The sequence below is a fragment of the Prionailurus bengalensis genome, chromosome D2 (genome assembly GCF_016509475.1).
Source record: "Prionailurus bengalensis isolate Pbe53 chromosome D2, Fcat_Pben_1.1_paternal_pri, whole genome shotgun sequence".
Taxonomy (NCBI): domain Eukaryota; kingdom Metazoa; phylum Chordata; class Mammalia; order Carnivora; family Felidae; genus Prionailurus; species Prionailurus bengalensis.
The window spans coordinates 48,989,864-49,061,952 of NC_057351.1; the positions used below are offsets into that span (position 1 = coordinate 48,989,864).

The following is a 72,089-nucleotide window of genomic DNA, read 5'->3' on the forward strand; positions in this document are numbered from 1 at the left end:
TACCCTGATACCAGTTGAAAAAGTATAGAAGAATGTTCATATCACCCCAATTCATAATAGTCATAAACTGGATAAAACCCAACAATAGGTAAAGTTACAATATATTGGGGTATGTTCATATAACGAAATATAACTCAGCAATAAAAAATAACACAGCTGATACAATAATATGGAAGAATCTCAAAGCTTTATATTGAGTGAAAGAACACAAATACACACCAAGAAAAACTAATCTAGGGTAATAGAAGTCAGATAGTGGCTAACTATAGGGGGAGGGGACTGGGTAAGGACTGACTTGAAAAGGGCACAAGGCAACCTTATAGAGTGAAAATAAGCGCCATACCTTATTTCAGGTTTCAGATGGTGGATGCCTGGGTCTATAGAATTGTCAAAGTGTACTGAACTCAACATTAGAGTCTATGCATTTTCTCACGTGTAAAGTATACTTCAGTAACAATGAGATATTTTTAAAACACTGCACACAAGTCCCTTAACACTAATCTCATGAAGAGATGGGGGTCTGTCCTTTCCACTTGAGTCTGGGTAGGCTTGTGACTGCTTCAAACAAGAAAACAGAACTGATGCTACATGATATCCAAGAATAGGTCTGAAGAGCTCTTTAAAGGTGTGAAAAATTTCTACATAATTCTCTTGAGACACTCACTCTGGAGAAAACTAGCTGCTATGTGAAAAGCCTATCTTAAGACCACTATGATGGACAAAGCTGCTTATAAGTGCTCCAGTGGCCAGCTTCAGCTGAGGTCCCAACAGATAGCCAGCATCAACTACCAGCCACGTACGTGAGTGAGTTATTGTAGATGTCCAGCCAAGTGTAACCTGCAGATGACTGGAGCCCCAAGTGACATCTGACCAAAACTGTATGAGAGACCCCAGTAAGAACAGCCTTCCCAAATTCCTAACACAGAATCATGAGAGAATTCAAAAGTGATGGTGTAACCACTAAATATTTAGATTATTATACAGCAATAATAGAACATATTTTCTAAAAGGATAAGATACTATGAAAAGAAAAGGAAAAGTCTGGGAGAACAACTTGAGATTTACTTACTGATTAAACCAAAACAGGAAATCATGATTTAAGATTCACCAGAGAGCTTAAGATTTAAAAATAAACATTTATTTTGACAACATAGAAGGCAAGACATAGATTAGTTAACCCAGATACAAGTTAATATGAAGCAGTAAATGCTAGTCTCTAGCAGTCCTGCACTGTAAGAAATTTATTAGATACTTCAGTAACGAGGCAGTTTAAAAACACTGCCCACAAATTCTCTGATCTCACAAAAGGATGGAAGTCTATTTCACCTCCACTTGAATCTGGATCGGCTTGTGACTGCTTCAAACACAAAAAAATAGCAGAACTGATGCTACATGACTTCCAAGAATAAGTCTGAAGAGCTCTTTAAAGGTGTGGAAAGTTTCTGCATGATAGGTAGAGATAAACACATACAGACACAGCTATATATAGATAGAATGCTAGTTCTGCAGAACTAGTAAATAAGGAGTAAATAGGTCAGAAAATATAAAGGGCCTTTAAAAATATTCTTTCTATTCTTGATACATGTATTATTAGATTTCTTCAAAGATTGTTGGCTGCTTATATTACAGTAATAACAAAAGAGTTCCAGTTTAAGAGGACACTGTAAGAAGATCCTGGATTCCCCTCTTCCCACAGATACATTTAATCTACAGCCACATATGAAACCATTTCCTCTTTACAAAGCTAAAAACTAGCTGAGTGACTCCTATATATAACACAAATTTTAAAACCTCACATTGAAGCAGGTAGAAGAGGCTGAGACCCTTTTGCCATAAATCCTACCCCTAGTACAGCAAACCACAATCAGGAGGGAATACACAACCTGAGGAGCAAAGAGCTTAGCCCCACGTTGGTTATTCCAACTTTTAAGACTGAAGACAGGAGTCCCCAAAACATGTAGTTTTGAAAACTAACAGGAATCACATTCATGAGACCCACAAGACTAGAGTGAACTGAAAAACAGCTCTTAAAGGGCTCTCACACTTGGGGCGCCTGGGTGGCTCAGTCAGTTAAGCTCTCAGCTGGGGTCATGATCTCATGGTTCCTGAGACTGAGCCCCACGTCAGGCTCCACACTGACAATGCAGAGCCTGCTCGGGATTCTCTCCCTCTCCTCTCTCTTCCCTCCCCATTGTGCTCTCTCTCTCAAAATAAATAAATAAACTTTAAAAAAGGGAGGCAGGGGGACACTCACACTTGGACTCACCCCAGGGAAAAGCACAAGAGGCAGCCACTTGAGAAGTGCCCAGACTTCATGTGAAAGAGGCGTATTTTCGGGGCACCTGGGTGGCTCAGTTCATTGAGCGTCCAACTCTTGATTTTGGCCCCAACGTTGTGGGGATCGAGCCCCGCATCAGGCTCTGTGCTGAGCTTGGAGACTTCTTAGGATTCTTTCTCTCTCTCCCCCTGCCCCTCTCCCCTGCTCATGCTCACTTGCACTCTCTCTCCCTCTCTCTCTCTCTCAAAAAAAAAATTAAAAAGGAGTATTTTCTTATCTTAAAGTGATGGCCTGAGGCACAAGCCTCTAATTGAACGCACACCCTAGGGGCCTTGCATCTCCAGAGGTGGAAGATGGCTGGCACCATCTTGGCACTGTCCCTCTGCCTCACTGTTCAGCTCACCCGTTATCTCCCAGGAGGGAGCTTATGCCCTCCTCTGGCACACCACTTCTGGCAGCTCTGGCCTAGGGGGACAACTCTAGGTCACCCGAACCTGGTGCCCAGTGGGGCTTATGCCCATGGGTCCACAGGACTGTAACCAATGTAGAAATAAGCTCTTGACTGGCTACCACCCTCAGGGCACAACAAGAGACAACAGACCAAGGCACTCAGTGTTTCTGTGAAAGAAGCCTATTAGCTTATCTTCATAGCTGCGGCGCAAAGGGCAGGATTGTAATTGAACACACAGGTTAAGGGCACACGGTAATTCTCTCCAGAGACCTCAGAGGACGTCATCTTCACGTTCTCCCTCTGCCGTGCTCCACAGCACCAGTATTTCCCAGAAAGGTGCTCATGCGTGTGTCTCATGTTGTCTCATGCTCATGTTGGTTTTTATGGCTCAACATCCACAAATCTATCAAGGTGACACACATTAACGAAATGAAGGGTAAAAATCCTGTGATCATCCCCATACAGTAAAAGCATATGACCAAATTCAACATCTGTTCCTGACAATAAAAATTCTCAATAAAGTTAGTAAGAGGAAACACCCCTCAGCAAAATAAAGACCATATAGGACAGCTAACATCATATGCAGAGTAAAAAGCTAAAAGCTTTTCCTCTAAGATCAGAAACAAGACAAGGATACCCATTATCCTCACTTTTATTCAACATAGTAATTAAAACCCTAGCCAGAGCAATTAGGCAAGACAAAGAAATAAAAGGCATTTTATTTCAAATTAGAAAGAAGCAAAACTGTCACTATTTGCAGATAACGTGATCTTATATATAGAAAACCCTAAAGACATCGCACACACACACAAAAACGTTAAGACTAATAAATGAATTCAATAAAGTTGTATAAATAAATACACAGGGGCGCCTGGGTGGCTTAGTTGGTTGAGCATCTGACTCTTGATTTCAGCTCAGGTCATGATCTCACGCTTTGCGGGTTCAAGCCCAGGATCGGTCTCTGTGCTGACAGTGTGGAGCCTGCTTGGAATTCTCTCTCTGCCTCTCTCTCTGCCCCTCCCCCACTTCCCCTCTATTTCTCTCTCAAAATAAATAAAAATAAACTTTAAAAAAGAAATGAAATATACAAAATCTGTTGCTTTTCTGTACACTAATAACAAAATATCAGAAAGAGAAATTAAGAAAACAATCTCATTCACAATTGCATCAAAAAGAATTAAATATCTAGAAATAAATTTAACAAAGGATGTGGAAGACCCATACACTGAAAACTCTAAGACATTGATGAAAGAAATCAAATAAGACAAATAAATGGAAAGATAGTCCATGCTCATGGATGGAAGAGTTATTATTGTTAAAATGTCCACACTACTCAAAGCAATCTACAGATTCAGTGAAATCCCTGCCAAAATTCCAATGGCATTTTTCACAGAAACAGAACAATCCCAAAATTTGTATAGAACCATAAAAGACCTGGAACAGCCAAGGCAATCTTGATAAGAACAAAGCTGGAGGCAACATGCTCCCTGATTTTAAACCATATTATAAAGCTATAGCAATCAAAACGTTATGGTACTGGCATTAAACAGACACACAGATCAACGGAATAGAGCAGAGAGCCCAGAAATAAATAAGCACATGCCAAATTAATCTATGATGATGAGGGGGGTTAGATGGGTGAAGGGAGTCAAAAGGTACAAACTTCCATTTATAAATAAGTCACCCTGCCAAGGCACTCCCTTCATGGAGTACCCTGGGAACCCCCAACCGATGACCCACCTCAGCTCCAGCCACCCTGCCAGGGCACCTCCTGCAAGCAGCACCCCAGGAACCCTAGACCCACGCCCTGCCTCTGCTCCAGCCACCCCCCTCCCCAGGGTGCCTCCTGTGCTGAGCACCCCAGGACACCCTGGCTTGTACTCACTTCAGCTTCAGCTATCCTGCCAGGGCACCCTCTGCATGGAGAGCCCCAGGACTGCCCCGGGCTGCACCTACTTCAGCTTCAGCTGTCCTGCCAGGGTGCCCTCTGTACAGAAAGCCCTACCTGAGGTTCTAGCCTATAGCGTCTACCACCAAATTTGTGAGAAGGCATTCAGATCAGTATTGACCAATAGAAATACGATGCGAACCCCAAATATGGGTTGCATATATAACGAAATTTTCTAGCAGACACATTAAAATCATTTTAAATAAATTTAATATTTAACTTAACCTATATATCCAAAATATCATTTTGATATATAACATAAAAATGACCGAGAGACTTTAGTTTCTGTTTGTCATGCTGCATCTTCAAAACCCAATGTATGTGTTACACTTATAACACATCTCAACTCAGACTAACCTCTTTTTAACTGCTCAATAGCCACTTGTGGCTACTCTACTGTGTCGCCCTTAAATGATTCAACCAGGCAACTGTTAAGTCAATGCCAGTCTTGAGTTTTCCCAGCTGAGACCCAAACTTCACACTGTTAGAAAGTTGTCCCTGCCATGCTCTTTCTGAATTCTTGATACTCACAAAGTCTGTGAGTATAACAAAATGATAACTAAGTTTGGGTGGCTTGTTATGTGCCAGCAGTAACTGGGATGCCAGTCTGAAAGTCTATAATTTATTTAAACGTTTTCCTAATTTAGATGTTTTTCCCACTTCTTTTCAGGATTTTATTATAAACAATGCTATGATGAGTAATATAAGCTTTGTAAGCTAATCAAATTATTTCCTTGAGAGTGGATTTTCTGGGTCAATGGAAGCATACATTTAGATTGACATTCATGTTGTCAAACTGCTATCCAAAGCTTAACCAGTTTTCACTAATAACACATATATGCCCAACGGTGCTACTAATTAATACTAACCATTTTTAGTTTCTTGAGTTGAATGTTTAGTTCCTTTCCCTTATGTTCTATAAAATTCATAAATAATCTGGCTTTAGCTTATGTCTTAAACTACCACTGATATATTTGTATTATAAAAGATTGAAGTAATGCACAAACTATATAAAAGGGGCCCTACACCATTATATAATTTGGCTTTTTTCCCACTTAAAGTCTTGGTTATCTTTCCGTGTCGGTTAAAAAATTAACCCATTAAGTGTTTATTGATTGAATGATTGCCTTATAATTGCTATGTAATAAATTACTGCATGGTAGTCCAAAGAATGCATGTTATCTTAATTTAACCATTGCCCTAGTGATAGATATTATGGTGACTCAAATTGTGCATTACCATAGTGCTCTAAAGACTGCCTTTACTCTTTATTGGATTTTAAGAAGTAGAAATGTTAAGTCAAAGAGTAGAAGCTTTCTAAAAGTTGGCAGATACAGTCAAATTATGCTTCTCATCACCAAACACTTCATTAATTCACAATTCCTTCAACAATATGTAAGTGTGCCTATTTTCTTGCAGCCTCAAAAGTACAAAATATTTTCTATCTTATTAATTTTTGCCAAGAATGACAAAAAAAAATCTGATCATTTTAATTCACATTTCTCTAAAGCTGGTTATTTCTTTTGGACCATTTATATTTCCTTTTTCTGACAACTGTACATTCATATTCCAAGCTATTTCTCCACTGGGATTTTTATATTATTCTTATGTACCTTTATGAACCCTTTAGATATTCTAAGTATTGTTTGTTATTTATGATGGTGATAATATTCTCTCCAAGTCTGGCTCTTTGTATTTTAACGCCATGAAGCCTATGGTCATACAAAAGCTTTTGCTTTTTATGTGGTTATTTATTTTATTTTTATGGCTTCTGAATTTTCTTATTTAGAAAGACAACTAGGTTTAACTATGTTAAATTATACATTAATGTATATGCGATTAAATATTTCAAAAGAAAAGTCAAAGTAAAAATTTCACTTCATCATACCAATAAAAACATTCTTCTCAAAGATAAAAAACTTTTGGACTTTATTTTACTAGATCTTTTTGAATACATAGGATATATACATATAAACAAAATAGCTTCATTTCTTAAAATGTAAATTGGACCACAATATGTAGATTTTCTGCAACTTACTTTTTTTTAACTGGAACAAGGTATCATGGGATATTTCTATGGCTCTCTATAGAGCTCTACTTCATTCTTTTTACTTGCTACATAGTGTTCTATAGTAACTATTTCCATATTGATAAACATTTAGGTTCTTCAAATATTTCACTAATACAAACCATACGACAGTGAACATCCTCACAAGTGAGAAGTTCTCCAGGATAGAGGTACGCAGACTATTTTTGTTAAGTGTGTGATTTGTTGAATGTCTCCCCTTTGACGGTCAAAAAGAATAATTACTTTTGCCTGATTTACCACACTAACTACATTTGATGGCTCTTTCTTTGTTATGCATTTTCTTATGTTGTTTAAGGGCTGAACTCTGAGGAAAAGCCTTCCCACATGCATTACATTCATAAGGTTTTTCTCCGGTATGGATTCTCTGATGTTCCACAAGGCCAGAGCTATGTCTGAAGGATTTCCCACATTTCTTACAGTGATAGGGCTTTTCTCCAGTATGAATTCTCTGATGTCCAATAAGGGTTGAGCTCTTCGTAAAGACTTTCCCACAGTCATTACATTGATAGGGTTTATTTCCACTATGAGTTTTCTGATGTCCAGCAAAGGATGAGCTATACCTGAAAGATTTTCCACACTTACTACAGTGATAGGGTTTCTCTCCGGTATGCATTCTTTGATGACTAACAAGTGTTGAGCTCTTCCTAAAGGTTTTTCCACATTCATTACATTGATATGGTTTCTCACCAGTATGGATTTTCAGATGTTCCAACACAGTTGAGTTATCCCTAAAAGCTTTCCCACATTCCTTACATGTAAAAGGCTTCTCTCCACTATGTATTCTCTCATGACGAGTAAGGGCTACATTCTGAGCAAAGGCTTTCCCACAGTCATTACATTTGTAGGGCTTCTGACCGGTATGAATTCTCTGATGACGTAAAAGGATAGAGTTCTTTCCAAAAGCTTTTCCACATTCATTACATTTATGAGGTTTCTCTCTAGAATGAATTTTCTGATGATTAACAAATGTTGAGTGCTTCTTAAGGAATTTCCCACATTCAATACATCTATAGGGTTGCTTGCCTGTGTGGATTTTACGATGATTTAAAAGGGATGAGCTGCTCATAAAGGCTATCCCACATTCATTACATTTATGGGGTTTCTCACCAGTATGATTTCTCTGGTGGCTAATAAAGGAGGAATTATATTTGAAGACTTTCCCACATTCCTCACATTTATAATGTGTCTTCTCTGCGGAACTTCTGCCCTCCCAGTCCAGGCCTCTCTCCATCATGTCAATTTTTGTTTCTTCTCCCATATCAGATCCTTCGGAGGTATTTTGCTTTAGGGTGGACACCTTTGTTTCAAACCAGTACTCCTGGACTGAAAAAAATTTTTTTAATTCAAACACTCTCTATGTTGAAATACTGAAAGTGTGAGCTGCACAGGATAAGAATAATGTTCTCTTCTACACAAGGAAGGGTTATGTAAAATTAATTCATCCCACTTGTGACTCTTGCTAAGAAAAGACAGCAAGACTAAAGATAAAAGTTAAGTAGGTGTCTAAAGAAATGGCAGGAAGTTATATTATAAACTTTGTATTTAAAGAACACAAAGAGCATCTAAGAAGTTGGCAAGTTAGGAAGGTAACACAGAACCCACCCCTCCAAAAATAGATGAGAATGTGAGAATACACACAAATTTGGAGAGAAAAACAAGTATCACAAAGCAAACCATGATTGCTAGCACAGAATCCTGTAGGGTAGTACATCTGAGAACATTTTAATGTCTCCAAGAACTTAAGGATAACATTTCATTGTGAGAATTAAACAGAGAACCAATATTTAATGTATCAGAGAAAAACCAGACAAAACATTTAAGGAACCAAAACAGTTCTCAGGCCTAAAAGAGTCTAGACTTTAATCTAAGTTTTTAACATACCTAAAAAAGAACATACCAAATTGTCACTTTTTTGTTGTTGTTGTTACAAAGTACACATACAAGACTCAAGAGAAAATATGCAAGATGATTCTGACAAGTAGATGTCAGAAAACTAATGAAGCCATATTTGTGATAAATCAACAATCAATGATCAATTCTTTTACTGAATGAATTTTTCTTATATACAGATATAGATATATACACATATACACATATATTTATATTTTTATTATTTGTATTTATATTTATTATGATTCCATATATCAGATACTAGAGCTAAGATTTATTTTTTTAGAAAAATGCAAGAAATGAAGCCTGGTGAGTAACAGCCCAGATCCTTCAAATGGCCTTTAAAGGGATATACATTTAATGTATAATGGTTAAACTAGAGAAAATTTCAAGATACTGATTGTAAAGGTAGGTAGAGGCAAATTAGTCATATGAAGAGAAATGCAAGTATATGGACATCTGTTTTATGACAAAGGTAGTTTGCAGAGCAGTGAGGAACATTGGTACTTTTTTGGGAGAGTTAAACATGAACGCTACCTCTTACCATGCACAAAAAATCAGTTTCAAAAGTATGATAAATCTAAAAGGCAAACAATAAAGCTCCTAGAAGTTAACATAGAAGAATGTTTTCATGAACTTGGGGAAAGATTTATTAAAAAGGACACAAAAAGCACTGTCAAGAAAGGGAAAGATTGATAAACTAGAGATCATTAAAATTAAAACTTCTATTCATCAAAAGACCATTAATAATGAAAAGCAGAGAGAAGGGTGATACTGCATATGTAATCAACAAAGGGCTCTCTGAATAGATATTTCGTGAAAGATGATATATATAATGGCCAATAAACATTTGCAAATGCCCTCAACCTCATTAGATATCAGGGATAAGGATATTAAAACCACATGAGATACACAACACACCCAAAGAATGCCTAACTTCAAAAGACTGACAATATCAAGCACTGGTAAGGATACGGAAAAATGAGTACTCTCACACACTGATGGTAGAAATATAAATGGTACAAACCTTTAAAAAACTATTTGGCATTATGTAGTAAAGTTGAATATATGCATATCCTATAAAATAGAAAATCCACTCCTAAGTATGTGCCCAGAAGAAATGTATCTACATGTGAACCAAAAGATAACCCATAAAACTGTTCACAGCATCTGTAATATTAGTCAAAACCTGGAAATATCCCAAATATCCATCCAAATATATGCAATAAGCTATGGTATAGCAATACAATGAATGAAATACTCCATTTCATTTCATGTTTTCAACGCATGGTCCCCAGTCCAGTAGCATTAGCATCAGCATCACCTGGCAACTTGGTAAAAATTTTCAGTGCACTCTAAACCAAATAAATAAAAAACTCTGAGCGCTGGGCCTAGTAATTGTACTTAAGCATGCATTCTGATGAATGCTAAATTTTTAAGAATCCTTGGTCTACACAAAGGACAATGGATGAAAATGGCCAAATAAACTTCAGTGTTAGTCTGGGTGGGGAGGGGTTAGGGCAGGGGAACATGGCTAATGATTGGGAGGGATCAGCATGTTATTTAGTAGTATTCCCAGGGTTCTTTTCCTTGACCTGAGTGTTGGTTACATAGTATTCGATTTAAAAATACTATACTAATTTAGGGGTGCTTAGGTGGCTGAGTCAGTTAAGCGTCCAACTCTAGATTTCGGCTCAGGTCATGATCTCATGGTCATGAGGTCGAGCTCTGCATCATAACCAAGAGGCATTTACTAAAATTCAACATCGTACTTATTTTAAAATAAATAATTTCTTAATGAAAGAGGTGAATTAAATTTTTTTAATGTTAATTTTTTATTTTTTGAGAGAAAGAGAGACAGAGACAGAGCACAAGTGGGGGAGGGGCGGAGAGAGAGGGAGACACAGAATCTGAAGTGAGATCCAGGTTCTGAGCTGTCAGCACAAAGGGCTCGAACCCACGAACTGTGAGATCGTGACCTGAGCTGAAGTCGCACGCTTAACTGACTGAGCCACCCAGGTGCCCCGAAAGAGGTGAATTAAATACTTAACTACATAATAACATTCAGGTTTCCCAACCCAATAACCAGCTAAATGGGAGAATCCTAGACACAATCCTATTAGAGACACAAAAAGACTACCATATCCATCATTACCATTGTTGTTGACAATACAAAAACAAGTCGATATAAAACAAACTTTAAAAAAAAAACACATGCTCGACTACACTCCTGATAAGAGAAATGCAAACTAAAATTACAATAAAATTAAAGTTTTTAACTATCAGTTTGGCAATGATCAAAAAGTATAAGACACTGTTGTCAAGGTATGATCAGATTGGCATCCATGCATTGTCATTAGGAGTATAAATGTATATAATCTCTATGGATACTGGTAATATTCACTGAATTTAAAAATATACTTACCCTTTCACCTACAAATTCTTCTAGAATTTATCCTATAGATTTACTTGTACTTGAGAGAACTGATGTGTATAAAGATAATCACTGCATCATTCATAGTTATTATGTCCATCAACAGGGAACTGATAACATAAGTTACAGTACATCCATAAAATGAAACACTGTATACCCATTAAGAATAAAACAGCACTCGGGGCGCCTGGGTGGCTCAGTCGGTTAAGCGTCCGACTTCGGCTCAGGTCATGATCTCACAGTCCGTGAGTTCGAGCCCTGCGTCAGGCTCTGTGCTGACAGCTCAGAGCCTGGAGCCTGTTTCAGATTCTGTGTCTCCCTCTCTCTCTGCCCCTCCCCTATTCATGCTCTGTCTCTCTCTGTCTCAAAAATAAATGAACATTAAAAAGTTAAAAAAAAAAAAGAATAAAACAGCACTCTCTAAATGATGTAGCTATTTGAAATGATTTCCAAGATATTACAAAAGATACACAATACTGTACTACCATGTGCTTTAAAAAAAAAAAAAGGAATACATGTATATTCTTGCAAAGCACACACTATATCTAGAAATTTCCACAAGAAATTTATATAAGAATGCCTCCAGAGAGAGGAACTGGATGATTAAGAAAGGTATGTGAAGGGAATGCGTGGGTGGCTCAGTCGGTTAAGCATCTGACTCTTGATTTCAGCTCAGGTCATGATCCCAGGATCATAGGATCGAGCCTCACATTAGGCTCTGGGCTGACAGTGTGGAGCCTGCTTGGGATTCTCTCTCTCCCTCTCTCTCTCTCTCTTTCTCTCTCTCTCTCAAAAATAAATAAACTTAAAAAAATAAATAAATAAAGGTATGTGAAGAAGACTGCATACAATTTGAACCATCTGAATTTTGTACCATATGTATTTCTAAAAACTAAAAGAGTAGAATATGCAGAAAAGGAGGATGAACTGTGAAACATGGAATGGTTATGAAATCTTTGTCTAAAGATTTGTTAGTCTTCTAAATGGATGGAAGAAATATCAAAGGAAACATTGCCAGTTTTTACTACATCTAAATTCTAAACATCTTATTTCAAAAAATACCAAAATTAAAACAGAAAGAACAAAGAATAAGGAAGACTGAGTTACTACTACTACTGAATTACTCAATAAGGAATCTACACAAAAATTTAGAGGGAAAGGGGGTGCCTGGGTGGCTCAGTCGGTTAAGCGACTAACTTCAGCTCAGGTCATGATCTCCTGGTTTGTGAATTTGAGCCCCACATCAGGCTCCTCAATGACGGTGCAGAGCCTGCTTGGGATTCTCTCTCTCTCCCTCTCTCTCTGCCCCATTTGTGCTTTCTCTCTCTTTCAAAATAAATAAATAAAACTTTTAAAATTTTAGGAGAAAAAAAGTTAAACATAGTAAGAACAAAAGAATTACTGAAAAGCGTTAAAAAACAAAACAAAACAAAACAGGGGCACCTGGGTAGCTCAGTCAGCTAAGCACTCAACTCTTGATTTCGGCTCAGGTCATAATTTCACAGTTCATGAGATCAAGCCCTGAGTTGGGCTCTGCTCTGGCAGCATGGAGCCTGCTTGGGGTTCTCTCTCTCCTTCTCTCTCTGCCCTTCTCCTGCTCACACACACATGTTCCCTCTTCCTCTCTCTCTCTCTCTCTCTCTCTCTCAAAATAAATAAAAAAACATTAAAAAAAAAAAAAACCCAGGTTAAACAAATTATATATATCACTGGTATTTTCCATGAAATATAATTATAAAAGTTTCTCTGAAGATGATATAGGCAAAATGACAATTAGAGTTTTTAAAAAAGGAATACTAGCAAGATAAATGTTGTAGGTGAGAGAAACATCATGTTTAAAGACTTTGAAATGAATTATGATGCAAAGAAAGCGACTTACAGCAATTTATGCAAAGTATACATAGAAAAAAGATGAGAGCCAAGAGCAAAGGATAACAGAGAAATTTTAAAAGGGGAGAAAACGCTTCCCCATCAACTTGTTTGCTAAAAATAGTAATTATCTGATAGTTAGGAAACTATGCTTACACTTGGAATCTGCCACTGCCACTATATGATTAAAGATAATGGATATTAAAACCAGAAAAGGATATACAGTCATTTATTAAGCTAACCATGAGAGAATTTGAAAGGAATTGAAAATGGACAGAAGATAGAAACAAAGTACAGCCCGACAAGTGCCTGAAAACAGGGAGGGAGAAAAAAAAACACACGAAGAGACTGAGGATTTCAGGCGAGAAGTCATGGGCCTGAGGCCCTCGAGAAGGGAGCAGCTCTCCACGGGCACGGATAGAATGAGGAGAAAAACGGCAAGTCATTTGACACAGCGATGACATTAAGAGGAGGAAAGCGGTGTCAAGTTCCCCCACGCGGCTGCACAGACACGCGCCCTCTGAGGTGAGCCTTGTGACCAACAAGTCCTCCTCACCACTCTGTGCGCTGAGCGGCTGCTTGAAATGGCCCCGCCTCACTCACCTGAACAAGTACCTGATGGAACTTGCTGTACTTCCATCCATGGCTCTGACCCTTGCTCCAACTGGGTGATTAGTTTGGGTTTGGAAGAGAGAAGCCCTGTTCATAGGAAAACACAAAAGGAATGTGACTATGGTCATGAGCACAAGCAGTCATCCCAGACCTCAGTCTCAGGAAGGTTTCCACATCAGAGAGGCCTAGAGGGTGGTGTGAGGATGTCCAAATCATGTCCAAATCATGCTAGTTATAGAAAGGTAGGAGGGAAGGTCAGTTAGAAAACCAGGCCTCCTTGAGGACGAGAATTCCTATTGTTGGTGGCAGACAAATCCTGAGATGGAAAATTTAGAAAACTGGGCTAGACAACACACATGGCTGCCGTCTTAAACTCTGTATGGCTCGGACTTTCTGAGAGATGGGACTGTGCGTAAACTCCAGCCTCTAAGTCCATGCTAAAAACAAACAAAACTTCCTATTTACGATTTAAATACCCCAAATCATTTACCCTGTGAAAACACACAGTTGCCCAGGAAATCAATTTTGAATTAAAAAGACATCCTTACCCACTGACACCAGATTCCCATAGTTTTCCAGCATCACATCCTTGTACAGGGCCCGCTGAGCAGCATCCAGGTGTTTCCATTCAATCTGGGTAAAGGCCACAGCCACATCCCCAAATGTCAGTGATCCCTGCAAAGTCAAACCCAATTCTTCTCACCAAGGAATGTTTATTTTTTTTAATTTTTTTTTTCAACGTTTATTTATTTTTGGGACAGAGAGAGACAGAGCATGAACGGGGGAGGGGCAGAGAGAGAGGGAGACACAGAATCGGAAACAGGCTCCAGGCTCCGAGCCATCAGCCCAGAGCCTGATGCAGGGCTCGAACTCACAGACCGCAAGATCGTGACCTGGCCGAAGTCGGACGCTTAACCGACTGCGCCACCCAGGCGCCCCGTCACCAAGGAATGTTTATACCCTGAAGTAGGGAACCAGGAAGTCCTCATCAGAAAAGGAGAGCAACACCTTCAAGGCCAGCTTCTGATACTTCAGCTTGTTTATGCAGAGGGAAGTGGAACACAGTTAACAAAAGGACCAAGGGGGAAAGTAAATGACAAGCTCAGGAAGCAGACTTGCTACCCAGGAACAAAAAATCAAAAGAAGCTGGAAAATCCAGCCAGGAATAAGAGGAGGTCATGGCCCCTCATTTCAACCACACTGCCCTCCTCATGTTCTTCCAACACGCCTATCATGCTCCCTCCTCTGGGCCTGGCATTTGCTCATTCCTCACTTCATAGGTCTTTGCTTAAATGTCACCTCCTCAGAATGTTCTTCGCTTTTCTCCCATCCTCTACCACTCTCCATCCCATGTCCCACTTCACTCTCTTCACAGGATTTCTCACTACTTGGCAGGACTAGATTTATCATCTATAATGTGAGCTCCAGGAGCTTAGGGACCACTTGGGTCACTGTTGTCCCCCTCTCCTAAAATACTGCCTGGAACATAGAACTGTTCAAGGATTCGTCAGTCAACAAATAAATAGAAACTCCAAAAGGCATGCAAAATGATAGTGGATTTATCCTAGAATTTACTAGGAAATAATATATATTTGTCAATTGCCTTTCACAGCAATAGCAACTTAGTATGTACCATGCACAGTGCTAAGCCCCAAGATAAACACCATCTCTCTGCATTTCTGCCATGATGGTCTATAAAGTAAATCTATTTCATACCTAAAGATACTAAGGCTCAGGGAGTTGAAAGAACTTGTTCAAAGTCACAGGGCTGGTTGACTACAGAATAAAAAGGAGCTTTAAAAAGTGATAGTGAGGCCCGCGGAGGTGAGGTGGCGGCGCGGAGCGGGGCAGGAGGGGCTCCTGGACTGGAGTTCTGGAACCAGGAAGTCCGAAATGAAGGTGTCAGCAGGATCATGCTTCCTCTGAAACTCTGGAGGGCACATGTGAGCAGAAGAGAGGGACAGAGAGAGTCTTAAGCAGGCTCCATGCTGCCGGTGCACAACCAGACACGAGGCTCGATCTCACCATCCTGGGATTATGACCTGAACTGAAATCAAGAGTCAGACACTTAACCAACTGAGCCACCCAGGTGCCCCAAGACTTACTCAGACATACTAAAGACATAGCAGCATACCCTCCCTACGACAAATATCGAAGTCATTCAGGCACAAGGAAAATAGCACCAAACGGGAACCTAGATCTCCTTGAAGAAATGGAAGAGCATGGCAGCTACGTGTGTATTTTTTTCTGAAACAAAACCTGACATTTTTTAGAAAGAGCCAAGCTGTTCATATGTCACTACAAAACTGAAACAGAGTTCTTCTTGATTTCTGTTTGGAGTAAGAGAGAGAGGGAGAGAGAGGGAGACACAGAATCCGAAGCAGGCTCCAGGCCCTGAGCCGTCAGCACAGAGCCCGATGTGGGGCTTGAACCCACCAACCGTGAGATCATGACCTGAGCTGAAGTCGGACGCTCAACCCACTGAGCCACCCAGGCACCCCTTAAACTATTTCTTTGGTGCAAATAAATAGTGTATGTGTAAAAAAAAAAAAAAAAAAAAAAAAAAAAAAAAAAAGTGATAGTGAGACGATGGAGCAAATAGGAAGATATTTCATAACATATTAATATGTCATATCAAAACATATTAAAAGGAAAAAATGGATAAGCCTAAAAAATACTTATACAAAAGTGTTTCAAATGAAATAATTTGATTTGTTAGTGCAATAGGAATATGGATCATCTTTAATTTTTAAAATTTTCCATTACTCTTAATTTGTATAATAGTCAAGTAGGTCTTACTTCCTTTCAAAATGCTAATTTACTTCCTGTCAACTTCTCAAAATTCTTCAAAACCCAGTTTTCTCCAGCATACAGGCAAACTCCAGCCTGGCATTCTAGATCCCAAATGTTTCCAAATTTCTCTGGAACCCGTTTTCATGGTTCAGATATAATGGCTTCACTCATGTTATAGCCTTCCCCTAGTCACCCCACCTTCTGCAATTATGCAAACTTAATTTAATCTTCAGGAAGAACTAAACACACCCTGAAGACTCCTCTGACCCCTGAACATCAAGAGAGCATTACCATCATTGTGTCATATCTATCAGCCTCTGTCCTTGTATGATGTGTCTGTCCTTCATCTTCTGCGAGGTGGCAAACTCACTTTGAGACGATGGCTATTCCTTACCTACAAAGTACTCTTCAGTTTCTAGCACTCTAGAAAGCATGGGTAGCAATCGTCTATTTAGTGAATGACTCTGTCATGTGTAGAGAGGACATGAAGGGACAACAGTGGGGAGAGGGGTCCTTTCTCCGCAGCGCTGCACCTATCCAGGATTGGCTCAGGGAACCTAATTTGGTCCATACACAGGGCAGAGCACCTTCCAGACAAGCATAAACCCAGCTTCATTTTGAAAGGGTGGCAATTCCTCAGGAAAAGTTAAAACCAAACTTGCCTGGATCTGGGCTCTTGGTAGCCTTGGGGCCATCTGTCTCCTGAACTGTTCTCCCAGGCAAGGGCAAAGAATCCTGAATAAGCCAATCTGGGAAAGAAGAAAGGAAATATGAGGAAGTCCCTCCATGTCCTAAACTAGCTAGAACTTGCTCTCTGCAAGCTGAACCGACCAGTCCTCCACCCTCCCTACTCCGCACAAAGGTGGGCAGACAGGTGAAGGTGGTTAAGATCAGGACTGGCTGCCTGGAGTCCGGCCGGGCAGCAAGCTCCAAGCCAAGCTCTGGCTGTCAGTCAGGAACCTTCGCCAAAACGGGTGGAAAGTCTCGTCGGTGACTCGATCTCTGGGCCTCAGGGCAAGCCTTTAAACTCTCAGGCGCCGGATTGGGGCGGCCATTTAACACAGTACGGCTCATCTGGTTGGGGCCCCGGCCACATCTGCCTGTCCCCTCGTAAACCGGCTCCTTTCTCGGCCCGCCCTGGGGAAAAGAGGGGCGCACCAGGTCTCAGTGCCTGCCTGGCGGCCGCCGTTCCAAAACGCCGCTGGGCGTGCTGGCCTACGAGGCTGCGCGCGCCGAAGACCTGCGACCACCCAAAGCGGTACTAGTCTCCGAGACCCGCGAGCTGGCAGGAACCTCGCTCTTCTCACACGGAGGCCAGCAGGGCCGGAAACGGAAGCGGCCGCGGAGCCCCTGGGAAATGTAGTCTCGGATGCAGTCAGATCTCAGGGTCTCCATCGTATGCCTATGTTGGCATCTTTGGAGAGCTTTGAAAAGTAATGGGGCCTTGGTCCCAGCTCCAGAGATTCCGGATTTATGCTCTAGGTATAGTCCTGGCATTGGGATTTTTAAAGTTCCCAAGTGATTCTGATGTGCAGCCAAGATTGGTACCCAATGCTAGAAACTAATGCAAATCTGTAAGGCATATTTTATGTTACTTTGGGGCAGCTATTTATGATTGATTTGTTCACCTATTGGTTTCAGAGTAATGCTGTTTTGATTTCAAGTTAAAAAAAAAAAAAAAAGCATGTTAGAAAAGCAGAGCACCCAAAACACTAAGATTTTTCTATTTGCTAGCATAGAAGATGGAACAAGATTGGATCCGGTTTTTTTTAACTGTGGTTTTTGGGGGGTGCCTGGGTGACTCAGTTGGCTGAGCATCTGACTTCGGCTCAGGTCATGATCTCACCACTGGAGAGTTCAAGCCCCGCGCCAGGCTCTGTGCTGACAGCTTAGAGCCTGGAGCCTGCTTCAGATTCTGTGTCTCCCTCTCTCTGCCCCTAACCCACTCACATTCTGTCTCTCTCTCAAAAATAAATAAACATTAAAATTTTTTTTTTAATTTAAAAAATAATAATAAATAAAAAATAAAACTTTTTTTCAGGGCACCTGGGTGGCTCAGCTAGTTGAGCGTGTGACTTTGGCTCAGGTCATGATCTCATGGTTCGTGAGTTCAAACCCCACAATGATTTGCTACTGTCAGCACAGAGCCCGCTTCCCATCCTCTGTCCCCTCCCTCTCTGCCTCTCCCCTGCTTGTGTGCTTTCTCTCAAAAATAAATAAAACACTAAAAAAATAAATGGATACAAATGTCTTATTTTCTAGAAAAAATATCCTCCTTATACACTCCAGGAATTGGACAGATTAGGAAGGAAAAAAGTTAGGACTTCTTATTTGAAAGACTATTTCTCAGAATGGGGCAGTTATTCACTGAATTAATAGTGATTAACCAATGCCCTGCTAAGTGCCACTCACTAGTCTAGATGCTAAGGACAGAACACTTGACAAGGCCTCCCTCCTTAACCAAACTTTGGTCAGGGTCTTCTCAATCCTCTTCTCAATAAGGCCTTGTCTTTGGCCTAAAGAGCCCAATTTTAGCAAAGGATCCCACTAAACCAGTTCATCAAGAATTCCCCCACCCTTGGATCCAATCAAGCTTCTTTTTCCCCATCCTTGATACCTAACCCAATTCTGCTCTGCCCTCCCCCCACCTTGATACCTAACTAATTTCTTCCTAGAAATTTTCCATTTACTCCCTCACCCTATCAGTTGGCTACAAAACCCTATTTGACCCTGTTGTGTTGGGAGTTAAGTTCAAGCTCTCTCCCACATTGCAATGCAATGAAATCTTAAATAAACCCTTCTTTTCAATTCAATAAGTGTCAGTATAATTTCTCTTTGATGCAGTAAACAAAATAAACAATGTCTCTCCCTTCAAAGATCTTACATTCAGGGGCGCCTGGGTGGCGCAGTCGGTTAAGCGTCCGACTTCAGCCAGGTCACGATCTCGCGGTCCGTGAGTTCGAGCCCCGCGTCAGGCTCTGGGCTGATGGCTCAGAGCCTGGAGCCTGCTTCCGATTCTGTGTCTCCCTCTCTCTCTGCCCCTCCCCCGTTCATGCTCTGTCTCTCTCTGTCCCAAAAATAAATAAACGTTGAAAAAAAAAATTAAAAAAAAAAAAAGATCTTACATTCAGATGGGCATCAGGAAGAGAGAGATTCAACAAAATCAGGGTAAAGAGGTAGGAAGAGGATTCTTATTTAAAATAGAGCTGTAAGGATTGGCACCTTCGATAAGAGATCATGTGTTCAGAAGTCTGAAGGAAATGAGGTAACAAGAAGGAGTATACCTGTGGGAAGTCAGATAAAACAGCAGATGCAAAACCCCTACAGAATATGCTTCCTTTATTTGAGGAACAGCAAAAGGCCAATGTGCTTAGAACACTAAAAACATAGGTAAAAGCTAGAACATGGGTGTGATGATTAATTATATGTGTCAACTTGGTTGGGCTAAAGGGCACACAGACAGCCGGTAAGACATTAATTCTTGGTGTGTCTGTGATAGCGTTTCCAGAAAAGAGTAGCATTTGAATCAGCAGACTGAGTAAAGAAGATCCACCTTTACTAATATGGGCAGGCATCATCCCATCCTTTGAGAGCCCAGGTGAACAAAAAGGGGAAGGATGAATTCTCTCTTTCTTCTTGAGCTGAGGCATCCATCTTCTCTTGTCCTCAGACGTCAGAGCTTCTGGTTCTTAGACCTTCAGACTCTGGGACTTCCTCCAGCACACCACCCCCTCCCTTCTCAGGCCTTCAGCCATTGGTTCCACTGGTTCTTGGGCCTTCAGACATAGACTGAATTACAACACCAGCTTTCCCAGTTCTCCAGCTTGCAAGTGGCAGATCATGGGATTTCTCAGCTTCTATAACCACATAAGCCAACTAATTAATTAAATACACATACTATCATTCTATTTCTCTGGAACACCCTGACTAATACAATGTTGGTCTATTTAGTCCACTGCAAGGATATTGGCTCTAATTTTGAATGATATAAGCCATCAGAATGTGGGGAAATGGGAAGCCTCATTGTTGGTAGGATCATAAAATGGTGTGGCCACTTTGGAAAATAGTTTGGCAGTTCCTCAAAACCTTAAATATGGAGTTACCATATCATTCAGTGATGCCATTCCTAGACACCTACCAAAGAGAAATGAAAATATACATCCACACAAAAACTTGTACACACGTGTTCACAGCAGTGTTATTCATAAGAGCCAAAAGTGGAAACAGCACAAATGTCCATCAACTGGCAAATGGATAAAAAGTGTGGTATATCCAAACAATGGAATGATATGTGGCAACAAAAAGGAATGAAGTAGTGATATATGCTACATAATTGATGAACTTTGAAAATAATAGTTAAAAAAAAAAAAAAGATAGTCACAATATACAATGCGATTCCATTTATACAAAATGTCCAAAAAAAGGCAACTTCATAGAGACAGAAAATATATTAATAGTTGCCAGTGGATGGAGGGAAGGAGGTATGGGGAATGACTGTTAATGGGTATGAAGTGATGGGGGGTGATGTTTAAAATTAAATAGTAATTGGGGCGCCTGGGTGGCTCAGTTGGTTAAGCGTCTGACTTCAGCTCAGGTCACGATCTCACGGTCCGTGAGTTCGAGCCCCGCGTCGGGCTCTGGGCTGATGGCTCAGAGCCTGGAACCTGCTTCCAATTCTGTGTCTCCCTCTCTCTCTGCCCCTCCCCCATTCATGCTCTGTCTCTGTCTCAAAAATAAATAAACGTTTAAAAAAAATTTTTAAATAATAAAAATAATAGATAAAATTAAATAGTAATTATATTAGTTTCCTAGGACTATCATAACAAAGTACCACAAACTTAAGCAATAGAAGTTCATTTTCTCAGTCTGAAGGCTAGAAGCTCATTATCAAGCGAGGCTGTGAGACTGGGTAAAATCCTTCCTTGACTCTCCCTACCTTCCTGTGGTTGCTGTCAATCCTTTGCATTTAGTGGCTTGAATACTCCTGTGTGTCTCTGTCTTCATATGGTATTTCCTCTTATAAGGATAGCTAGTTATATGGGATTAGAGCCCACCCTAATGACCTCATCTTAACTTGATTGTATCTGCAAGAACCCTATTTCCAAATAAGGTTACATTCTGGAGTACTGGGCGTTAGGACTTCAAGTATGAAGGGTGTGGGGGAGGACACAATTCAACCCATAAAGCTTAGTTTTGTGTTTTATGCTTTGTTCCTTAATGGTTTGCCTTTAATACCTCTAGTTTATTTTTAATAAAGTTCATATATTATAAGAGAAAGGATCTAAATTTGTCTCAAATGATTGCATAATCTTTTCAACACCTTTCACTGAAAAGTCTACTCTTTCCTCCAGCAAATCAAATGTCATCATTATCTTATGCCACACCATAGTGTCTCCCAAACACAAGTTTGGGGGATTTCTTAATCTGTGCTGTTTTTCAGAAGCACAGGACTCAGATAAACTTCAACACTCTCACTATTAATAGGAAGCGGTTAAATAAGTTATAGTAAATCCAAATGAAAGATTACTAGGCAACCATTAAAAATTTCAATGTGGATATAAACATATGTTACATAAATGTGCTGACAAAATTGGGGGGGCCTGGGGTTTTTTTAATTGAAGTAAAGTTGACACACAATTACATTCATTTCAGGTGTACAACACAGTGATTCAACAACTACACATTATGCCATGCTCACCACAAGTAGCTACCATCTGTCACCATACAACTATTATAATACCATTGACTATATTCCCTGTGCTGTACCTTTTACCCTCCTGATTTATGGACGAAATACTGTGAGTGAAAAAAAAAATCAGTTTCTAAAAGAGCCTATGTAGCATAATCCCATTTAAGTATCACATAACAATGACATAATGCCAGAAACATGCTCAGCAAGGGCCTACTGTAAGGTATGATTCAACTCATGCCAAGAACCATGCTAAACCTTCTACTTGAATCATTTCATGTAATACTCAAAGCAACCCTATGAGGTAGGTGCTATTACTATTCTCAACAGAAAAAACTTTTTGTTCTAGAAATTTCAAAATATGCACAACATGGGAATAATATAGCCTCCAAGTATCCATAACCCAGATTCACAAATATTGAGATCATGCCTGTTTTAGTTTATCTGTCAATCTCTCCTCACCTCTTACTGAACTATTTAATCTATAAATAATCAAGTATATATCTTACCTAAGGGCATTTTAGCTTATTTTTTACATTGTATCATTATTACACTTAAAAATAAATAATAATTTGAGAGATTGAATGGACATGGACAATAGAAAGACCATATATAAAAACAATCTGCAGCAACCAGCTCAGGAAACCAACCTATAATCTACGATAACTAGCCCAGGAAGCCAGTCTGCTTGTAGGCTGACTTGTAAGAAGTCAGAATATCATCTCTAGCAATCAGCCCGGGCAGCCAAACTATCACTCAACCCCAAACAGTCAGGCCTTGATTAATAACTGACAATATCCCTAAGTTTTGTCCCCACTTCCAATTTAGGACCAGAGAAAGCCAAATATGCTCCCCTAACCAATCACATAGGATGCCCTCTTCTACTTAGCCACCTCCAGTTTCCCTGCAATCAGGGCATACCCAAAGCCTTCCTTTTTTCCATTCTAAAGCTTTATCACTCCACTGCCTTTGAATCACAGCCAAAATGCAAGGGATAGTAGCTGACCACCTTGCCATAGCATGCTTATCCTCATTTGGTTGGTCTTCACTTTTTCCACAAATTCTTTATATCTAATATCCAGTCCAAATTCAAATCTCTGTAAGTGTCCCATAGATTTATTTTGTGTCTAGCTTGTTTGATTCAAACGGGAACCCTTCAAGCCAGGCCTGGGTCTTTACAACTTGATGGTAGTAGTCTTTGGAACTTTCTTGCTCTCTGGCAGACAAGTTGTTCTAGGCTTGCTCTATGCTTTGTCATGAACCAGCCATTTCTCCAAAGAGCCCTGGCTTTTTCAGTTTCCTGCCGTCTTTTGGAGTCACCTACAAACTGGAGCTTGTGAAAGAGCCTGTGGAACCTCAGGCCAGTTTCATTGGTATCCTCAGCTTCTTGCTGATGGTTCCGCTCAGAGTGGAGCTCTCTTCTTGGAGGACTGTATTATTTGGTGGCATTTTCTGTGTTCTGGATTCCAGAACTCTCACGACCTTGGAACAGCTGCTGAAACCTGATGGTGATTCGACCCACCTCTTCTAGGATCCGTGGGGATCCCCTGATCTTGGTTTTGTTGAAGATACTGTCCAACGGGATGTTTCTCCTGCTATCCTAGTGACTCAGTCCATTTTTGTGAGTGATTTGGGGAATTCAAAATCTGTGGCCATAAGGATCTTATGATGAAGGCCATAAAGATGAGAAATGTTTAGAGAAGCTAAATAATGTGGCCTCAGTGTGCTCATCTGAAAAAACGTTAATAATCTCTGCTCGCCTGCCTCCCAGGACTGTTATGAGAATTATATGATATAAAAGAAGTGAAAAGTCAGAAATTCAAGGAGAGGGATGCCACAGAACACAAGGGCAGAAATTCCTGGAACAGCGCCTCCACCTGAAGGGCATGTCTCTAGTGTCTGGGGCCACCTAAAGGTCAAAACTGAGAATAACAGTTACATTAACTTTTACCGCCTGCATTGTGATGTACACCTTCCACGCCTTATTCCATGTAGTTCTCACAACAGCCTGAAAGGGACAGGTTTCCTGAGCCTCATTTTACAGAGGAGGAAATCCAGGCTTGGTGACATTGATAAACTTGCTCGTGATGCCAGTTTTCTGGTGGCAGAGCCTGTATTTACACCCAGGCTATCTGACTCCACAGCCCCTGCCTTTAGCTGCTCTGCTCTGGAGCCTGAAGGGGAGAAGGTGTGGGTTTTCACCGAAATGAGGGAAAGACAGAAGACAGAGGAGAAGGTGAGCCAGGTTATTGAGCTATTGAGAAGCCTGTGCAGCTATTCTCAATATCCTGTTTCACTGAGGTAGGTGACTAAGCTGAAAGCCAGGCTAGCACATTTTTGGGGGTAGCCTCCCAGATTGCAATTGCCCCCTTAGAGTCTTTCAAGGCATTCTTGGAAATATGCCACTCTTCTAGGGTTTCCAGATAAAATTCAGGACGCCCAGCAGCGTCTGAATTTCAGACAAACATTACAAAGAACACACATCTAAACAAAAAAATAAGGCCATTCATTGTGTATCGGAAATTCAAATTGAGCTGGGCATCCTGTATTTTCATTTGCCAAATCTGGCAACCCAACTCTGCCCACCCCACACAGATTTCTTTTCTTTTACATTTCTATCATCCTAATACAACATCTAAAAAGCCACAATTTTTTGGTTTAAAGATTTTTAGACCTTTCAGGATACCCTGTGATACACTTAACCTTAGTTTGGGGGGGACGCTCCTTAAGATGTTATCTACTCATCAATATCCTTAGTTGGCAGTGGCCGACATCTTAAAGAAAGTCAACAGGTAGAATCTGAAGAAAGGTGAAAGCACAGCAACAACAATCAGGATGAAGAGGCTGATGGGGGAGGAGAGAGGATTCATAATGCTGAAAACCACTAAAACCCTCACCCCCGGTGCTGGTGGAGCCCTGTGGAGAAACAGCATTGTATGTGACAAGGTACACAGAATATACTCACTGAATGCTTTTGAATGAGTAAGCGCAGGAATGATGCTGAGGTGCATCTAGTAGCAGGAACACTATAATGATAAGTGTCTACCCCTGGATCCCTAGCAAGGCAGCACCAAGAGCCCTTCAGTACTGGGCAGGACTAACTTCCCTCCTCTCCCCTCCCTGCTTGTCTGAGGGCACTTGATCAATTCTCTTCTTTTCTCTGGGCCCCAATTCCCAGTCTGAAAAGTGAAGAAGGCTGGATGAGATCCTCCTTATCACCCTCTTCATTTGTATGGTTCACATTTGAGCACATTCCAGGGACAGTCTGGGAAACAGAACTGGACATATTCTTAGAACTTGTAGGAATCCGGAAGGAGGCAGCTCTGTGTTCCCCTGTTCTAGCCAGGAGCCAACCTGGCTGGGCTCAAATCCACACAGGAGCCCTGACCTCCCTTTTCCAGCTCCTACAGTGATTTCTGCAGCTTTCCTAGGAGTCCACTATGACTGGACCTGCATCTACCACCATTTCTATGTTGGGTTGATCCCTCAGCAGGCTGAACTGGGAGGCAGGGCCCAAGGGGTCCAACAGAAGTTCCTTTCCTCATCTCTATTCTGGCCTATTCCATTTGTGATCCCCTGAAAAGATGAGGTGACAGACAAATGTGCTATAGTGAACGTGTGCCCAATTCAATATCCAAGGTGCTGAGTTTCAATCCCGGCTCTGCCATTTACCACCAGCAGGATCTTGGGCAAGTCACTGTCCCTTTCTCGCTCATCCTCTGTGCCTTCAATTTAAAAATAAGTGAGCAGGGGCACCTGAGTGGCTCAGTCAGTTGAGCATCCGACTTCGGCTCAGGTCATGATCTCACGGCTCATGAATTCGAGCCCTGCATCAGGCTCTGTGCCGACAGCTCAGAGCCTGGAGCCTGCTTCAGATTCTGTGTCTCCCTCTCTCCCTGCCTCTCCCCTGCTTGCACTGTGTCTCTGTCAAAAATAAATAAATATTAAAATTTTTTTTCTTAAATAATAAATAAAACAGGGTTGTTAACAGGCAATGATAAACATTGGGCCCTGAGCCCAGTGCAGGGCATCCAGGAGGAAATCAGTAAATGGAAGTCCCTCCACCTTTCTTTCTGTGTGTCTCCCAAGGGCTCTCCAGCTGAGGCCTACAGACTGATGTGCTCCCTGGTCAGTGCTCCTCCAGGTCCCAAGACCACAACAAGCAGAAGATGCAGACCCCAAATGAAGACCTCTCAAGCTTCTCCCCAGAGCATCTGGCCCTGGCCACATGGAGGACTTAGCTGGGCCTCAATGGCCTCAGGGGGCCATACCATAACTGCCCTTCTCTGGGGTCAGGGATGGAATCAGCTAAGGAGAGATGGCAAAAGGGTACTGGATAGGGGTGGGGCAAGACTAAAGTAAGATTGAAAAAAAAAAACTACCATTAGATACATCCACACAGCAGATCATTTGACTTGGAAAACAGATACGAACATTCCTGTGAGCCTCAGCCACACTATTTAGGTAAAAAAAACCTCCTTACTATATTGTGAGTCCCCTAAACAGGGCTCAAGAAGGACTTCTACTAACAAGTCTGCATTCATAAATGTGACAACTTGGGAGCACTGAACAAGCTCCCTGAAAACCACAAACTACAAAAACAAAAACAAAAAAATAAAATGATCTGAAGAGTCATGTGACTATTAAAGAAACTTAACTTGTAATTTAAAATAAAAGGAAATCTCCAGGCTTACATTGTTTCACCGGAGAAGTCTATCAAACATTTAAAGAGGAATTAACATAAATTTTATGCAGTCTCTTCCAAAAAATAAAACAAGAGGAACTATTATTTCCCAGCTCACTTTGTGAGGCCATTATTAGCCTGATAACCAAAACCAGACAGCATCAAAACAAAACAAAACGAAACAAGGGCACCTAGGCTCAGTCAGGTAAGCATCTGACTTCGGCTAGTCATGATCTCATGGTTTGTGAGATGATCTCATGGTCAGCACAGAGCCTCCTTTGGATCCTCCGTGTCCCTTCCTCTTTTTGCCCCTCCTCCACTTACACTCTCTCAAAAATAAACACACATTAAAAAAAAAAACCTACAAACCAATATCTCATTAATTTAGATGTAAAAATACTCAGCGAAATATTATCAAATCAAATCCAGCAAAATAAAAAGGGGATTATACACCTCAGCCAAGTGGAATTTATTCTACATATGCAAGATTGGTTCAATACTTGAAAACCCATTAGTATATAATCTACCATATCAATACTAAAGAAGAAAAATATTAAGATCATATCAATTGATATAAGAAAAAGCATTACATAAAATCCAACAACTACTCATGGTAACAATGCTAAGCAAACTATGAATAGAAAGGAATTTCCTCAAGTTGATAAAGACCTAAAGTAACACCAAAGTTAATGTTAAAAGTTCAAATGCTTTCTCCCTAAAGGGGGTGGGGGTGGGGGGTAACAAACAAGGATGTCTATTCTCATCAGCTTGTTCATCATAGTGCTGGAAATTCTAGCTCATGCAATAGGTCAGAAAAAACTTAAAGGGAATATAGATTGGAAATAAAGAAGGTAAACGATCTCTAATTGTAGATGACATAATTCTCTATGTGAAAAATGTCAAAAAAGCATTTAAAAAAGAAAACCCTCTGGGGGCGCCTGGGTGGCTCAGTCGGTTGGGCCTCTGACTTTGACTCAGGTCATGATCTCGTGGTCCATGAGTTTGAGCCCCCTGTGGGGCTCTGTGTTGACAGCTCAGAGACTGGGGCCTGCTTGGGATTCTGTGTCTCCCTCTCTCTCTGCCCCTCCCCTGCTCACGCTCTCTCTCTCTCAAAAATAAATAATGATTAAAAAAAAATTTTTTTTTAAAGAAAACCCTCTGATAAGCACTAAGTTCAGCAGAGTCTTACACAAGATCAGCACACAAAAATTAATCAATTTTCTATATACTAAACAATAAATATGTGAAATGTGAAATTAAAATCACAGTATCACTTATAGTATAAGAAAATTAAATATTAAGGTATAAACTTAACAAAACACATACAGGATCTATATCCTGAAAATTACAAAATTTATTTATGTAAGATGCTGCCATTAGGAGAAACTAGGTGAAGGACACGGGGACTTCCCTGTACATTTTTTCCAACTTCCTGTGAATCTATAATTATTTCAAAATAACAATTTTTTAAATACATGAACTGAAACAAATTGGGGAATAATAATGTGTTCTCGCACAGACAGTAATGGGTGAGTGTGAGCACATGCTATGTATGAATGTGGTTGTGTGGGAACATGCTGTGAAGGGGTACAGATTGTGTGTATGTATATAGTTTGTGTGAATGAGTGTGGGGTATATGTTTGTAGGCAGGCTGATCATTGTCAGCAGAATGCCGTTCAACACACATCCCAAGGTCCCAGCACCACCCTGGGAGGAAATTCTCCAGGGATCATTCTCCAGGGATTCTAAACTGCGCAGAACACAAGGTGAAGGTCTTTGTCCCCCTAACAACCCCGCCTGAGGCCCCTCAACTCATCCCTACAAACACCTCCTGACATTTTCTAAGTATAATGCACCATAATTCGGTGATAGTTACCTTCAACCATCTAGAAGCCTGGAAAGTTTCTGAAACACTTTAACTCCCTTTGCCTTCCTGGGGGTTTCCTCGAAAAGGGCTGTGGTTACTGGGTCCCTTTCATAAACGAGAAAGCCAAGTTTTCAAGGGGAAAATTATTTGGAAACACAGGGGAATAATAAAGGGAATCAAGTGTGAAGAACACGTGCTCTGGGATATTCAGAAAAAAAATCTGGACTTGAATCCATACTTTACCCTTATGATGAGACACTGAGTATGCTTCTTGAAACTTTTAAAATGTAAAAGCTGCAAAATGGGGTTACACCACCCTCCCTCGAGTTTCTGGAACATCGTAGAAATGTTTGCCATATGAATGTTTGCCATATGAATGAACTTTGGAGCCAAGACGGTGAGGCCAAATAGCATATATTCATTTCAAAATATTTTTAAGGGTAAAGACAAAATTACAGGTGATATCTTTACGTTCTTTTCACACCGGTAACACTTCAAAAACTAACAACACTTCAATGGGTATTCCTAAAATAACTGACACACTTATAATTAAAAAATAATAATAATAAGGAGTGCCTGGGTGGCTCAGTCGGTTAGGCCTCAACTCCAGCTCAGGTTACACTCTCATCCTTTGTGAGCTGGAGCCTACGTAGGGCTCTGTGCTGGCAGCTCCAACCTTGGAGCCAACTTCGGATTCTTCTCTCCCTCTCTCTGTCCCTTCCCCTCTCACGCTCTGTCTCTCTCTCTCTCTCTCTCTCTCTCTCTCTCAAAATAAATAAACATTAAAAAGTTTGTTTTTTTTTTTTTAATAATAATAAGATAACTTAAACAAACTAGTCTCTAACCTCAAAGGACAGCTACCCACTGAACCCCCGCAGCCGGGAACTGGCCCGGACCTTCGCCGGAAGTGTGCGCCGGAAGTGGGTACGACCGGCCCGCAGCTTTCTGGGACTTGTAGTTGGGGGCCCTTAGGCGCGGACGCGGGTCAATCTCGGGAATACTGCGCTTGCAGGTGTAGGATTCCACGTGGGAGGTGAGACGCGCAGGACAGGCAACGCTGCGGGCAGGGAGGCATTCTGTGGTTGGGATGTGGGAGTGACGCGGTGGTGGCGCAGGACCGCTGAGACCCGAAAGCCTGGCTGGGCGGCTGTGAGAGGGCTCGCGACCAAGAGGAGGTGCGGCCCGGGACCGCACGTGTGGGGGTGTGGGGGGGGGGGGGGTGGAGGGGTGGATGGGGGGGCGGGAGTCGCGCCCGCCTCTGTGTCCGCCTGGCCGGACCGCGATCACCTGACACTAAACGGCCCCCAGCGCAGAAGTGGCTGCGGCTCCGAGGGGCCCATCTCTCTCGCCCGGCTTAGCTCTGGCATTGGCCGGCCTGGAGGCTTCGAAGTTGGCCGTACCGGCCATTTCTGTGCCGGTGACTGGCCTTATTCCAGGGTTTGCGGTGGATGTTAGGCGACCTAGAGGGGCCCCTTTGAGAGACCTAGGTTTCTGTCCCCACAGCACTGTCCTCACACCCCAGAAATGAGGCAGGTCGGGGAAAGCGCCTCGGGGAGTGGAAATCCATTCTGAGGCAAAGCATCCAAGCTGAGAGCTCCTACTGCTCTTTCTAGAACTTCAGGACAGAAATCAGAATCCCTGAGGAAAGGGACACATCCTAGTGTTGCTGGGAGCAGCGGGATTTACTTACCTTCGTGGGTTTGGGGGAGAGGCTTGGCCTGTTCAATCCAAAGCCGTGTGGAGAGAGGTGAGGGAGGGGCAGCACGGAGAGACTAGAAAGAAAGCTCGGGAGATGGCGTGGGAAGGGCTACTGAAAAGGGGTTAGTCGCAGGAGCTCAGTAACTTTTTTCCTACAGTCTTGCTGGTCTGGCTGGTCTGTACCCTGCAAGGTGGACTTGATTTTCATGGCTGTTTCTCTTTCCCTGACGCCACTTTTCCAGGACGGTGACCTTCCAGAGAGGAGGAAATGACCTAGTGCCAGGTAGGTGAGTTGGGGGGTTTCTTCTCTGTGAAAATGCCATCTCTCTGAGAATGGACAGAACCTTTCTAGCTTGGAACAAAGAAAGAACATTAGCATGAATTGAGTGCTCATCTGGTGTCAGGTCCTGTCTTTGTTCTGTACGATCTTTTTATTGTCAGACGTCGGTGTGAGACCTGAAATATTGTATACATATGGGTGTAAGAACATTAATATGCTAAGGGCATATAGCTACCAAATGATGTCGCCAGAGTCTGCACAGGTGGCCGCTTACTTTAAATTCCACATCAGTTTTCACTGAACCACCCTAGCTCCGTGAACTTGGCCCACTCCCCAGAGCACTGCGCTGTGCTCTCCCATTGAAAGAGTCCACACAGCGTCTTTGCCTGGTCCTCTCTCAAAGCCTCCCTTTTCCTGCCAAGGCATTTCACTCACATTGAAAGTTATTCAGAGTTCTCACCTGTTCCAGCCAGTGCTAAGTGGTGTCAGGAGAACAAACAGAATTATAAATTGTGGTGCTTTTCTGCATGAGCACCTTCTGTGTGTGAAAGAATACACATCTTAATAATAACCATTTATTAAACATAAAAAAGTTTGGTAAATGCCAGCACAGTTGTTACCAAATCACTCCCAGTAATACTTCTTAACCAAGCTGTTCATCAGAGTTACTGTGGTGGTTTTTAAGAATTCAGATTCAGGGGCGCCTGGGTGGCGCAGTCGGTTAAGCGTCCGACTTCAGCCAGGTCACAATCTCGCGGTCCCTGAGTTCGAGCCCCGCGTCGGGCTCTGGGCTGATGGCTCGGAGCCTGGAGCCTGTTTCCGATTCTGTGTCTCCCTCTCTCTCTGCCCCTCCCCCGTTCATGCTCTGTCTCTCTCTGTCCCAAAAATAAATAAAAAACGTTGAAAAAAAAATTAAAAAAAAAAAAAAAAGAATTCAGATTCATAGACACTACCCTCGCCCCAAACCTACTAAAAGGAGAGATTCACTTTTTTTTTCTTTAATCTTATTGGCCTCTGTACATCCAAAGATTTGTTGGATTTGTTGTGAGATATATCTCTATAAACTTAATGTGAGCGTCATTAAGGTAGGTAAGAGGGGTTATTTATCTTTTATGCTCTGGTTGCTTTGTTCCCTTCACCAACATACCTACATGTCTAATTGGTCCAATAAATTGTTAAATTACTGAGTAGTACTTTTGTAAAAACTGATTTCTCATTTGTCTCCATAAAACCATTCCTCGAAAGTTACCTCGAGGTTAACACTTAGAATCATAGAATGTTTGAAATGGGAGGGGTCCGCCAGCCCCCTCTCTGCCTTGGGACTGGCATTTTACAGAGAGCTCTAAATCTGAGGGAGCTGAAGGAAAGCACCATGTCCCCTGTTGCAGAAGCAGCAGAGGCAGAAGGAAACCCCATGTCTTCTAACTCTATGCTCTTCCCTCTCCATAACTAAACAGGTGAATTATACCAGAAGTTACTTGAATAAAATATCAGGCTGGATTTTAAGGAAGAAGTAATTGGTTCTTTGCACCACCACCAGAAAGACCATCTTTTTGCTTGGCAAATACAGTTCTTAGATACATAGGAAGAGACCATGAGCTCTTATAAAGATCTGTTTAGAGGACAGTAAGCTGCCCCCAACGTGCTAAGAGCATGCCATCTCTGTGCCTTGAAAAGGAATTGAGGACTTCAAGGGAAATTAATGTGAATGAAACCCTGTGCTCTATATATTTTGCTTCCTTTTCCTCTACCTAGGCCCTGATGAAGATTATTTATCATGAAGTTGGGGATTGCTAATATAGTGGAATTTTGAAATTCTGGTATATATTAATAACTTTTGAATTTAAAGAAAGACTTTATTCCACCAATACTTATTGAGTGTTCTCTTATGTACCAGACATTGTCCTTGAGTCTGAAAGGCAGGAGTCCCAATTTAACCCCTCCCTCTGTGACCTTGAGTAAGTCACTTCACTATCATGAGCCTTGGTCTTCTCATCTGTAAAATTAGAGTGTTTACCTTGATGATCTCAAAGTTCACGTATACTTGTATCTTTTCATCGTTCATTTAAGTTGAATGTGAATTTGTAACTATCGTTTAGATCCCTAGTCAGTTGTGCTTAGTTGCTGGGGATTTAAAGATTAGTTGAACATGGCCCCTATCCTTTAGAATCTTGTAGCCAATTTGGAAGACAGACTTTATAGCTATGGTAGAGATATGTGAAAAATACTATGGGATCTTGAAGGAAGAGGCATTTAACTTATCCTCATGCTTCAGAAAGGCAGTTGTTGATTGTCTTGAAACTGAAAGGAGTTGCAAGATGAATGGAAGAAATAAAAGTCAGGACAGAAGCAGCATGTAAAGGGCTATTCTAGATTACAGCATGACATTTGGTTAACTGCAGGTAATCTAGTCTGACGACAGCACTTGTCTACCTCCTGACTTCTGCATTACTGTTTTCCTGCCTCTGAGTAAATTGTTGGATCCAGCAAGGATGGGCTCTGGAAAGGAAGTGGAAAGTTACATGATATAAATAGTTTTAAGGAGTTTGACATTTGTCAGGTGGGAACAGGAAACTGCTAGTCCCATGACCTTTCCCTTTGGTTAGCCTTCAGGATACTGAGTCTACCTTGGGTGTAACTCATTAGCTCCACTGATATCAGGGGAGACTGTTCATTATTCAGATTCCTTCGTCCAGCTTTGTCTTTGGCAGAACCACTATTTTCTTTCCCTTTATCACACTGATACCTTTCATGTGGCCCACTGTCCTACCATTTCTTATCCCGGAATCTTTAGTCTACTGCAGAGTTAGTACTCCATCAACATATCCTTTCCATTCTTGACATGGAATTCTCCCCACCACTTTATCTGTGGGATCTTAAAAAATTAGTAACTCAGTCTTTCAGTCTCTGGATTGAAAAATGACAAAACTGGTATTTTAAAGACTTGGTAAGGATTTACTGTGGTCTAGAATAAGAAACGGGGGCCTTACCTACGACGGTGGCAGTGAAATAAAGGAGAGGTAACACTTTGAAGGGAGATTTAGGAGAGAAGAGTTCACAAGATCTGAAGTGGTTTGAAATTACTGAGGTAGGGCGGGAGTCTTAGACCATCCAGATGACTGAGTGGAAGGAAGATGGTTAAAAAATGAGAGGGGAAAAAAGATAATTGATGGACTTGAATTTCAAAAGGAAGAAGATTGAATCTAGAATGCGACGGGAGAGGTTAGCCTCATACATAAAGAAACCTTGTTCTCTGAGGTTGAGAAGAAAGTCTGGTTGAAAGGAGTGGCTAATCCTAATGCTTGACGTTCCCCCGGCCCCTGTCCTCATGGGTGTATGTATGGCACCCTGAGGCAGCAACCACCACTTCTGCCGCTTTTCTTTCCCACCTTCACGCAGGAACTTGCAGGCTTCTTGAGCCCAATCTCATCTCTCTCTCCTCAGATACAGTGGAGACCTGAGAGCTTGGGAGGAAACTGCTGCCTTCCCTCATCATTACCTTCCACTGGTGACAAGTAGGGTAGTCCTATCATTCCTGCAAGCGGCCTGGTTGTCTTCAGTTTCCTGAGGCGCGAGTGGGTAGAGCCCCTTCAGCCTCAGGCATGAGGTGTTGGAGTTCTGACAGTTAGCAGGTTCTTCCCTGGCCCAGAGTTGAGCTGCTTCTGTGGCTCACTTCGTTCTCATTTTATGTATATTCTGTCAGTCTGCTTTTTAGGTGTGGCCTGTAGGCTAGTGGCAGCCCACAGATGGCTTGTTACCAGTCTGCAAAGACACAAGGAGAGACACTGAGAGTGTTTAAAATAATTCAATATTTTAGGGGCGCCTGGGTGGCGCAGTCGGTTAAGCGTCCGACTTCAGCCAGGTCACGATCTCGCGGTCCGTGAGTTCAAGCCCCGCGTCGGGCTCTGGGCTGATGGCTCAGAGCCTGGAGCCTGTTTCCGATTCTTCGTCTCCCTCTCTCTCTGCCCCTCCCCCGTTCATGCTCTGTCTCTCTCTGTCCCAAAAATAAAATAAACGTTGAAAAAAAAATAAATAATTCAATATTTTAATAATAATTTAATAATTTAAAAATGGCTTCGGTACTTTCTATGTCTGGGTTTTTATTTTCTAGTAACTCTTTTTTATCGTATTTTACAAAAATGTGACAAGCCTGGCATATTGGAAACTTTTTAAAAGAAAGTATTCCTTCACCAGAGGTAATTTGAGAAGTGTTGCTCCATCCACAGAACTCTGGAAGGAACCAGAGTCACTGTGAAGTTAACTAAATAAATGTTTGGACGCCTGTTAAGTGACAGGCATTGCTTGAGGATGCAAGGATCAGACACCTCTCTGTTCTTAAGTAACATATATCTTAGTGGGGAGAGATGGTAAATAAGAAAGCAAATGAATAAATAAGAAAATGAGATAAGGCATAAGTAGTGCAAAGAAATGAAAACAAAGAGAAGTGATAGTTTCTGGATGCTACTGTGGATTAGACAGGAAATTAAGACAGGAAATGCTTCCCTGACAGCAGTAGTTCAGCTGAGACCTGAATGAAAAGGAACCAGGTGTGTGTGGATGTGGGAAAAGAATGTTCTGGGCAGAGGGGACAGCCAGTTTAAAGGCCCTAAGTCGGGATAGGTTTGATGTTGTCAAGGACCTGCAAGGTCACTGCGGCCAAGTATGACACGTAGGGAGGAGTGACTTGGGTTGAGGTTGGAGAAGTGACAGGACCCCAGTCTGTGAAGCTTTGCAGACTAAGATGAAGGGTCTGGATTTTACTCAATGTCCGTTGCAAACCTTTGGAGGGTTTCCTGCCTGATGTGATGTTTTAAAAGATCACCCTGGCTACTATGTGGAAAATTCATTGTGTGCGGTAGCAAGTGTGGAAGCAGAGAGACAAATTGGGAGGTTGGTACAATTCAAACTTAATATGGCTGTGCTCATAATCATAATCTCCAAGGTGGAGAGAAGTGAGTAGATTCTGATGTGTTTTAGAGGTAGAATCGATAGGACTTGGTATGGATAAAATGTGAGGAAGAGAGGAGAGAATCAAAATGACTTCTAGGACTTTGACTTCAGCAACTGGGTGGGTTGTGTGGCCATTTACTAAAATGAGGACCCCTAGGCAAAAGCAGATATTGATGGAGATTTTTAGGAGCAAGAGTTCCACTGGGGCCTATTAAATTTTACGTGCCTCCTACACATCCAAGTGCAGATGTTAAGTGGGATTTGGAGTGTAGAGGTAAGGGGAAACATTGCTGGAGGTAAATATTTGGGAATACCTAAGGATAGTATTTTATGGTATGTGTATATGTGCTATTTTCTTTTTTCCAGGAACGTTCAACTGCTTAGTTTAGAAGTAGAAAGAACATGATTGATAGGACTAGGGAAAGACTTGAAATCAGAAGTATACTTTGAGGGGGAAGAAAAAGAAGTATACTCTGGCTGGGAGGAAAAAAAAGGAAGAGTTAGCAGGTGGTGCTCTTGATAAAAGAGGTGTGATGGAAGAGAAAGAGCAGAAAGAACAGGAAGATGGTTTTAAAGAGTAGGATAGTAAGAGAGTAATATTTCAAAAGCAGGGTGGTCCATATAGCAAAATGACCCTGGTTATGGTTATTGAGTTTGAAGAAATGAGGCAGAGATGAGTAGCATTAAAGTAGTTAAGAAACGTGAAGTTAGAGTGTTTAGCAAAGTGTTCTCTTGGGTGTTGAGATTATCAGGATAATGATAGGAATGGGCGGAAAAGACAACTCAGCAATGTCATGAGATGACAGTGACAAGGAAAGATTCAGTAACTGGACAGCTTAAGCTTGGGTGAGTTGTGGACAGGAAGGGAAGGATTTGGATAAAAATAGCAAAGTGGATGAGAAGAGAAAGTTGTTCCAACAAAACTTGACTTAAATGACTCATATCCCTGAACTATACTCTTCTGTACCCTTCTTACCTTGTCCAGTGCTACCAACCCCACATTCCTTCCAAGGCATTTGTGCAAATGGTTGCCAGTCGAGGAGAAATGTGCTTAATGTTTTAGAAGCTAGTAACATTCAAGGATGTTTCTTGGGGCTTCACTGAGGAAGGGCAAGGCTGTCTGGACTCTGCTCAGAGGAAGCTGCACTGAGCTGTGATGCTGGAGACCACAGTTGGTCTCCATAGGTAAGAACATGAGCCTGGACACCTGCCTATTAGAATCTTTGTTTCTTCAAATTTAAATAGTGATGGGGCCCCAGGGGTGTAGTTTAGGAATTGATGTTTCCTAATTTTTTTTTTTTTTGGCACAAAAGATGTTTCTGATTATTCTATGCAGCCAAAGAATTTGGCTTGTTAAGAATTGGAGAATGTAGGGGCGCCTGGGTGCTTCAGTTGGTTAAGCATCTGAATCTTGGCTTCAGCTCAGGTCATGATCTCACAGTTCATGAATTCGAGTCCACATTGGGCTCTCGTCTGGCAGTATGGAGCCTGCTTGGGATTCTCTCTCTCCCTCTCTGCCCCTCTTCTGCTGACACGCGTGCTCGCTCGTTCTCTCTCTCTCAAAATAAATAAATAAACTTTAAATTAATAAAAAAGAATTGGAGAATGTAGCTTTACTGAGTCATCTTAAAAACCATATCCCTTATAAAATCATCCCTTGGGACTGAATTTGCTTTCTGTACAGTTACCCGATCCTTCTTGTCTCCCAGTTGTGATCTCTCAGACCAAGGTGAAGATCATTATATAATGGAAAATAAACTCCAAAGGAATCAGTTAGGCATCATGGCAGATTGTAAGCCCAGGCTAATTCATGAAAGAGGAGTCCCTTTTTTAATATTCCCGGAGTTCTCTCTGAAGTTCTCTGGTCTGTGGAGAAAGCTAAGGCCTCAAAGGATAGTCTCCACATACTGATCTCCCTTTTTCTAGTCACTTACTCCCCCCACCCCCACTTCCTTTTCAGAAGTTTGTGGTGTTTCCCATTTACACTGACCTTCTTATCTGAACGCTTGTCTTTTCCCACGTTTTCCCCACATTGGCCTTGTACTATCTCTGCTTGACTTTATTTTCATTAAATATCCCTTGCCCTGCAATGTCTAGTTTCCATTGCTTCTTTTCTTACACATTCAGGGATTTATCCATCTCCCCTTCTGAATAGAAGAAAATACTTTTGATGAGACAAAATTTCATACCATAAAGTAAAATATGGATATAACTGACAGTTTTTCTCAAAAAACATTTTGACTGCTTAAATCAAAGAAGTTAAACATTTTTGATATAATAATTCATTTTTAGGTATCTACTGTAAGGAAATAATCAGTACTCCAACCGAAAATCATGGAGAATGATAAGTCATTATAGAATTATTTAAAATACTGAAGGGGCACCTGGGTGACTCAGTTAAGCATTCAACTCTTGATTTTGGCTCAGGTCATGATCTCACAGTTCATGAGTTTGAGCCCTGCATCAGTCTCTGTGCTGGCAGTGCAGAACCTGCTTGGGATTCTCTCTCTCCCTCTTTCTGTGACCCTCTCCCACTTGTTCTCTCTCTCTCAAAATAAATAAATAGATAGATAGATAGATAGATAGATAGATAGATAGATAGATAGATAAAATGAAATAGTGAAAAAATTACTCACCAAACATATCAGAAGGTGTTGGTTATACAAATTATAGTGGAACATATAGGAGAAAAATGTGTACCCATTAAAAAATTCAATGAGGGGCGCCTGGGTGGCGCAGTTGGTTAAGCGTCCGACTTCAGCCAGGTCACGATCTCGCGGTCCGGGAGTTCGAGCCCCGCGTCAGGCTCTGGGCTGATGGCTCAGAGCCTGGAGCCAGTTTCCAATTCTGTGTCTCCCTCTCTCTCTGCCCCTCCCCCGTTCATGCTCTGTCTCTCTCTGTCCCAAAAATAAATAAACGTTGAAAAAATTCAATGATAAAAAATTTTTAGAGGCGCTTGGGTGGCTCAGTCAGTTGAGTATCTGACTCTTGATTTTGGTTCAGGTCATGGTCCTAGGGTCATGGAATTGAGTCCCATGTGGGGCTCCATGGAGCCTGCTTAGGCTTCTCTCTCCCTCTGTCCCTCTCTCCCACTTGTGTTCTGTCTCTAAAATAAAAAAAAATTGTTTTAAATAATTTTAAATGTTTGTTTATTTATTTTGAGAGAGTGAGCATGGTGAGGCGGAGAGAGGGAGAGAGAGAATCCCAAGCAGCCTCCACACTCAGCACTCAGTGTGGAGCCTGACACAAGGTTCGATCTCTTGAACTGCTAGATCATGACCTGAGCCAAAATCAAGAGTTGATGCATAACCGACTGAGCCACCCAGGCGCCCCCACAAAAGGCTTTTTCACAGATGTAAGATACATATATACTTACTAGATTAAACCATGTGAAATTGCCATCCCGTAGTAAAAACAGACATTGTACAAAACCACCAAAAAGAAATAGCCTGTAATAATGGCTATCAGGGTTTTTTTCCTGCCTCTGTCCACATGGTTCTCTTCCCTCAGTGACTATGGCTCTTGAACCATTATTTTCAACTAAACCTGGGAGGTGAGGCAAGCACCACAGAGTGAAGAAGTCCCTGTAAGTAGTGAGAGGCCTGTGCTTTCATTTTCTTTATATAAACATAACGCCTGTGCTCTATGCTTCCAGTATCAGTCTCAATGCTAGGTTTTCATTTTTCATTGATAAAACATTGAATGTGGATGTCCAATATTTTTTAATGCAAGTAAGATATAAAAATCTCAAAAATTGGGGCACCTGGGTGGCTCAGTTAAGTGTCCAACTCTTGATCTCCGCTCAGGTCTTGACCTCAGGGCCCAGATTCAGGCTGTGCATTGGGCTCCATGGAACCCCCCTAAAAAAAAATATTTCAAACTCCCTCTCTCTCTGCCCTTTCCTTCTTGCTCTCTGTTTCTCTCACTCTCAAAAATAAATACATATTAAAAAAAAAAAAAAAGGTGGGGCACCTGAGTAGCTCAGTGTGTTAAGTGTCCAACTTTGGCTCAGGTCATGGTCTCATGGTTCGTGGGTTCGAGCCCTGTGTCAGATTCTGTGCTGACAGTTCAGAGCCTGGAATCTGCTTCGGATTCTGTGTCTCCCTCTCTCTCTGCCCCTCCCTTACTCACACTCTGTCTCTGTCTCTCAAAAATAAATAAATGTAAAAAAAAATTTCTTCAGTAAGTAAATAAATTATTAAAGCTATACTACAAAAATAAAAAGGTGCACAGTGTAAACCTTCCTTCATGTCCCTAACTCCCCTCTACCCAGGTTGTGGTCATTTGCTGTCACAAGCCATCTGCAGTGACTAAATCTCCTGCAGTTACCATTTCACAAGTCTACCTGGAAATCTGAAGAATGAAACTCCCAAGCCGAAATGTGGAGTGCATACATTTGTGATTTTGATCATTGTCAAAATGTCCTTCTTGGGGGTGTTACAAATTTACACTCACAAGCAGTGTGTTTTCAGGCTTTTGGTTTTTGCCAGTTTAACAGGTGGAAAATGGTATCTCAGTATAGTTTTAATGTTTATTATAATATACTGCTAATTTTCAGTTTATCAGTATTTTATATTTTATATTGACTTATTTAAATCATAAATGAGGATTTAGCTCTTTTACATTATTTTCCCCAACACTCATCCACAATTAATGCTTACATTGCTTTGACTTCATAACGCTTGTTCCCTGCAGGGTAAAGTAGTGTACTATAATTACAGTTCCTTTTTTTTTTTTTTTTTCCTTTCCTAAAGTTAATGCTTGCTTTTTTTTTTTTTAATTTTTTTTCAACGTTTTTATTTATTTTTGGGACAGAGAGAGACAGAGCATGAACGGGGGAGGGGCAGCGAGAGAGGGAGACACAGAATTGGAAACAGGCTCCAGGCTCCGAGCCATCAGCCCAGAGCCTGATGCGGGGCTCGAACTCACGGACTGCGAGATCGTGACCTGGCTGAAGTCGGACGCTTAACCGACTGCGCCACCCAGGCGCCCCAATGCTTGCTTTTTAAAGTATTTTATTTGGGGTGATTTTCCATGCTGTTTTATATTGGTTTGGTTAATTATTATAGTTTTCTCTTATGTAACAACAGTCGATTCAACTTAACTGTCTATTTTACTGACTTCTTTGCTCACTGCGATTTCTTGTATTGTGTATCATCTTCTTCACAATCACTTTTCCTCCAAATGGAAGATAATGCTCAATTATTTCAGGCTTCCAGTATTGTTTATTGGTAGTTCGGTGTTAATATATTAATTCTCATTTATTTGCACACAACCTACCATTTCTGTCTGGATGCTTTTGTGTTTTCTGGTATTTTTTTTTTCCCTTGAAGTCCTGAAGTTTCACATACGATTTTTAGCATTCAGTGAGCACTGAATTGTGAATTCTAAGAAATATTTTTATCTGTTACTGCTTTGATCATTTCTCTCCCTCCCTTCAGTCTTCACCATATTCACGGAACTACTACAAAATGGGCTTTTACTTTTATCTTTCCATCTGTATCTTTTTTTACTCTGCATTCTAGGAGAATCCCTCAATCTTCCATCTTAGCCATGTGTTCATTTTGCTTCTCGACCCATTGAGATCGTAGACCTTAGGATCAGACAGCTTGACGGTAGCTGTGACATAAGTTACTTAACCTTTTCAACCTTGGGTTTCCTCATGTGTAGAATGGATGTCATAAGAGTTCCTCTTACATAAGATTGTGCAACTAGTGCCTGAGTATTTCAAATGGGCATGACAGGGATAGTTGTAATCCTTTTCAGTCCTTTTATTAATTTGAAAGAATTCTGATTATTTTTCATAGCAATGTGTTTATATTTTATTAGATTATGTTGTTTTTCTAGATGCGATATCCTCTCAGATTTCTCTAGGATTTTAATTACGTACCTTTTAAATTCTGTTTCCTCTGGTCATTATTTCTTGAGTTTATGCCAGTCTTCATTTATGTTAGTTTTCTGCTTTTTTTTTTTTTTTTTTTAGTCTGCTTATATTGTTTTTATTGTCTCATTTTTTTTTTTCAAAAGGCTTATGTTCACAGTATGACACTGGAGTATGTATCCTCAGCTGATGCTTGGCCCTCTTTGGTGCATGCATGCTGTACTTATAGAGGACACCTCTGCTGATTGGGTTTGAGACAGATATAAGAATCCAGATGGTGGGTGGTTGTAAACCCCTTTTTTAAGGTTGCCTTGTCAGTGCAAAATTACCTGGGATGTGCCCTGCTTCTCAATCTCTAGCTCTGAGGTATCTCTCTTATCAGAAATCCCACTTCAAGGGTTACCTCGAGCCTTATTTTGGGCACATGTGGAGTCAGTTGCTTCTTTTTGTACTTTAATCAACCCTTTCATTGTGCAGGTTCAGTATTACCTCAACTTCTGGTTTTCTCTCCAGCCCAAATAATACTATTAGGAGTTTTTCTTTGGCAGACCATTTATTTTGTTCTTGAGGCTTTCTGTGGGGCCACTACCCTTAGCCACCCAATGTTTCATTTTTTTGTAGAGAAGAAGGTGCTTGGGAGAGTGGTGCTGCTAATGGCAACAACTTGTCCAGCCATTAGAAATGCCTAACATTAGGGGCGCCTCGGTGGCTCAGTCGGTTAAGTGTCCGACTTCAGCTCAGGTCATGATCTTGCGGTCTGTGAGTTCGAGCCCTGCGTCAGGCTCTGTGCTGACATCTCAGAGCCTGGAGCCTTCTTTGGATTCTGTGTCTCCCTCTCTGGCCCTTCCCCTCTTGAACTCTGTCTCTCTCTCTCTCTCCAAAGTAGATAAACAAAACTAAAAAAAAAAAAAAGAAAAGAAAAGAAATGCCTAACATGAATTAATAAACATGTTTCCAGGGTAAACCTCTCTTTATAACTGTTGATTCTGAGTTTGGAATTTGAATTTCTAGGATTTGTTGAGATCTTAGTCTTTTGGAAGCCCTTTTCTCTGTATGTGATTTGAGCTGTGCATTTGGGTTTTGGTTTTTTTGTTTGTTTATTTGTTTTTGGTTTTTGTTTTGTTTTGCTTTGTTTTGTTTTTTGGGTTTTTTTTTTTTTTTTTGGATTCTCCATCAGTTCTCATTCATCTGCTCTTTATCATCTAGGAGCTTCTCAACATTTTTATTCTGCTAATTGTGGCCTATTTTTACAAGACTATTGTGGACTTCTTTTTTGTCACCTCAGTGTAATATTAAGATACTCACTCTAATTGTTTTGATGAACATACATACTAGTAAGTCTAAAATCTACATTCCTGGCACAGTTCTCTCTCAGGAGTTCCAGGCCCATATTACTGAACAGTACAAGAACACCACAAATTAAACAAGGCAAAGTTTGTGTTTGTTATTGGTCCCCACTTTCCCATTCCAGCCTGTCTTACCAAGTACACCCCCATACCTGGTCAATTCAAGTAAGGAACTTAAGGATCCTGGTGGGTGCCTCCTTCCCCTCCTAAGTTTAGTTAGTCATCATGTGATTTACAATGAATTTCTCCCTTTGTCTTGATAACCATCCTTATCACTTTGCTTCTGATTTGCTGCAGCAATTGTTTCTCTACCTAAAGTCTTGCTTATCTCTGATGGTGTTTAAAATCACAAAATCAGGGGCGCCTGGGTGGCGCAGTCGGTGAAACGTCCGACTTAAGCCAGGTCACGATCTCGCGGTCCGTGGGTTCGAGCCCCACATCGGGCTCTGGGCTGATGGCTCGGAGCCTGGAGCCTGTTTCCGATTCTGTGTCTCCCTCTCTCTCTGCCCTTCCCCCGTTCATGCTCTGTCTCTCTCTGTCCCAAAAATAAAAAAAAATAAAAAAACGTTGAAAAAAAATCACAAAATCAGGTATTTTGCTCCCCATTGAAGTCCTTTAAATCCCTGAGGGTTGTAATCCTAAATCCTTATAGTACACGCCAAGCCCTTTGTTCTGGCTCCTGCCTTCCTCTTCAGAGCACACTTTTTACCACTGTCACCTGTTTTATATCCTCCACAAGGAGTTGTGTATAGTTTTCTGGAGCATGTCATATTTTCTCTGCATTTTCATTTTTTCCCCCCCTTCCATTTGCTCCCAGAAATCTTCCCCAAGGTTTGGGTTGAATGCCTGTACTCTGTGCTCCCATGACTGGTTGTGCGTGCATCTGTTGTCATACTTACGGTTATCACTGTTGATACTGTCTTTCTTCCTAGTAGGCTCTAACTTGTTAAGCAGAAGAATTTCTATTTTCTTCTTTGTATCCCCAGCACCTTTTAAAGTGGGTTACCAATTTAAATGCAAATTTAATTAAAGTACAATGAAGTAAAGTGAAATGAAACGTTATTTGTGACAAGGACACATTCATTGCCTATGCAAGGTTAGGGGAAGAACAGGTTTTTTTTTGTTTGTTTAAAAGCTGAGACAAGATTTCTGCCTTGTGTAGCTAAGCCTTCTCTCCTTCTGACATTAACCCAAAGGACATGACTATAAGGACTAGACTGAACCTTTTCCTAGTTACTAAATCTTTAAGCATTAGGCATTCTAGTTCCAAAATCTTGAAATCTACTCTTTGTATGTTCTTATCACTGAATTCTCTTTGTTCCCTAGGAGATTTGAATGAAAATTCTATGGAGAATCTTCAAGAAAAAAGACTTAGGGATCTATTACGTAGGGGCTTTTCTGCTGGCTAATTTTAGAAGATATGGCCAGCACAATAACAGAGTCAGGATTGTATTGTGAATCTTCCAGGAGAAGGGTACAGGAATCCTGAACTAGATTTTTCCCTTTGTCAGAAGTAGGGAAAAGCATCTTCTGTATTTCTAGAAACAAGAGCAGTATGGTGACTCTTCAAAGTGATGATTATAAAAACATGGCAAGTGAAGAATATTTGTCTTTGAAAGTCCCAAGCCAAGTGGCCACAAAGGGCTCCTCAGTAACTTTCTGCAAAAATGAGCCCCAGGATCCTCAGAAAAGTAAAAGTCTGTTTATAACTGAAGAAGGCACTGAGAGAAAAGTCTTGGGAGGAGAAAGTCCTCCCATGGACCATTGTTCAGAGAACCTTCAAATTAAACTTTTGTCTGATGTAACAGAACTGGTCTCGCCATTGGTCAGTGGTGAGGCGACTTGCCAGAATGGCCAGTTGAGAGAATCTTTGGATCACTTTGACTGTAACTGCAAAGACATTTGTGGTTGGAAATCACAAGCGGTCGGTCGTAGTCATCGGAGAGCTCATACAGAGGAGAAACCCTGTAACCATTACCACTGCAGGAAAAGACATAACAACAGCTCAGGCAGTAATCTGTGTGAGAAAATCCACACTGCAGAGAAGCTACACAGATGTAGTCAGTGTGGTAAGGACTTCAGCGAGCGCTCAGAACTACTACTTCATCAAAGACGCCACGCAGAAGAAAAGCCCTACAAATGTGAGCAGTGTGGGAAGGGCTTCACGAGGAGCTCCAGTCTCCTCATCCATCGAGCAGTCCACACGGATGAGAAACCCTATAAGTGTGACAAGTGCGGAAAAGGCTTCACAAGGAGTTCAAGTCTGCTCATTCATCACGCAGTCCATACAGGCGAGAAGCCTTATAAATGTGACAAGTGCGGGAAGGGCTTTAGTCAGAGCTCCAAACTGCACATTCATCAACGAGTGCACACTGGCGAGAAGCCCTATGAGTGTGGGGAGTGCGGTATGAGCTTCAGTCAGCGCTCCAACCTGCACATCCACCAGCGAGTCCACACTGGGGAGAGGCCCTACAAATGTGGAGAATGTGGGAAGGGCTTCAGTCAGAGTTCGAACCTTCACATTCACCGGTGCATACACACAGGTGAGAAGCCCTTCCAGTGCTACGAATGTGGGAAGGGCTTTAGCCAGAGCTCTGATCTCCGCATCCATCTCAGAGTCCACACTGGAGAGAAGCCCTATCACTGTGGCAAGTGTGGAAAGGGATTTAGCCAGAGCTCAAAACTCCTCATCCACCAGAGAGTGCATACTGGAGAGAAGCCCTATGAGTGCAGCAAGTGTGGGAAGGGCTTCAGCCAGAGCTCCAACCTCCACATCCACCAGCGGGTTCATAGGAAAGATCCTATTAAATAAGGTCTACTGGAAAGACTTAAACATTTTTAATATCACTCTTCCCTTTATATTCTCAGGAGAGAGATCATAGGTTATTCAGATATGTTCCCTCACTGAAATTTATTCATTCATTTAAAGTATTTAAGTACCAAGCACTTTGTCATGCTATTCAGAGAACCGATTGTTCTGGTTCCTCGGATGGGTAGAGTGAAATATCTGTACTTTGCAGTTCAGCCAGTGTTATTAGAACTGTATATCCTACCCCGCATTTTTAAGTGCAAAAAACTTTATATTTGTGCAAGCAGAACATGTTTCCCTTTGTTCACATTCTGAGAAATTGAAACTCTGGTTTCTCTTCAAATCATGTGCCTTGTGTTTTTCCTATTTCCTTCCAGCCTTGATGAGCTCTCTCTGAACTGTGATTGCACGTGTTAGTTTTAGGTCAAGGGAGTGAGTGGTGGGAGATACTATGGGCATGAAATCTCTTGTGTTTATGAAAAAAATATACCAACAGTGTGTGGCCACGTGGCAGGTGGTAGAGAGGAGCTACTTGTGTGGTACACTCCATACACTGTTTTACAGAATATTGAACCCATCCCCCTAAGGCAGCTGCCTAGGAACAGAAGTAGTTCTTTTTCCTGGGTGCGGCTGGTCTATTGGGGTTCTTCCAGATCTCACCACTTCAGATGACCCCCCGCCACCAAACTAAAGCCAAATCGGGTACATATACCATGTTGAAACATAGCAGAAGTGAAATATATCTAAATGTATTTAATTCCTCACTACCTCATTTCCTTAATTTTCTTCAGCACTCATGTCTGTGCTAAGCAAAATAAAGGAGTCCAGAGAGAAAATTTCTAGTATTTTTCTCTTTGGGCTTATCTCTTGTTTTAATATTTGCTGTACCCCCCAAAAGCCATTTGTTTTCACAGAATCCCCAGCCTGTTTAGGTCTCACTATAGATCTAGAAGTCTGATTTATAAAATTATTCTTATATTTGGCTGAAAGTACTTCACATAAAAATAGCTATATGGGGCACCTGGGTGGCTCAGTTGGCTAAGCCTCTGACTCCACTCAGGTCATGATCTCACATTTTGGGAGTTTGAACCCCATGAGAGGCTGTGTGCTGACTGCTCCGAGCCTGGAGCCTGTTTTCAGATTCTGTGTCTCCCTCTCTCTCTCTGCCCCTCCCTGCTCACACTCTGTCTCTCTCAAAAATAAATAAATGTGAAAAAAAATAGCTATATAAAAACATTTTAACCTATTTGGAGCGTATGTTTGGGATGACCAGGCTTAAAATATGCAATGTATCACATATAATTCACTTGCAGTGTGAAGCTAGGACACTTCAAAGAGACATTTGTCCCCTAGAAGTTGATACAAGAAGCGGAAGCAACAGTTGAAAGAAAAGTGATTATGTACATAACTAAAGTGAAATTTACAATGAGCAGCCCTCATTTTCTCACTAATGGTTAATGATTCCTCAAGCAGTTCTCAGGTGGTTACCTAGTGTTTCATACCCCAGTTTTTCACCAATAACTAGTATCCATATATGAAAAATATGGATGCTTACTTATTAGCTTGAGAACATGGGGTTATAACTAATATATCCTGACCAAGGTAAGCTGAAGTAGTTAACTGGACATAGATAACAGGAAAAGTATACATTAATTTTGGGGAAACAGCTCATCTCTATTAAGGAATAAAGAAGAGAGATTAGGACATTTGCCTTTAAGAGATAGTTCCAGAATATTTGACTCCACCCTTGAGTAAGCGTTCCATATGCAATGATTAGGGTGATGATTAAGCATCTGCCCTTTAGCCATTCCATAATGTCTCACTTGTTTGGGTACTCTAAGGCAACATCACAAATGATATGATTCTGTTTCACCAATCTCTAGAATAATGAATGAATGTCTCTCATTCCTTCTACCCTCATAGATCATACCTGAGTATCTATTCAGGATTTCACTCTTTGTCACATATGTCTTCTAACTCCCTGATATATGGAATCTAACTGGGGTTTGGAGCCAAATATGATCACAAGAACCTGTGTGTTTTGAGGATAGAGGGAGGTCGGAAGTCCAAATCTCAAATGGTTATAAAATAGCTTGTTTTTCCAAATTTCCTTTTATACATAACTTATGATATCAATTTTCTTAACTATGTTTAGTTTTTACTATTTTCTTTTAAGCATCATCTTCCTTAATACAATTGAAATATGATCAGAGTCCTTGGGAAGCATTTCACGGATTATGGGAAAGAAGTTTGTGGAAAAGAGGGATTTACACGTGAAAATACAGGGGGAACAACAGGGGATATGTCACATTTCATCAGATCTTAAGAAACCATTGATTGTGAAAAAAGCACTTTGCTAAGATACATCCCAATTTCATGAAAAAAATATATGTGTGCTTTAGGATTGTTGAAGAAGAGTTTTTTTCAGAGTTCAAGGGTTGCCCTAGGCTTGATACTTGATTTGAACAAAGACCTTTGGCTAATCTCAGTAATCATCAGTTATATTCAATTGATAATTCTGTCACTATATAGGTTACAGATGTTGAGTACTTGGAACACTTTTACAATTCTTAAAATTCTTACCTATTCATTGGGTGCTGTTCCTTCTGTATGGGTTGTTTAATATCTTAAAGTCAAAATACTAGTGAATATGTGATCACTACTTGTCACATTTCCAAATTATAATCTGTTTAACTTTTTTAAGATTGTATTTTTAAGTAATCTCTACAACAAACATGAGGCTCAAATTCCCAACCCCGAGATCAAGAGTTGCATGTTCTACCAACTGAGCCAGCCGGGCACCCCTAATATTTTAATTTTTCCTTCCCACCCCCCACCCTGACAGCCAGAGTTAGGGGATAGAACGAAATATGGAAATTCCCATGGCTTTCCCATTGTACTTTCATTGATGAGAAAGCATCATGACTGGTCATGGAGTACAAGACTATACCCTACGTAATGAAAGCCAACAAAAGTTCAAAGCAACATGCCCAAAGAAGTTGCAAGAGTAAAACTGGCACCAGATTGGTACCTGGAGGCAGGTAATAACAGCAAGTAGGTTCAAGAGTTAGATCTGGGAAAAGCTAATACATAGGAACATGTGGCAAGGGCCACAGAAATGTCAGTGTATGGTCAACCCAAGCAAAATGACTAGCAGAGAAAAGGCTAGAAAATGCACTTTTTGTTAAACATCTCTCTGGACAGCATTAAAATGCTAAAAAGAAATTTTTTACATTTATAAAACCACAGCAATAAAGAGAACAGGAGGAAGACCATAACAAACAAATCTCAACAAAAAATTGAAAGATGGAAGGGGGGTGGCTATTGTATCAGAGCAGAAACAGGCACCATTTAAACTGCTTGCGTATGAAGATAAGGACAAAAAGTAACCAGTTTGGCTCCAGTCTCAGAAATGCTTAATACTGTGGAAGACAGGAGTGAGACATGAAGGGAAAGCAGTGAAATTAATGGCCAGGTGTATATGGAACATTCACTTAACCCCATACACCCATGCCCTCCTCTCCAACCCTTGTGCCCTTGCCAACCAGAGATTTACCCTTCAGCAAGAGGTGGGGGTTCTTTGCAGAAATTGGCCCGGAGGGAGAGACCTGTATTCTGGCATTTGAGAATCCAACAGTAAAACAGTTATCTTCTATCTCCAATACTTATAGCTTCAAAATGCACGAAATAAAAACTGATAAAATTGGGGCACGTGGGTGGCTCAGTCGGTTAAGTGTCTGACTTTGGCTCAGATCATGATCTCAGGACTCATGAGTCAAGCCCCGCATTGGGCTCTATGCTGACAGCTCAGAGCTTGGAGCCTGTTTTGGATTCTGTAACTCCCTTTCTGCTGCCCGCCCCCCCCCCCCCCACACACACACTCGTGCTCTGTCTCACTCTTTCTCTCAAAAATAAAATAGGGGCGCCTGGGTGGCGCAGTCGGTTAAGCGTCCGACTTCAGCCAGGTCACGATCTCGCGGTCCGTGAGTTCGAGCCCCGCGTCGGGCTCTGGGCTGATGGCTCGGAGCCTGGAGCCTGTTTCCGATTCTGTGTCTCCCTCTCTCTCTGCCCCTCCCCTGTTCATGCTCTGTCTCTCTCTGTCCTAAAAATAAATAAACGTTGAAAAAAAAATTTAAAAAAAAAATAAAATAAAATAAAATAAAATAAAAACATTGAAAAAAAATTTTTGAATGATAAAATTGAAGGGTGCGTGGCTGACTCAGCCAGTGGAGCATGCGACACTTGACCTCAGAGTTGTGAGTTTGAACCCTGTGTTGGGCTCAGAACCTACTTAAAAAAAAAAAATCTGATAAAATTGAAGTAAATGTAGACAAGTATGGTTATTTCAAGTATTTCAACACTTAAGTGATACCACAAATAGAAAATCAGTTAAGGGTGCTTAACCGAGTTACCCAGGTGAAGGGCAATCCAGTTTTAAACAAAGACACGCTGAAACTCTGCAAAATGTTCTTATGTTAGCTACTTGACTATTAAGATTCCCTTAAAGTTTTAAACTGTCAAAAAAAAAATCAGTTAAGGGTAAAAAAGACCATCAACTAATTTGATTAAATGACATACATAGAACACCACCCAACAACAGCATAATGTACATTCTTTTCAGGTGCAAATATTGTGAGCTATAAAACGAGTTTCAAATGATTTAAAAGAATGGAAACTATACAAGGTACGTATAACCAGAAAATAATTAAATTAAAAATCACTAACATATCTGAAGAACCCCAGATATTTGGAAATTAAATCACCCTCCTAAATGAGCCATGAAGAGGAGGTAAAAAGAAAATTTGAAAATATTTTGAACTGAAAGTATATACTGAACTATTTGGACCTACTAAAGCAGTGTGGAATTTTAAACTTTATGCCAATAAATTCAACAACTTAGGTGAAATGTAAAAACTCCTTGACAAGCAAAAACTACCAAAACTCACTCAAGAAGAAAAGAAATGTGAGTAGTCCTGAAAGTTGAATTTGTAGCTGACAACCTTCCCCCACAAAAAAAAGTGCAGACCCAGATGGCACAAATGAATTCTACAAATATTTAAGGGAGACAGAGCAACAATTCTATACAAATTCTCTTCTAGGAAGAAACACTTAACAACCCATTTGTGAGCCAACATTACCCACGTACCAAAGCCAGGAAAAGACCTCACAAGAAAAGAAAATCATACATCAACATCTCTCATGAATACAGATGCAAAAATTCTTTTAAAAAATAGCAAATTGAAACTACTATCTATAAAAGATGGTAATACCTCATAGAGTTTATCCTAGGAATGCAAGTTTGCTGTATCATTCAGAATCAATGTATTTCATCATACTGACATACTAAAAAAGAAAAACCCTATCTTATTTAAATGCAGAAAAAGTATTTGAAAAACATCAACATTCATGATTAAAAACTCTCAATTGGTAAGGAATTAAAGGGATCATCCCCAATCTAACAAAGAGTGTCTATGGAAGAACCAGCACCTGACATATTTAATGGTGAAATAAAAAGCAGTTTCCTTCTAAAACTAGGAAGAAGGCAAAGATATCTACTCCCCTCTTCTAGTCAACATTGTCCCAGATGTAGCTGGTGCAACAAGGCAGTAAAGAGGAAAAGGAGGGGGACCCACCATAAGTCTGAGCATGCACCGTATGCCAGGCTGCATTGGTTTGGGGACAATTGAGCTGGGCCTAAGTATTGGGACAGAGCACACCATTAAGGGCAGATAGAAAAGACACAGATGGGGGGGCACCTGGGTGGCTCAGTTAAACGTCTGACTGCGGCTCAGGTCACGATCTCACAGTTCGTAAATTCAAGCCCACGTCAGGCTCTGTGCTGACAGCTCAGAGCCTGGAGCCTGCTTCGGATTCTGTCTCCCTCTCTCTCTGCCCATCCCCCACTCATGCTCTGTGTCTCTCAAAAATAAACATTAAAAAAAAAAGTCACAAAGACCCAGGCACATGAAGGGAGAATACCATATGACAGCAGAGACATTGGTGTACAGTTGCAAGCTAAAAAACACCGAGGACAGAGAGCCATTACCAGAAGCTAAGAGAAATGAGCAATGTAAACATAAACACTCTAAACATAAACACAAAACCCATAAAGTGCTATAAAGAGAGAAAGAAAAAAATTGGATATGGTTTCAAGGAAGCCATGAGATGAGATAGTAACAAAAGAATAGTCAATAGTATTGAATCTTGCCCAAAACTGAGAGGCAAGAGAATATATTAGATTACAGAGTAAGGGGTATTGATTAGGAGGAGGAAGCATGGTCATGCAATGTGTGAAAAAGCCATACAGATGCCTTCGATAGTCCTTTCCCTTCTTCTCCCCACCCCTCCAACGTTAATCTAGGCAAATCCTAAGCAAAACCCATTGTTAGTGTTCCTTTTTTCTATTCCCTATGAGTTATATAGCTATCACTATCAGGGTTCCAGTTCAAGATGGCAACAAAGAGGGATCCTGAACTCACCTCTTTTCATGGACATACCAAATCTATAGCTACATACAGAACAATTTCCTCTGAAAAACACCAAACAGGTAAATCACTTTATCTCTATTTTGTTAAGGTGTTTTTCTGAGGTTTTATTTTGTGCTTTCATTTGGAACATATTCCTCTGTTTTTCCATTTTCCTTCACTTTGCAATGGTTTAATGCATTGTATAAAACAACCACCTCTCCCAGTCTTAAAGGAGTGTCCTTATATAGGAGATATACCTTATTGTTCAACCCAAACCTTTGTGATTGTCTAAGCATCTACCTTATTTTTAGTGGCTCCCAGTAGTTCAGGATGTGACAAGATCTGTCAGTGTCCCAAAGAGGAGAATCCCAGTCAGCATCTAAATTCAGACTGATTGAAACCCAGACCCTCAGGCAGCAGCTTTTAAAGTATGCAAATATATCTCTTCCAGAGAAAGACTGGGAAATCACTGTTTCCGTCTGCTCACTTTGCACTGGGCACTGGGGTGATAGCCAGTTAAGAACTGTTTCTTTCTTTGCTATCATCCCATAGAACCCATGAACACCAGCCCCACTGGCCACCACAGCCAGGCTATGAAGGATGTGTCCCCTGGGCAGCAAACACAAAATTGCAGGCACCAGACTTGTACACAGACTCCTCAGAGACACTGATGACCTGGGGCGGGGCAAAGAGATTGCATAAAGATGGTGCCCACTGACATCCCAAGTCTCTAGAAAGGATTGCAGTCCTTAGTACATCAGACTATATAGAGTTACATCTATTATGATGGTGACACAGCAGTGCAATGTCTTTTCAATCAAATAAAACCATGTCACTATGATAACCATATGGTTAAAAAAAAAGAATCACACTATTGAGTTGATGAATTGCAAGTCTAGATGTGAAAGTTTTTTTAAGGTTTTAGTAGAAAACAGATGAATAACTTCATGAGCTAGGAACAGGCAAAAAAATAGGACACAGCACTAACCACCAAGGAAGAGAATTGGAACACATTAAACTTAAGATTTTCTGTGCAAAAAAACCCAAAAAACAAAAAACTATTAACTAAGTAAAAAGGCAAGCCATGGTGGATGAAGATACTGCAATTCTTATATAGGACATGACCAAGACTTTAATTCAAGAATATATAAATAAAACCTACAAATTAATAAGACAAAAGCTGGCAACACAATAGAAAAATGAACAAAAGACTTAAGCACTTCACAAAAAGACAGCTTATCCAAATAGCCAGTGAACACATGGAAAAAATATTCTACTTTATTAGCCATCAAGGAAATGTAATAAAAACCATAAGGCAGGTTTGCCTGGCTGGCTCAGTTGGTGAAGCATGCGACTCCTGATATTAGGGTCATGAGATCAAGCCCCATGTTGGGTGCAGAGCTTACTTTAAAAAAACAAAACCCACAAGGCAGAACTACACATCCACCATAATGGCTAAAATGAAGAGGCAGGCAATACCTGCATTAGTGAGGATGTGAAGAAACTGCAACTCTCATACACCTGCTGTGAAAAACTAAATGGAAGCAACCAGTTTGGAAAATGATGGCAGAATCGACTAAAGCTGACTATATGCATATCAAATGACTTAGGATTTTACTTTTGGTGTATGTTGAACAGAAATGCGTTCATATATTCATCTAAAGTCACACACTGAAATGTCAATAGCACTATTTGTCAGAGCCAAGAACTGAAAATTCTCCAGTGCTTGTAACAGAACAGGTAAAGTGTGGTATACTGACACAGGGGAATATTACACTACATTACTAATCACCAGACCCAGGGCACCTGGGTGGCTCAGTCGGTTGAGTGTCCAACTTCGGCTCCGGTCATGATCTCACCATTCATGAGTTTGAGCCCTGTATCTCTCAATCTCTCTCTCCCTCTCTCTCTCTCTCTCTCTGTCTCTGTCTCTGTCTCTCTCTCTCTCAAAAATAAACAAACAAAAAAAAGATTCAAAAACAATAATAATGAGCACACCACAATTACATGCAACTATAGGGATGAATCAAACAAAATGTTGATTGGAAGAAGTCAGACATGAAAGATGTATATTGAGTGATTTTATTTATACCAAATGAGTAGAATTAGTTCAAGATTGAAAGTAAAAAATCATCTGTTGCTTATAATATCTATTATCTGCTAATAGGCATAAAGCCAGCTGCAAAGTTAATAGAAAATATTTCTCCCAAGGTCATGCTGCAGATGTAAAATGTCCTAATGACCCCCTTCTTCAAGTTACTGCTGTCTTTTTACTAATGATGCCCCAGTCCTAACTTGCTGTTCCCATCTGCTGAGCAAACATTACTGAGATACCTAATTGCTAAGCTGTCTTATGACAGCTACCATTTTAGAGCTGATCCCAACTTCCCCTAACTCCTCAAGAGTTATTCAACCTAAGCCCAGTGTTTCCCTGCTCCCTCTTCTCACCAGATGCACTCAAGTTGCTGAAATGCCCTCTCTTATTGCAGCAAGCCAATAAGCCTACGCCTGAACTAAACTACCTTGCTGTTCCCATCTGCTGAACAGACATCACTGAGATACCTAATTGCTAAGCTGCCTTATGACAGCTACCAATTTAGAGCTGATCCCAACTTCCCCTAACTCCTCAGAATTATTCGACCTAAGCCCAGCCTTTCCCTGCTCCCTCTTCTTACCAGATGCACTCAAGTTGCTGAGATGCCCTCTTATTGTAGCAAGCCAATAAGCCTACACCTGAACTTAGTTGTTGTTCTTGGTGGTATTTAGCTGGTTGGGCATTAAAAATACATCAAAAGCAGGAAAAAATAATGCATGAGGTTAGAAGTGAGAATAATAGCTAATACTGGAGGGGTAGGGACTACGAGGGGGCACAAGAGTGACATCTGTAGTATTGGTAATACTGAATTTCTTGAACCAACTGGTGGTTATGCAAGTGTGTTCACTTTATGAAGATGAGTTGAGCTGTATACTTATAATTTGGGCACTTTTCTCTATGTTATACTTCAATAAAAAGTTTATTTTTTAAAAGAGCAGTCTCCCCATTTCTGTGTCCATCAAGTCTGTTCATAGGCTGTCCACTCACAGTCTGCCCTTTACTTCCTTACACCTACTTTTCATCTAATTATTGTCAGCAGGGTGACTAAAGGCTTCATTTCCTATGATCTAGAGAGTCTAGTCTTTGCTGTATATGCCCCTCTTGGGACTTTTGGTACTATATTGTCTGGAAACAAATGGTTGGACTTTTTTATACCTAGCAATGTGTGTCCATCTATGCTAACAGTTATTCCTGTTGTTGGCACAGTTCTTAATTTTTCTGGAAAAATTCAAGTTAGTTTCCAGTGCATATCCTTCTTGACTTGCACAAATAGAAACTGATCTATAATTTTAAGCACTGCATTTCCTTCACAATTCCTTCACAATTTCAGAGATTGATAGTGCGGCTACAAAGCCACAGCTGTGGCAGTGGGTGGAGATGCTCATGCATGGAGGTTTATGTATCTGGAGAACAGTCTCCAAAAGGAGCACTAATTTAGGGACTATTGCTGAGGCAGCTGTGTCCCGTGCTCCAGGATCAGGGACTACTGAAGAATTGGCAGTCGCCTCTCCCCTTGTGCTTCTCCCTGGGATGGAGGTGATGGGGTTGCAGCCTCCCAAGACTGCTGACCTTCTGAGATGAGCTGCTGCTGATTCTGGACCATGGGCAGACAGGGCCGCAGCATCTGCCCCTGCTGTTCTCTCCAGCCAGCCCACTGGCCATGGGGCGGCTGCTGATACCAGAATGGGGGCAGACAGGGCCACAGCATCTGCCCCTGCTGCTGTTGATACTGGACCATGGGCAGACAGGGCTGCAACATCTGCCTCTGTTGTTCTCTCCTGCCAGGCTGCTGGCCCAGCAGCAGCCTCTGATACCAGAATGGGGGCAGGTGGGCCTGAAGCATCTGGCCAGGCTGCTGACCCTGGGGCTGCTGCTGATACTGGACTATGGGCACACAGGGCTGTGGCATCTGCCCCTGCTGTTCTCTCCAGCCAGCCCGCTGGCCATGGGGCTGCTGCTGATACCAGAATGGGGGCAGACAGGGCCACGGCACCTGCCCCTGCCATTCTCCCCAGCCCAGCTGGGCTGCTGGCCCCAGGATGAAAGATATTGCTGAAGTATACTCTTGAGGCTCCCATCTACGAGCAAATGCCAAGAAGGAAAATCCTGAAGCATAACCTGTAACAGCTGTCTCATGTCTGATTGTGGATCTTTCATATCAAGAAGTAGCTCCTGGGGACTCTTTGGGTGTTGGAATTTTACAAAAGCTTGTAGAAGCATCTTGATCATTGGACTCAACGGTTCTTCCCTTTCTAGACATTCCTGCAATGATTTCTGCAGGAGGTGGTGGTCAAATTGCTCAGATAGCCCTAGGTCTTCCCCAGAGAAGCCAGTTAGTATCCTAAGGGACTGTCCTGGGATGGGATTTTGTCTCTGACTTCCTGATTCTCTAGACTTTCCCTTCGGAGAATATGTCAAAAGTGAGAGAGTGGTTTGAGGCCAGACTGTTGAGCTGCCTGTGGAAGAAGGGGAACTCTGCCAAGCCCCAGAAGGTCCTAAGCTTGCCATGACCATCACAGGGAAATGTGGGGCCACACCTACACTCCTGCCTCCATGGTTCCCGGAGTAAGACTTTTGTCCAGGAACATGTTCTGTCTTCCTAGAATCACTAGGTATAGTAAGCTTGTCATCAGGACCCTTGAGAACAGGATCTTGTCTGGGAGCCTGGTTCTGTCCCCAGTAGGCCATTGCTTCTTTCCTTGTTGGTGTCCAGCTCTTCAATTTAAGGCCAAAATCAAGTGGGAGAACAGAAAAACAGTGTTAATTCATTTATCCATTGCAGTCCCATCACTGCCTTAACATGAAATCAATATTTGCTTACTAAACTCAGTCTTAGCATTCTGGTCACCTAGCCAGTCACTTGTACTCCTAAAGAGCACAGACGTAGCTCAAATCATTAGCCCAATATTCAGAGATCTTGGTGGTTCGACCCCATTCCAGCTTTCTATGATCTTTTCTTGGTATTCCCTTCCTTATAGGCTCTCAAAATACTACTCTGTTTACCAGGTTCTCATACCTGCAGGCCTTAACCAAGCCCTTCCACAGCCCAGAGAGCCCTTCCTGCACTATCTTCCCTATCTTAAAAACCCTTTTCACCTCCCAGGATGCATGGGAAGGGCAATCTTATGTTTGCTGAAATGATGACTTCTCTGATGATATGACTGCCTTCATCTAGACTTTTATCTGATTATCAGATTAGGTTGTGGGACAGCAGAGTCTAAAGCAGTGCTTCTTTAACTTGGCTTTTTATCAGAGTCAGCAGGGAGATAGCTACTGAAGCCCACAGAGTCCCAGGCTCACTGACACTGGATAGTATTTTTAACAAGCTCCCCAATTGATGCTGATGAAAACCAACATTTGGGAATAGCCCGAAACCTTAAAACATTGATTAAAGTCCTGCTCTAACATTTGTCATCTATGTGGCTCTGGAGAGGTCTAGAATCTCCCAGAACCACACTTTCCTTGTAGGAAAAAGTGGGGATAGCAAAACCATTCTACATTTCTTATAGACTTTCAAAGGTAAACTAAAGGGGGCTTTATAGCCTGAATGGTACCATGCAAATATGTCCTTATCCTGGTGGGAGAAACTGACAAGTGTGACAGCTACAGTCAAGCCCCATGACGCTGCTCCTGCCCCAGTCAGCCATGTTCTTGTCCTCTTCCTCTCCAATATGAGATGTCCAGAAGGACTTTGCTAAGACAGCATCTAGGGCCAGAAAGAATTTGATCCACACACACTGGTAAAGCTTTCTAAAATTGCCAGACGTACACTATGGTAGACAATTTCAAACAAATTCTTAAAATAATCCTGACACGGAATGTATCTTGCTAAGTATCTGATAGTTAATTCATTGCGTATGCGTCCCATGACAGTAGAGAAGTGGCAAAAACAGCCTCTCATAATCTGAGAATTGAGTGAGTATCTAATGTTTCAGGAGAGAAGGATAAGGAAGATACAAAACAGGCTACATGACACACTAAATAAATATGTGCAACAGTACTCCCATGATGCATTCCTTCTTCCCAGGGCATATGAGCCTCTCAAAGAGAACGAGGCAGCATATAAACCTAACACATTATCCCCCATGCAGGAAGCAGCACTCTGAGAATCTGGCCTCCAGGAATCCAAGCCTAGAAAATATCTGTAACTAGGCAACCAAGATGCCAGGGGTTTTCACACCTCTTTCAAAGCTACTAATATCAACCAGGGAGTCAGACGGCTTCCTTCTTAGAAGACTTGGGAATCACTGTGTCTGCTTTCCTTCCTGTAAATTTCATGAGTTTTATTCACAGAGCACACATGCTTATGCCTAATCATCTTTGCATCTGATGGAGGCCCTAACTTCTCAGCACCTACCACTGACCCACCAGGGGCTGGACCAGCACCATGCTGTGGAATGTGCCTAGCTCAGAGATGCCACAACTATGCACAACACCTTATAGGGCCTTTATCTCTTCAACAGCCAGGGCTCTTCATTCCTGCTCTTATGAGAATTCCCTGGAGAACTCTTTAAACATTCAGTCTGAACTTCTAGAGATGAGTCTGATATAATATAAAGATTAAGAACACTACCTAGATGGCAATTACCCATTCTATCTGCACCCACCCTGAAGGTGCCAAATGGGGCAAGACAGAAATGTTTTCTGAAAAACACTGACCTTCAAAAAGAGTGTCTTCCTCACCACCACCAACTCCTATCTCCATGGCAAAGCCCTAGTGTTTTTATACCTTGAGTTTTAACAATAAACCATTTACATCACCTGATATTGCCTCTAGTGCATGAAGTGATATTCAAAATTGAACTATTTTCCAAATAACACTTCCTGCGTATAAAATCTAAAAAATGTAAAACAACAATTATAATATATGTAAATATATTTTATAAAGTATAATAATTATGATATTGTAATTTCACAAGTGGTGAAGTAAAGCTAGTATATACATTGCTAACAACGTTATAAATTTGTGTGCCTTATCCTTTAAATAATGATTCAAGTCCTTTGTCAGAAAAATAGATACTATACCCTCTGTCCTTGTAAACTCTTTTAGGTAATCTGTCTTAAAGGAGTCATTCTCTACAAATCAATGGGGTCCACGGACCAGCAGCATCAGCATTAGCCTCACCTGGGGACTAGTTAGAAATCACCTCCTCAAGCCTACTCCAGACCTCCTGAATCAGAAGCTCTGGGGCAGGGTGCCACCCTGTGCTTTAATAAGCCCTCCAAGTGACTCTGATACCCACTCAAGTTTGAGAATCACTGCTGTAAAGTGACAGTTCTCAAACTTGACAGCACATTAACATCACAGTTTAAGAAAATCCCACCTGCAAGATTTTTGCTTTAATCGGCCTGGGGCGGGGCCTTGGCAAAGCTCCCCAAGTGATTCCAACGTTCAGTCATGTTTAAGAAGTAATTCAATAAAGAGGTGCCCGGGTGGCTCAGTCAGTTGAGCATCCAGCTCTTGACTTTGGCTCAGGTCGTGATCTCACAGTTCGTGGATTCACACCCCACATCGGCCTCTGTGCTGACAGAGCAGTGATTGGGATTCTCTCTCCCTCTCTGTCTGCCTCCCCCACCCCCCCCACGCACACACTCTCTCTCAAAATAAATAAACTTTAAAAAAAGTAATTCATGGGGTGCCTGGGTGGCTCAGTCGGTTAAGCGTCCGACTTCGGCTCAGGTCACGATCTCGCGGTCCTTAAGTCCGAGCCCTGCGTCGGGCTCTGGGCTGATGGCTCAGAGCCTGGAGCCTGCTTCCGATTCTGTGTCTCCCTCTCTCTCTGCCCCTCCTCCGTTCATGCTCTGTCTCTCTCTGTCTCAAAAATAAAAATAAACGTTAAAAAAAATTTTTTTAATAAAAAAAAGTAATTAAAAAAAAGAAGTAATTCAATAAATCCATCACCAGCCTTCAGTGCTATATTTTGTTTTGTTTTGTCAAGAGGGAAAAATGTGGATGTGACCTCAATGTTCATATTTTTGAAGTTCATGTATATTCATTCAAAGTGGAAGTAATGAATATTACATTATTTTAAAAAGAAAAATTAAGATATAATTTACAAGCCAATTAATCATGCATTTTAAGAAACTGAGTATTACCTATAAAGAGAAAAAACAAACTAAAAGGAAATACATGAAAATGTTAAATGTTTGTTTTATAAACAAATTTTTTTCTATTGATCTGTATTTCTCAAATGCATTTAAATGTGGAAGGGTTTTTATATAAAATTATTTTATTATTACCTTTTTTAGGGACACCTGTGTGGCTTAGTTGGTTGAGCATCAGACTCTTGATTTTGGCCCAGGTCATGATCCCATGGTTGTGGGATCGAGCCCTACATCAGGCTTTGTGCTGAGTATGGAGCCTGCTTGAGATTTTCTCTCTCCATTTGCCCCTCTCCCCCACTTGCTCTCTCTCTAAAATAAAAAAATTTTCAAAGAAAGTAGTATTTTTTTAAAAAAGTAATTGAACGGGGCGCCTGGGTGGCGCAGTCGGTTAAGCGTCCGACTTCAGCCAGGTCACGATCTCGCGGTCCAGGAGTTCGAGCCCCGCGTCGGGCTCTGGGCTGATGGCTCAGAGCCTGGAGCCTGTTTCTGATTCTGTGTCTCCCTCTCTCTCTGCCCCTCCCCCGTTCATGCTCTGTCTCTCTCTGTCCCAAAAATAAATAAACGTTGAAAAAAAAATTTTTTTTAATAAAAAAAATAAAAAAGTAATTGATGGATGATATCAGTGTTTTGTTGAAGTAGCATGCCCTAACATATAAGCAATAGATGAATAGGTAGAGATTTAAATCTCTTGAAAAGAGACTCAGGGACACTGAAACTCTATTAAGTTTGTTTTTCTTTCGAATGTGCCCCTTTTTAAAAAATTCTTAATTCCAATGTAGTTAACATACACTGTTATATTAGTTTCAGGTCTACATTATAGTAATTCAAGAGTTCCATATATTACTCAGTGCTCATCAAAATAAGTATACTCTTAATCCCCTTCACTTATTTCACCCATCCCCCCCACCAACCTCCCCTCTGGTAACTATCAGTTGTTCTCTATAATTAAGAGTTTGTTTCTTGATTTCTCACTTTGCTCTCTCTTATTTTTTTTTCCTTTGCTTGTTTGTTTCTTAAATTCCACATATGAGTGAAATTATATGGTATTTTTCTTTATCTGACTTATTTCACTTAGCGTTATACACTCTAGATCCATCCATGTTGTTGTAAATGGCAAGATTTTGCTCTTTTAATGGCTGAATAATATTCCCTTGTGTGTATACACACACACCACATCTTCAGGATGTAAAGTATGACACCATATACCAAAAACATGAGGGGTGCCCGGGTAGCTCAGTCATTTAAGCGTCCAACTCTTGATTTCAGCTCAGGTCATGATCTCATCGTTCATGAGTTCAAGTCTTGCATCGGGCTCTGTGCTGACAGTGCGGACTCTGCTTGAGATTCTCTCTCTCTCTCTCTCTCTCTCTCTCTCTCTCTCTCTCTCTCCCTCTCTCTCTCTGCCCCTACCCTGCTCACTCTCTGTCTCTCTCAAAATAAATAAACATTAAAAAAAAAAAAACATGAGCAGGGGAGGTGGGGAATAAAGAATGGGCTTAAACTTAAGCAACCATCAACTTAATATAGACTGCTATATGTAGAAGATGATATGCAAACCTAATGGTAACCACAAATCAAAACCCAGTAATACAGGGGCGCATGAGTGGCTTAGTTGATTAAGCATCCAAACCTTGGTTTCGGCTCAGGTCATAATCTCACAGTTTCAGAAGTTCGAGCTCCACGTTGGGCTCCATGCTCACAGTGTGGACCCTGCTTGGGATGTTTCCCTCACTCTCTGCCCCTCCCCACTCATGCTGTCTCTGTCTCTCTCAAAATAAATAAATAAACTTAAAAAAACAGTAATATATATGCAAAAAACAAAGACAGAGGAAATCAAGTCTATCACTAAAGAAAGCCAGCAAACCATGATAGAAGAGAGCAAGAGAAGAAATGATCAGAGAAGAACTACAAAAACAACCATAAAACTAGTAACAAAATGGCAATAAATAACATACTTATCAAAAATTACTTTGAATGTAGATGGACTGAACTCTCTAATCAAAAGATATAGGGTGATGAAATGGATAAAATAACAAGACCCATCTATATGCTGCCTACAAGAGACTCACTTCAAACCTAAAAACACATGCAGATTGGAAGGGAAAGGATGGAAAAACATTTACCATACAAATAGAGATCCAAGAAAGCTGGGTGGCAACACTTATATCTGACAAAATGACTTTAAAACAGACTGCAACAGGGGTGCCTGGGTGGCGCAGTCGGTTAAGCGTCCGACTTCAGCCAGGTCACGATCTCGCGGTCCGTTGAGTTCGAGCCCCGCGTCGGGCTCTGGGCTGATGGCTCGGAGCCTGGAGCCTGTTTCTGATTCTGTGTCTCCCTCTCTCTCTGCCCCTCCCCCGTTCATGCTCTGTCTCTCTCTGTCCCAAAAATAAATAAACGTTGAAAAAAAAAAATTTAAAACAGACTGCAACAAAAGACAAAGAACAAAAGACAAAGAACAAAAGACCGCAACAAAAGACAAATTGTCCTTCAAAGAGGACAATTGAACAAGAAGATATAACAACTGTAAATATTTATGTGCCCAACATGACAGCACCCAACATATATAAACCAGTTAATAACAAACATAAAGGAATTAATCAATAGTAGTACAATAAGAGCAGGAGACTTTAACATCCCACTTACATCAATGGATAGGTCATCCAAACAGAAAATCAACAAGGAAACAGTGGCTTTAACAGATATATTCAGATCATTCCATCCTAAAACTGTAGAATACACATTCTTTTCAAGTACACATGGAACATTCCCCAAAATAGATCACATATTAGGTCACAAAACAAGTCTCAACATATTCAAAAAGATCGAAGTCATACCATGCACATTTTCTGACCACAATGTTATGAAACTAGAAATCAACCACAAGATAAAATCTGGAAAAAGCACAAATACATGGAGGTTAAATATCATGCTGCTAAACAATGAATGGGTCAACCAAGAAATCAAAGAAGAGATCAAAAATTACATGGAGACAAATGAAAATAAAAACTCAACAGTCTAAAAACTTTGGGATGCAGCAAAAGTGATTCTAAAAGGAAGTTTCTAGCAATACAGGCCTACCTCAAGAAGCAAGAAAAATCTCAAATAAACAACCTAATCTTACACCTAAAGGAGCTAGAAAAAGAAAAAAAAATACAAAACCTAAAATCTCTTAAGTTAAAAAAAAAAAATTTTAATGTTTTTATTTATTTTTGAGACAGAGCATGAGCAGGGGAGGGGCAGAGAGAGAGGGAGACACAGAATCTGAAGCAGGCTCCAGACTCTGAGCTGTCAGCACAGAGCCTGACACGGGGCTTGAACTCACAGAGTGTGAGATCATCACCTGAGCTGAAGTCGGACACTTAACCAACTGATCCACCCAGGCACCCCTATTAAGTTTTTACGATGTAATTTCAAGGGAGTAAAATGATATCAATATATCATAGCACATAAATTAATCAAGCTTTTGGGGCACCTGGGAAGCCCAGTCGGTTAAGTGTCCAACTCTTGATTTCAGCTCAGGTCATGATTTCATGGTTCGTGGGTTCAAGCCCCACACTGGACTCCATATTGTCAGCACAGAGCCTGCTTAGGATTCTCTCTCTCCCTCTCTCTGCCCATCTCCTGATTATGTGCTCTCTCTCTCTCAAGAATACATTTAAAAAACTAATTAAGCTTTTTCCTACTTGGGTATATTAATTTCAGTGAAAACCTAAGTAACATTATTAGTTCTCAAACAGAACAGAGATTGAGAAGGAAATATAAAGAGCAATAATTTGATAAGGCAAGAACCCCTGAATCAAGATGGAGAGTCTTTCAGACCCAGGACAGTGGGAGAAGAAACTAAGGAAAGAGGGACACAGAGAGAGAGAGAAAGAAAGAGAGAGAGACCATTTTATGTCATAACTCCCTCTATATATTCAGCATTTATTTTGAGAGAAAGAGAAAGAGCACAAATGGGAGAGGAGCAGAGAGAGGAAGAGAGAGAATCCCAAGCAGGCTGCACGCTGTCAGCCCAGAGCAAGACGCAGGGCTCAATCCCACAAGCTGAAAGATCATGACCTGATCTGAGATCAAGAGTCAGACATCTAACCAACTGAGCCACCCAGGTGCCCTGATATTCAGCTTTTTAAAATAATAGCCTTGAGCTACAATTCATATATCATAAAGTTCACCCTTTGAAAATATACAAATTAATGGGTTTTAGTATATTCACAGAGTTGTATAACCACCACCACTATCTAATTTTAGAACATTTCATCACCCCAAAAAGAAATCCCATACCCAATAGCAATCACTCCCCCTTTTCTTCTCTCCCATCTCCTAACAACAACTAATCTACTTTCTGTTTCTGTAGATTTGACTATTATGGACATTTTGTATAGATGAAATCATACAATATGTGGCCTTTGGTGTGGCTTCTTTAACTTGGCATGTTTGCAAGGTTCATCCATGTTTTAGCATATATCAGTACTTTGTTCCTTTTCATGAGTAAATAATATTCCATTGTATGTATATACTACATTTTGCTTATCCAATAATCAGGTGATGGATATTTGAGTTGTTTCTATCTTTTTGGCTATTATAACATATTATGCAACATATGGACATACATTGGCATATATTATCAATTGTCTTGGATACATACCTAGGCCATGGGTTACTCTATGGGCCATATTTTTGGGCCATATGCTTGCTCTATATTTAACTTTTGAGAAACTGCCAGACTGTTTTCCAAAGAATTTTGTATTCCCACTAGCAGTGTATGTGGGTTCCAATTTCTCCACACCTTTGCCAGCATTTATTATCCATGTTTTTTTTTCTTATAGCCATCCTCATGGTGTATTAAGTAGCATCCTGGAGATTTCATTCTTTCTGGGGCACCAATAGCTCATTAGACATAACTGATATGGCAAAAAAATATTTTCCCTACTAATTCCCCCAAATGAGTACTAAATCAAAACATAAAACCCTGTCAATAATACAGACCTCCTCATAGTGGTAGATTTCTGTTCACCAAACAATTATAGCACCCCAAGTACATTAAACAAAAAAAAAAAGAGAGAGAGAGAGAAAGAGTGTCTGTTACTAGTATTTAGGTATAGACCTAGTATTCAGGTCTCAGGAGAAGTATATTCTCCCAGAAGAAATCAATAAACAGATCACAACATTTCTGTGTTTGACTCTCCAAAGTGAAGCTACATGTATGAGTTTGATGAACTCTGGGAGCAGTGAAAAATCTGTTGTTAATCTGTTTTGTGGAATGATTATGTCATTTAACTTTTTATTTTATGTGGATATAAAAGAGGGAGTGGGAGAGAAGCTGCCAATAGCTAATTTAACAAGATGGACACAGAAAGTCACATGAGAGAAAAAATTAACTGACCCTTTCCTGAATATCTCATGATTCTTCTTAGGTGTCTGTTCCAGAGCAAAGGGGAGAGGGGTGTGTGAATATGTGCATTGTGTGTGCATGAATGTGCATGTATGTTTTCTGATTAAGGTGACTTTTCCCAGGAGCTTTCTTTCAGAGGATGTAAGGCTGGGCACACTTGAATAAGGGACAAGGATCCTCACAGAATTTTGGTAATATACAGTAGAGACGAGATTAGATTAATGGTAAAGTGAGAGAAAATATACGTACCCTCCAAAGCATGCACTTGGGTGGCATTAGCATCAGACTGATAGGTCACTACCTCCTAGCATTTCTAGTGTTATGGCACCAATGAAAAGCAGTAATATTTTTTATGGTGTACACTGAAAGGAATTAGGAGCTGTCTACACAGGACTTGGTGGGAAAAAACCATTCTATTATTTATATATAATAAAGTACCAATATAGTAAGAAAATAAAAAGTATTAGGGAAGAAAATAGACATTGAACTTAGATAAAACTTCCAAATAAAGTCGTTAGACATTTATAATGAGAAACTGAAGCTTGAGGAGCACCTGGTTGGCTCAGTCAGTTGAGTATCCGACTCCATTTCGGCTCAGGTCATGATCCCAGGGTCAGAGAATGGAGTCCTATGTCAGGCTCCATGCTGAGTGCTGAGCTTGAAGCCTGCTTGAGATTCTCCTCCCTCTGTCCCTCTCCTCTGCTTGCTCTCTCTCTCTCTCTCTCTCTCTCTCTCAAATTAAAAAAAATGAAGCTTGAGTCCATGAATATACATTTTTAAATATCATATTTAATTCTTAAAATTAGCCACATGCAATTTTATGAAGAATTTTTAATAATGTTTAATGATAATCTCTTCAAATTAGAGATGGTCACCACAGTGAGCTAGTTTTATTTTTTTTAAGTTTTTATTTTAATTCCAGTGAGTTAACATACAGTGTTATATTCATTTCAGGTGTATAATATAGTAATTGAACACTTCCATACATCACCCTGTATTCATCACAAGTGCACTCCTTAATTCCTATCACCTATTTTAGCCATCCCCCCATAACCATCAATTTGTTCTCTGTAATTAATTAAGAGGCTGTTTCCTGATTTATCCCTCACTCTCTTATTTTTTCCCTTTGCTTGTTTCTGAAATTCTACATGTGAATGAGATCATATGATATTTGTCTTCCTCTGACTTATTTCACTTAGCATTATATTCTCAAGCTCCATCCATGTCGTTGCTAATGGCCAGACTTCATTCTTTTTTATGGCTGAATAATATCCCATTGTATATATATACATTATATATTTATACCACATCTTCTTTGTCCATTCACTATTCCCCACCCCACAACCTTGCATCTATCAATGGACACTTGGACTGCTTCCATATCTTGGCTATTGTAAATAACCCTGCTATAAACATAGGGGTACATGTATCCCTTTGAATCAATGTTCTTGTATTATTTGGGTAAATACCCAGTAGTGCAAATACTGGATCCTAAGGTAGTTCTATTTTCAGTTTTTTGAGGAACTCCATACTGTTTTTTACAGTGGCTGCACCAGCTTGCATTCCCACCAAGAGTGCACGAGTGTTCCTTTTTCTCCACATTCTTGTCAACATCTATTGTTTCTTGTGTTGTTGCTTTTAGCCATTATGACAGGTGGGAAGTGATATCTCATTGTAGGTTTTTTGTGGGGGGTGGTTTTTTTAGAGAGAGAGCGTGAGGTGAGAAGAGGGGCAGAAGGAGAGAATCTTGAGCAGGCTCCGTGCTCAGCGCTCAGTGCAGAGCCCAACACAGGGCTCAATCTCACAACTGTGACATCATGATCTGAGCCCAAATCAAGAGGCAGATGCCCAACCAACTGAGCCACCCAAGTGCCCCCCCCCTTTTTTTTCTCATTGTAGTTTTGATTTGCATTTCCCTGGTGATAAGTGATGACGAGCATCTTTTATGTGTCTGTTGCCATCTGTATCTCTTCTTTGGAGAAATGTCTGTTCATGTCTTCTGCTCATTTTTTAATTGGATTATTTGTTTTTTGGGTGTTGAGTTTGATAAGTTCTTTATAGATTTTATATACTAACCCTTTATCAGATATGTCATTTGCAAATATCTTCCTTTCTGTAGGTTGCCTTTTGGTTTTGTTATTTCCTTCGCTGTGCAGAAGTATTTTATTTTGATGAAGTCCCAATAGGTTATTTTTGCTTTTGTTTTCCCTTACCTCAAGAGATACATCTAGAAAAAAGTTGCTATGGTCAATGATAGAGAAGGTACTGCCTGTGCTCTCTTCTAGAATTTTTATGGTTTCAAGTCTCAAATTTATGTCTTCAATCCATTTTGAATTTATTTTTGTAGATAGTGTAAGAAAGTGACCCAGGTTCATTCTTTTGCATGTTGCTGTCCAGTTTTCCCAACACCATTTGTTGAAGAGATTGTCTTTATTCCCATTGCATATTCTTTCCTGCTTGTCAAAGATTAATTGACCATATAATTGTGGCTTTATTTCTGGGTTTTCTATTCTGCTCCAGTTAACTATATGTCTGTTTTTGTGCCAGTAGCATATATAGTGAGTTAGATTTAAAATTTTTTTAATGTTTATTTTATTTTTGACAGAGAGAGACACAGCATTAGCAAGGAGGGACAGAGAGAGAGGGAGACACAGAATCTGAAATAGGCTCCAGGCTCTGAGCTGTCAACACAGAGCCCAACACAGGGCTCAAACCCAAGAACCGTGAGATCATGACCTGAGCCAAAGTCAGACGCTTAACCGACTGAGACACCCAGCGCCCCCTTTTTAAAAAAAAAAATTTTAATATGAAATTTATTGTCAAATTGGTTTCCATACAACACCCAGTGCTCATCCCAACAGGTGCGCTCCTCAGTACCCATCACCCACCCTCCCCTCCCTCCCACCCCCCCATCAACCCTCAGTTTATTCTCAGTTTTTAAGAGTCTCTTATGGTTTGGCTCCCTCCCTAACTTTTTTTTCCCCACCCCCTCCCCCATGGTCTTCTGTTAAGTTTCTCAGGATCCACATAAAGTGAAAACATATGGTATCTGTCTTTCTCTGTATGACTTATTTCACTTAGCATAACACTCTCCAGTTCCATCCACGTTGCTACAAAAGGCCATATTTCATTCTTTCTCATTGCCAAGTAGTATTCCATTGTGTATATAAACCACCAAAAGTAAATAAACATTAAAAATCTTTTTAATATTTATTTTTTGAGAGAGAGAGAGAGAGACAGAGACAGAGTGTGAGCAGGAGAGGGGCAGAGACAGAGGGAGATACAGAACTTGAAGTTGGCTCCAGGCTCCACGCTGTCAGCACAGAGCGCGACATGGGACTCGAACTCACAAACTGAGATCATGACCTGAGTCCAAATCAGATGCTTAACTGACTGAGCCACCCAGGCGCCCCTCACAGTGAGATAGCTTTAAACATTTTACAACTATCTTACATTTGCAGCAGTTAAAGTTTGCATAAATACTCATATATTTTATTTTTCTTTCATGTATGTTAAAATTCCATGTCATGATGCAAATGGCTTTCAAATACAATCAAACTTTTTATCAGATATTAAAAAATAATGATGTTCTGGCACACCTGGGTGGCTCAGTTGGTTAAATATAGGATTCTTGATTTCAGCTCAGGTCACGATCTCACAATTCTCTGAGACTGAGCCCTGTGTCAGGCTGTCGGCGCGGAGCCTGCTTGGGATTCTCTGTCTGTCTGTCTCTCTGCTTCTCTTTCTCTCTCAAAATAAATATATAAACATTTTTTTAAGTAATAATGTTCTAATTTTCAGAACATAGATAGCAGTGTAGTATAACGGGTAAGACCATACATAGACTCTGGAGACAAACTTCCTACATACAAATCCTGGTTCCACCATTTACTTATTAGCTGGAACTTGGAAAAACCCATCAAAAAAAGCACTAGGTCATGGGGTGCCTCGGTGCCTCAGTCAGTCAAGCATCTGACTTCGGCTCAGGTCATGATCCCACATCTGGTGGGTTCAAGCCCCGCATCAGGCTCTGTGCTGACAGCTCAGAGCCAGGAGCCTGCTTAAGATTCTGCGTCTCTCTCTCTCTGCCCCTCTCCTGCTCACACTCTGTGCCTCTGACTCTCAAAAATAAATAAAAACATTACAAAAAAAATTTTTAAACATATTGGAATAAAGACTGCACACAAAGGCAAATTTTTTTCAATTTAAAAAATAAATAAACTGTTCTACAGCATAAAGAAAAAGGAATACTTTCTGATTATTTTAATGAAGTAATTATTTTATTTATACAAAAAATGACAAATATTGCATCACAAAGGAAAATTACAATTCCATAATTCTAATGAATTATTCATGAAGAATAAGTCTTAAAAAATATATCAACAGAGTCCAGGAACAAATTAAAAGAAGGACACCAGGGTAGCTCAGTCCGTTGGGCATCCAACTCTTGATCTTGGCTGAGGTCATGATCTTAGGGTTGTGATCTCGGGGTAGTGAATTTGGGCCCCACCTTGGGTTCCATGCTGGGCATGAAGCCTATTTAAAACAGCAGCAACAAAAACAAAAAACACAAGATATCCAATTGCAGCTGACCCAAGGAAAGTGAGATGGTCCAACATTAGGAAAATATAATTACCTTCATCACAGACATTGAAAACACATTTGAAAAAAAATTTTTGCCTTTTCTTTCCGGACTTTGGTGCAAACATTTCTAGTATTTTCCTATTTATCATAACACTGTCTTTGGGGCTTATGTTAAGGAAGTATGCATTTTTAATATTGTACAAAGGTTTTTAAAAACCAAGTATCTTAAATGGAAAATGGTATGAAAACTTGCAAATATGTTATATAAAGCAGGACACAACACAGTGTTCTCCTAGACCAAAATACAGTTTCCAAAGTCTCAGGTGACTTTGCTTCTTAGGCCATTCTCAGGTATATCCTAGTGAATCAACAAGAAATTTTAAAACTTGGCCATTTTGAACTAAAACTGTTTTTCAGTGAAGCCAAACTACATGGAAGGAGACAGAAAGTAGAAATCCTCTGTTGAAATGAATCTTCCCCATTATCCAATAGCAAAAGTTCATGGTCCTATATCAGAGATCGTCTGTCCACTATCTTGGAATTTCTGGAATGATCTCCTTTGCTTTCACTTTCTTTCCCTCCCTCAAATACCAGGGCCACTAGGATCTGGGGACTTTGCATCAATACAACTTCTGACTCCAATCTGCATTTCATATTCAGTGCAGTGATGTTATCAGGAAGGTCACGGGATTTACAGAAATACAGCAAGTTACAGAGAATGTAAAGATTCTTTATTGGCAATGTATATGGTAACTTATAAAGGCTGCTATGCAAATCAGGAAACAAAGAATTCCTTGAGAAGAATTTCCTAAAACCCCAAGGTTCCAGGTCCACAGGTATGAAGCTGTGAATTATACTACCCATATGAAGTAAGGACTCTTTCCATTGCAGAATCTCCCTTTGGCATTCTCATTGGATTTTATATTTATACCATCTTGTCCTTCTGGCCCATTCCTGACTGTTTTGTAGATTTGGCTACATGTATCATATCAGAAGCAAATGACAAGTGAAAAGTAACTGTGACTTATTTCTAAACATTTATTCTAAAATTGATTAAAATGAAGGTCAATTTCCCAGTACCTTCCAAGAGCAGGCATATCCCTAAGACTTTGTCCAAGGCCCATGTCTACAGAAGATTTTTATGAAATTTGACATGCTTATTCTTAAATTCATGTTTAAAAGAAAAGGATCAAAAGCAGTTAGCTGAATTTGAAAAACAAGAATAAAGATAGCTACATTATATTGAGATTTATTTAAAAGTGATAGTTACAAAAGTGTCTAGTATTAGAGATAGGGATAGAGATAGACAAACCAGCAGAAGAAAATACAGAGCCTGAAAGTAGACCATCAAATAAATGGAATTTGGAATATAACAAAGACAGCATTAAAATAACCAGAGAGGGGCGCCTGGGTGGCTCAGTCGGTTGAGCGTCCGAGGTAGGTTCAGGTCATGATCTCGCGGTCCATGAGTTCGAACCCCATGTCAGGCTCTGTGCTGACAGCGCAGAGCCTGGAGCCTGTTCCAGATTCTGTGTCTCCCTCTCTCTCTGACCCTCCCCCATTCATGCTCTGTCTCTCTCTGTCTCAAAAACAAATAAACGTTAAAAATAATAAAAATAATAATTAATAAATAAAAATAAAATAACCAGAGAAAGCGTAAGTATTTAATAAATGATATTGAGGCAACTGACTTTCCATTTGGAAGAAATCTAACATCCTAACTGAAACATAACTGAAATATAAAAATAAGACCCTCTACAGGGGCGCCTGGGTGGCGCAGTCGGTTAAGCGTCCGACTTCAGCCAGGTCACGATCTCGCGGTCTGTGAGTTCGAGCCCCGCATCGGGCTCTGGGCTGATGGCCCAGAGCCTGGAG

At 40.8% G+C, this 72,089-nt stretch overlaps 2 protein-coding genes across 4 annotated transcripts; one reads left to right on the plus strand and one right to left on the minus strand.

Annotated features, from left to right (window-relative positions):
* Window positions 1–6,591: 6,591 nt before the first annotated feature.
* On the minus strand, window positions 6,592–17,691 carry ZNF485 (zinc finger protein 485). Its single transcript, XM_043596894.1, has 5 exons — window positions 17,523–17,691; window positions 17,027–17,113; window positions 14,120–14,246; window positions 13,563–13,658; window positions 6,592–8,089 (listed from the first exon to the last, which is right to left on the minus strand). The coding sequence occupies exons 2-5, from the start codon at window positions 17,057–17,059 to the stop codon at window positions 7,008–7,010; spliced, it is 1,338 nt and encodes a 445-aa protein (XP_043452829.1). The 5' UTR covers window positions 17,060–17,113; window positions 17,523–17,691; the 3' UTR covers window positions 6,592–7,007.
* An 11,829-nt stretch (window positions 17,692–29,520) lies between these two features.
* Window positions 29,521–45,911, plus strand: ZNF239 (zinc finger protein 239). Of its 3 annotated transcripts, none has more exons than XM_043596897.1 (3): window positions 29,521–29,637; window positions 30,461–30,585; window positions 44,086–45,911. In XM_043596897.1, exon 3 carries the CDS (start codon window positions 44,315–44,317, stop codon window positions 45,569–45,571), a length of 1,257 nt encoding a protein of 418 aa, XP_043452832.1. In that variant the 5' UTR covers window positions 29,521–29,637; window positions 30,461–30,585; window positions 44,086–44,314; the 3' UTR covers window positions 45,572–45,911. The 3 variants fall into 3 exon arrangements, with proteins under 3 accessions (XP_043452832.1, XP_043452831.1, XP_043452833.1); XM_043596896.1 differs by having other exon boundaries at window positions 29,535–29,637; window positions 30,545–30,585; XM_043596898.1 differs by having other exon boundaries at window positions 29,611–29,779; window positions 30,545–30,585.
* Window positions 45,912–72,089: the final 26,178 nt, after the last annotated feature.

Excerpts from the sequence above, each read along its gene's own strand:
- ZNF485 (XM_043596894.1), bottom strand. The coding sequence starts at position 17,059 with ATGGCCCCAAGGCTACCAAGAGCCCAGATCCAG. Across the intron at positions 14,247-17,026 it reads TACCAAGAGCCCAGATCCAG|GGATCACTGACATTTGGGGA; the intron begins GCAAGTTTGGTT and ends TTGACTTTGCAG. Across the intron at positions 8,090-13,562 it reads TCCATCAGGTACTTGTTCAG|TCCAGGAGTACTGGTTTGAA; the intron begins GTGAGTGAGGCG and ends AATTTTTTTCAG.
- ZNF239 (XM_043596897.1), top strand. The coding sequence starts at position 44,315 with ATGGTGACTCTTCAAAGTGATGATTATAAAAACATGGCAAGTGAAGAA.